Source organism: Acipenser ruthenus, chromosome 21 (genome assembly GCF_902713425.1).
Source record: "Acipenser ruthenus chromosome 21, fAciRut3.2 maternal haplotype, whole genome shotgun sequence".
Lineage (NCBI taxonomy): Eukaryota > Metazoa > Chordata > Actinopteri > Acipenseriformes > Acipenseridae > Acipenser > Acipenser ruthenus.
This window is the reverse complement of record NC_081209.1, coordinates 31,107,946-31,180,034: the sequence shown is the minus strand read 5'-3', so window position 1 is coordinate 31,180,034 and position 72,089 is coordinate 31,107,946. Positions and strand designations below refer to the sequence as shown.

Here is a 72,089-nt window from a genome sequence, read left to right as displayed (position 1 = left end):
CACACACACACACCCACCTTGATATGCTACACACACACACACACACACATCCACCTGGATATACTACACACACACACACACACATCCACCTGGATATGCTACACACACACACACACACACACACACACATCCACCTAGATATACTACACACACACACACACACACACACACATCCACCTAGATATACTACACACACACACACACACATCCACCTAGATATACTACACACACACACACACACACACACACATCCACCTAGATATACTACACACACACACACACACATCCACCTAGATATACTACACACACACACACACACATCCACCTAGATATACTACACACACACACACACACACACACATCCACCTAGATATACTACACACACACACACACATCCACACATCCACCTAGATATACTACACACACACACACACACATCCACACACACACACACACACACACACACACACACACATCCACCTAGATATACTACACACACACACACACACACACACACACACACACACACACACACACACACACACACACAACAGCATTCATTACAAGACTTGAAAGAAAGAAGTAGCCTGTAATGGACAATGTTTCAATATTTAAGCAACTGCAATATAGCATTTTTGACAGAAGATGCTGTATTGCTCTAGTTTGTACAGCAGACAGCACTGTTTTGAAAACATCATTGGATATTTTCTTAGTCGCATGTATTCTGAAATATGCTTGTAGCTGAACACAGTGTAGATTTCTACCACCACCAATGTATGTACAGTAGCAAGCAAGAAAACTATATTCAGTGCTTGAAATTGTATTGTGTGAGAATGTATTAATACATTATTTATCTATAATGCAATCCTTGAATACTTTTAAGGCATTGTATATTTGGGTGACCATGGTTACCAGAGACATTCCAGCATGCACAAAGAAACTTGATGCAAAAAATTGCCTTGTAGATAACATTGTGTAAGAAAGAGATCTTTATGAATGGAAAGATTCTTATTCATTTGTTTAAATATGTATTGACCTGTTTCAATGATGCCGTCCATTAAACTGAGGAATGGTGCAGTTCAATTGAAATCACTGTGAATACACGTGGAGCAGCATTCCAGAATTCTACAGTGGTCAATTCCAGCTAACTGTGTTTTCAAAAATGTGCTCTAACAGATAGATATAAGGATAGACAATCATCAACAACACAACATACTGCATACTGTACACATAAAATAACACTACCAATGTACTATAACGTTATACCACGTTTTATGACTTCCTTAGATCATGAGTTTCACTAGTAAGCTATTCCACATAGCTTTGGGATATTGGGGGAGTGCTCTCATTCTGTAGAAGAAAGACAGGGTGAGGCAACACAAAGGCACAGCACAGTAGAGAATTGCATGAAGCAAGGTAAATCCCATTGTGTGGCAAAATGCTGAAAATGAGGGCCTTCATCTTTCTATGTCATTGATCCCAAGCTTTATACTTGTGAAGCACTGCTGATCACAACTGAGACTCTGTTCACATCAAAGGGAAAATGGACTTTAGATAAACACGATCATAATAATAATAATGGTAATAATAAGAAGAAGAATAATTTTGTTTTCAACACATATTTTGAGTATAATTATTGCTGTTATAATGTGGCATGTCTAGGTCAGCTGGCTGCCACTGTAGATAGTCGAGGCTTGGAGGCTTCAAGTCATTTCAAAGAAGAACATCATTGTATTAGTCATTAAAGTACTGTGCTGTAATTGCTGCCATTTTAAAAGCCATTTCCTTGTACCAAGAAGAATCAGACCTGATGGGGAATATTATTTTTAAATTGCTTCACTCTCATCAAATAAATGGGTAACTCCTACACTCAAATCTGGTATAATTGTGGTTTCAGCTTCGTGCACACCTATATAATATATCATTTCATTACTACAGTGTTTATTTCCAGCTGCACCTCTGCTGTCTGTGGTTTCATTTCACCCCAATATTAAACACCAAAGCAGGCGATTTCAAAGTCGTTCAAGCACACCCTGCATCAGACATCAGCTAACAATCTCAGCACTCATCTGCTGTGCTATCGGGTGGGGCACTTTTACAAAACCAGTGCCTGGAAACACAGCAGCTTTCAAACTTTGCTGCGGATGAACAGAAAAACACAGCCTACTGATTGAATGCACTGCGCCTTAATGCCTCTTTCAACCATGGTATGGATTTCTAAACAAATCACTCTCACATTATGCCAGGATGGCTCATTTTCTTATTGACTCCCAGGTGATGGTATTTTAATCATTACCTAATTGTCTTAGTGCTCTATTGACAGATTAGAAGCCCTCCTTCACTCGTTTCTGCTGACACCTCCAAGGTCTCCCAGATCTGGGTTAACCTTTCGATGTCCACTGACGATCCGTGGCCTGATGATGATTGATCGGGGCGGCCCTCTACGTTAGATAAAACCTAATCAGCGTTCAGAGTAATTTGTGTAAATGAGACCTCATTATTGATGATGAGCAACTTTAGGAGCTTTCATGCAGAGTTAACTCAGTGTGGCGATTGGATCAGCAATAAAACCTCCCTGTGAATCTTATGAGCCCTGAGGTGTATAATGAGCTGTGAGGCTGGAGTATATGTAAGGGCTGTGCTAAAGCACTAATATTGAAATCGCTCCCCATCTATAGCATTCTAATAGAACATTTCTATAGCCTACAATGCCACCAAGTAGCTGAATATTGCAATTGCTCCAGTGTTTCTATTGGTCCTCTCTCCCTCTCTCCACCTATATGTGCTTTTATAGAATCCCTCTACTGTGTGTGAGCACCTTTCCTTTCCACTCACATGTTCGTTTTTGAAAGTTTACCAGGTTACATTTGCACGCTCATTTTGCAGTTTTCCCCCATGCTTTTCCCATGATTATTCAGTGTATTTACCAGAGTTTACATTTCCCATAGCCCATCAGGGCTTTACAATGCTTTGCTGTGCTTTGCCATGCTTTGGCTATGCTTTGCTACACTTTGCTTTTACAGTAGTAAGGAATCTGCTGAAGGGGTGCTGCCCGTCGGTGCAGGGTGGTGGAAGAGCACTCCTGTGGGACCTCACGTGCTCTTCATGCTGCTCTTTGTGTTTACTCCCAGCACACAGACACACTTTTTATTATCACAAAAGATGACTGTCACCAGTTTGAGCCAAGATAAAAAAAAAGGTGGCATTTCCGCATTGTAAAACCACAGAGAGACCTAAATATCATGGTAAAAATCACGAACACAAGCTCATGCAAAAAAAAAAAAATCAGGTATCAAAGACGGATAATAGTTGCATTGCTGGCACTGGGCTTGTGTGTGCCCGTGTGTGTGTATGTGTGTGTGTGTGTGTGTTAAGCCCATACATCTCCAGTAAGACCCCTGCAGGTGGAGCCCTGCACTAGGAGCCAGTTGTGGGCTTCAGCACGGATCGACGGGCCAGGCGCTTGATGATGATTGATCATGCTGTTTTCTTCATTACTTTAAACCTAATCAGTGCTCACTGTAATTTGAGTAATGATAGCTCATTATTGCCAATTGCCATAGTTTAAAGCTTTCTTAATTTTACCTCACTGGTGGACCCTTGGGAAAAAGGGCTTGGAGATCAAATTATTATTATTATTTTTTTTTAAGAATATCAGGGTTTCTGATGTTGTGTATTATGTTTGTGTGTGTTTGTGTGTTTGTGTATGCATGTGTGTGTGCATGTGTGTGTGCATGTGCATGTGCGTGTGCATGTGCATGTGTTTTAAATGTGTTTGTATGAATGTGGCATGTGAAAGTGTTTTATTTTTAAGTCTACCTAACCTGTATGTTAGAATTTCTGAAAATACCAAAAAAAAATGATTTCTTTCCTTTCTTTGTTTCTTGAAATCCATACGAAATACAAAGCCCAGGGCTTGTTTTAAACTCCAGAGTCTAGTAGCAGTAAAGGTATTTTTCTCTAACCAGGAGTAAATATTAATTTAAAATCTGCATTTATTTCTGCTGCTCCTAATTGACAGTATTTGATAGACTGAGATTTAAAATACCAGTAACTAGAAAAAGAAAAACAGCTCTCTGAAGATAATCTGAAAACTAATTACAAAGAGGCATAATAAACCTGTCCACCTGAAATACTACTGTACCAGCTTTTTTGTTCTGCTTTTGTTTAATTAAATATACTTGTGCAAATACACCTGACAGAGGCTGCATATTTTTAATCTAATTAAAAGAAGTGTCCACAAACTCCAGATGAAATTATAATTTCAAACCTTGCCGTGATGGGGGAGTTTAATTTTGTCAAGAGCCCATTAAATACACAGCCGTTGTCCTTACTAGACTGGTAGATGCAGTTTGTTTAAATCATTAAATCGTTCACTTGTTAAACAGTCAGTGCTGCAAGAAACGAAACTCCTGCTGACCACAAGAAAACAAATCTTTTCAACATGACAAAAAAGATTTGGAGCTAAAAAGCCATTTCACACACGCTATCACAAAGCTAGCGTACAAATCCTTGTTTTATTTTTCGATTCTATGTAATTCAATAGTAGTTATGGATACCGCTGTGTGACTTTCTTTTCATAAAACCCAAATGCACTTGAAGATTCTGCACATACTCTGTTAACAAGTGTGTGTGTAAATATGTGACCTTATGCCCTAATAGGCTCTCTGTATTTCTTTTCTAAACCATTTCCAAATGGCGGTTCCCTGTTAACCTTAATACTTAAAGAAGGTGGGGCTGGTTCCTATTAAGCTGACTCCACAGTGAGGATTGCCAGCATGCCTTGGGGTTCTGACCAGGTGTGCTGACATTGAAATGGGTGGGAACTAGAAAAAAAACAATGAAATGAAAAATAAACATGTCAAGACTGTGTAGACACATACACGAAGCTGGCACAGAACCTGAGAAAAAAATGAAATGGTCCTGCTTCCAGACCTTATGCAAAAGAAGGCATACATTATAAATGTTAGTCTTTAAATCATTTACAGAAATCAAAAGGGCATGAGTGAATGCTCATATTTTCTAACAAGTTTTTGCTTTAGTTACTAATGAATTTTAAAAACGCATTCTGTCATACAACGCATACAATATTAAAGTGTGCAGACTGAAATAATGTATTTAATACACTCACTGGAACAAAGACTGAAGCAAAGAAAGAGATCCATTGAAGCCCAGTGAAAACCCAATGAGACGATGTTTCTCAAAAAGCTGATTAAGCGTGGCACATGCTTTGCTTAAAACAATTCTTAAACAGACACCTTTTTTGTGGTCTTTGTCTAATTGGCCAGCCTTGTGCAATTAATTAAATGCATGAAAAAATAAATAAATAAAAAAGATTATATATATATATATATATATATATATATATATATATATATATATTATATGTATATATAAATCTCTGTGTTTATAGCTCCAATCAATGATGTATTGATCTGAAATTGTAATTCTGATGATACTGTCAGAATAGAGCAAACGGTTGTTTTTCCAGCTATTCTGTGGACCCAGCAGGCCATTTAGGATTTTAGCCCTCTGTTTGCACAATTTCAAAGGTTAGAATGGGTTCTGAAGATGCTCAAAACCTGAAGTAAGAAACTCCAGACTGACACAAGTTTTTTTTTAAACCCCAGAAGTGAGAGAGAAGTTATTTGAGTTCTGGGTTCTCACAGAGTTGAAACTGAATCCCAGCCTCCCAATCCCATTTATAAATTCTCTTTTTACTCTGTGCAGTAGCCGTCCTCTCAGCACCCAATCACTTCAGTGCTAGGGGGTGAATTACAGGAGCGCGTCTCAGATCTAGCAGCGACCTCTTCCAAGCGGTGGGGGATAGGGGAGAAGCAAGAGAAAGATCCATTACAGGCTGGCTTATGTCAATGATTCAATTTACTTAAAGAAATGCAATGTAGCTTCTTGGCTACTGTGGGATGCGAGGGACTGGCAGGAGAACTCTGATGAGACATGGATGTCTGATCAAAGAAACTCAACAAGTGAGCGTGGGGGTGAACTGGCAAGGGTTGAAATATATACATTCAAGCTGTTCTCTAACACATATTGGGACGGTGCTGTTGAAGTGGATACATGGTAATACTATGGCAGACACAGTAGAGTGTATTGGTAGTTTCCACAGAACCAGCACCTAAGACAGATGACACTACCCTGTGGGGTTAGGGTTAGGCTTAGGGTTAGAGTTAGGGTTAGGGTTAGGATAGGGTTGAGGTTTATGAATAGGGTTCTATTGTTTGTTTACTTTCAGCAACACTGAGCACTCTCTCTAAAACGGGTACGCAGAAGGAAAGCACTTTACAAATTGTGAACAGCAATGCCAGAAGTGGTCCTGTCAGTGTTTTATGGGAAGGGGATTCAAATCAATATCGAATACCCATGCTCGCTACTGTTCCTGCTCATGGGGTGATCCATCATTTTGGGATCCCTGCTCATTGTGACTTGATGGGCATCCTGGTTCAAAGGAAGAGAAGCAGAACGAGGCTGTTCAGAAAGTGTGTGTGTGTGTGTCCCTCATCACAAGACACAAACAGACAAATCATCACTGAAATGTTGCAGCTTCACACTTCCAAATCCACTGCCCATTCAATGTGTGTTGCTAAATATTGCAGTTTCTAGTTACTTAATTTAATCCAGTATAAATTAACCTGGTAATTTACCCCGGTGAATCTGGTATTTTTTCTTATGGCAGAAAATACAAAATAAATGTTGTGCATAGACTTTGGGCTACGAGATACGTATGCAGGATAGCCTGGTTTAACCCTGCTGGTGGCTGAGCATCCACCTTGATAACTGTCTTTACTCTGGCCTTTATGCAGTCTACCATTAAGAGCACTGATGCCTCATATTATTGAAGATTATAGGGGTACTCTGCTGGTTTTGATAGTGTTTTCACAGCCTGATTAGTGTCCATTTCTTTTCATCTTCCTCTCTTTTGTGAGTTCAGTGTCAGAGTTTGCTTGTCTGTTTGCTTGTGTGTGTTTTTTTCTTCCTTTTCTCCCCCAATTTCTGCTCATCAAAAGGAAAGTGAATGAAAGTCCACATTCAGCCCTTTCAGCTGCACAGATCCCGTTTCAAGACCACAGCGGCATTTGAAGTCCTGCTTTCTCTACGTTTGAAGCCTCTCCCTGATAATTTGCGCCTCTGTTTTCAGCACTTTCCTTACCTCCATTTCCAGGCCTGTGTAAAGGATGGAGGGCTTTCATGTGGAACCAAGACTCTGGTCAGAGGATGCGGGGGCACAAAGTGGGGCTGATTTGTCACCTCTTCAAAACCCAGCCAGCCTTTTGTAAGCATGTCTGTTACATTAAAGGGAAACCAAACTCTCCCACCCTGAAGGACAGCACGACACATGCTATAATCACTGACAATTTTCTTTTGAAATCATCTTTCCGCTTTCAGCTGCAGCTGTGAGTTTACAGAGCTCTGTTGTGCAAGCTAAAGGGTGTATCGTATTTACTGGCAAAGTAACGGTACTGTGCCGCCATCACATTCACAGTACTGTACCTCTAACCCTGGGGTAGACAACCTTGGCTTCTCCAGTCCATTCCATTGCATGGTCCTTCTTCCAACCAATTCCGTAATGATCTAATTGACCCTGCCGAAGATAATCAATGTAATTAATTTATAATTAAGCACCTGGTTTCAGCAGTTTGGAAACTCCTTTTGTCTAGGGTTGCCAGGTGAAAAGAGGACTGGCCTGACAGCAGTTAGGCAATATTCAAACTGGGTATGTAAAAAAATACATACAAATAAAATAAACTCAGCCTTAATGCCATAGGGATTACCCCAACCCTAACCCGAGCCTTAACCCTAATCCTAACCCCATCCCTATTGTGCATCCAGCACTACTTCATACAGAGGTATGGCTGCAGAGAACAGGAATATCATTGTGGTTGGCATATACATTTGAAAATGACTTTCGCTTTAAGAAAATAAATAAATAAATAAATAAATAAATAAATAATAATAATAATAATACGGTAAATACAATCACCAGATTATCTTGGATTAGAAAGGGATTTTATACAATAAAAGGGGAAGCGTTATTACCCACAACATTCACTTTGTTTGGGAACCTCAAGATGAAACTAGCGAGCTAGTTGTGCTTCCAGCATCGACTTGAATAATAATAATAATAAGAAGAAACTAGTCCCTGAAGGAGAAAATAAAGGAGAGAAAAAACTATTGATGAATTGGTCTGTGAAATGCCCTCCCCTGTCCAGCTGTGTTTAGTTTTCAGATGCCTCTTGTGTACTTTAAGGAGCTTTCTACTGGCTCGCTGCTCCTCTTCCTATTCCTCACGCTTCGAAACGAACCAATTCCACACTGTGCTGGCAGCCATTGTACCCCCCTCAGCTCTTTCCTGCCTCATATTACCGCAGTGAGCATAAAATCACAGGCTTTGGGGGCCTGAAAAGACTGCGGTTTGTGGCCCATAAAATGAACTGGTGAGCCCTGGCAAAATAAAAACAGGAGGCTGTGTAACTGTTGGATTTTATGTAGAGGAAATGTGAAAGGCCTAATCTAAAACAAACAAGCATTTACAATCCTGAAGACCTTTCTCTCCAGTGTTTATATGATAAAATAATTGGTGTTTAGGCCTTTTTTTCACACTTGGAATCTGAACCATATGTGGAGCAACGAGTCTCTGGTTGACGTGAATAAAAAGAGGAGTTTTACAGGCTGCATTTACTCCCTTACTGTAATCACCTCTCTAGAGGCACATTGGAGTCCCTGAGCCAAAGAAAACAGTTATGATTACAAAGTGATACAATCTGCCCCCATGCTGATTCATCGGCTTGCAATCTTTCCACTGCCCGCCCCACCGATCCAAAAAAACTAAAAAGCAACAAGTCCATGTTAAACTCATTCACTGCCTGCGGCTGTTTATTCTCGTTAAAGGCCACCTATCACCCCTTCACTCACTCTGTCGAGATTTACTAGACAAGTGAAGCGTGAATTACCATGAAATCCTTTCACTCAAATGTCAGCCGGAATTAACGTTGAGCTGAACACCAGTTTCTTAGGTTTTAGCATCAGCAGCATCCCTGAGTCACAAAGTCTTTAATCGCCGGATTCATTAGTAACAGCTTCCGCATTTTATATCTGGCCTTTCTGATAATGAGCTAGTGAAGCACTGTGGTTAACAAGGTGAGAACTGTGAGCCAGCAGATCAGGTATTGACTCACTGTGTGACTTTGGCCAAGTGTCTTGAGCTGTATAATTGGGTAAAATACAATACAATGCAGCTTTGATTTATATGACGCCTTTAATAAGCAAGCAGAACAAGGAGCTACTGTAAACCATCCATATTAACACAAGCTATGCACACAAAAAGGTGCTTTCTATATACAAGTGTATCCATAATCTAGCTTTGAGTTTGTCTACAAAGCAATCTTCCTGTCATTTTCCCCAGAAAATCACAAAAGCCTCTTTGCTGGACAGAGTCCATTAAACATGGGGTACCATACTGCTGTACTAAAACTATAAGGGAAGATTCGCTGGGTTTTGGAATTGCTTTTATTGGCAATTTGATTGTGGAGCGATTTGGGAAGTTGTCATGAAGCTGAAGTATATTAAGATTTCTTCAAGGGTTCACATCCATTTACAGAGTGCTAGTGTTTGTCTCGCGTGTCTGTTTGCATTTCAGGAGGTTTAAAAATACCTTCTCTTTAAAAACACATTGATGGCAGGTTGGGCTTCATGATAAGCACTCTTATGATAGAGATGCTGGCTAATGATCTTTGCAGAACAGGGGTGTGCTGCATGCTTCAGCATGCCAAAAATACATTTTTATTAATTTAACAAACAATAAGCGGAGATGAGCTTTTGCGGTGCTTGGCAATTTTTCAAGGCTCTTTCATGAAGGGTGGCCACCCTGATGGGCCCCTTGTTCTAGGTGACCTTGCAGTTTTATTGTGCCGTTGGTTAAACCTCTAGGACTGAGCTGAGCCCAAATGCACAAAGGTTTACCAAGCACATGGTAATGATGTATATGGCACTACATTTAATTGATTTAAGGTTGCGCTGTACTTTATACTGTTGTATTAACCTCCTAACAGTGGTGCATTTATATGTCATTAAACCTTTTCAGGACAGAAGAAAAAAAATGCAGGTTTGCCATTCAGAAGAAAAATTTTCAATCATTGTTAAAATAAAGTATTCTTTCCTGGCCAAACATATTGTGAAATAACTGGTTTAGTGGTAGAGTAAAAGCAGCTCAGCACTCCAGGCAGTTAAGAGGTTAAGTTCGAAATTGTGTACCCTGGCAGCCTGGCACACCCACTTCTTTACTTTAATCACTGCAAGCAATACAATTCATGATGTCTTTCATCTCTTTCAACAAGAACCGATAAATCACTGGAAACTTCAAGCCGGCACTCCTTTTTGGGAGCTGTTCGGTGTGGCCTGCATGTAAAAACTTGGATTACTCCCAGATACAACCACGGCTCCTTAGCTGCTGAGATTGGTATCGATACAACAAATATTTTTTAGACAACTTTCTAAGTTTGAAAAACACAGTTCCTTTTACATACAATTGACATAAATTGACCCCTAGGATTGTATTACTATTTGGTGTTTTCTCTCTGATAAACACGATGTTTATCGATGTCGATGCATCCTGAACAGACAATCCCAGCCCCGGTTTAAATGACTTTCAACATGAGAAACAAGGGACACACACACACACACACTACCGCTTTTAAAACAGTGTTCATTAAATAATGCAGCTTAAATACTGCCACAAGTCCAGCGCTGTGTGTCAACTGCACATTTAAAGGAACAGCTCGAAAGTATAAGGAGAAGTTCAATGAAAAAAATTGCACATGTGCGATGCCTTCACAATAGCAGAGCAGCCTTTCAAAGGAAGCATCTGCTTAAACAATTCTCTTCCAGTGCTGTGTGTCCTGATTGTATCTTATTTTCATTAGCCAGTAAAAACCAGCACATGATTGATTCAGAAGGGATCAGTTGGGCAATCTTATAAATTATTACATATTTATGACCTGGCAACATCTAAGAGGCTAAGTTTTTTTTTTTTTTTTTTTAATGCGCAGAACAAGAAAAATGTGTCTGCAAAGTTTAGATATGTTCCAAATTACTTGAGTAAAGAATGTGCAAGACCTGGCTTCCTGCCCATGCACAATTATTTTGGAAAGACTCCAAGAAACATATGGTTTCAAAACTGAAATTTGTGTTACTGAACTAATTGCTAACAAGTTAACTCATTCACTGATGGCTAACGCAGAACACAGAAGCAGTTCTCAGCCAAAATATTACAATATAATGCCATAGTGCCTGAGAAAAAGGACTACTTGTTTATAGCCATAGGCTTTTTGGCTATAGCAGTCACACAGAGGCTCACTTTATGCGTTTTCTCAAGACTGTGAACAGACACCAGAAATGCACTTGCTTTGCACAGTCATCAGTTCGTGGTTCATCTGCAGTTTGCTTTTTAAAGTATTGCTATTCTGGGTGTTGCCTCAAGGTGTGCAATAACATTGGAGGTTATGTGCAACTTCAGTAATTAGTGCATGCATTAACTACAGCTATAAAAAAAACAGCATCTGTTTAATTGCTCTTAAAATTGCTTTAAATCTGGATGGATCCCATAATGATATAATGTTATGCAAATAACCCATTGTGGCAATGCGCCCCGCCCCTGTGTGCATTTGTGTGTTTTGTGTGTATGTTGCGTGTGTAAATGTTGGTGTATAGTCATTGGTACACGGGATATAAACGGGTCTGTGTTTCACGTGTATTTAAATAGTGTATATTTGTATTTAGGCACGGGATTGCACATCACGCACGTGCATTTAAAATATAATATGTGAACACGGGGTTTCACGTAATGAATTCACGTGCTGGGATTCAAGTGAGTAATTAATTAGTAATTGAATCCCAGCACAACAGTATATATAGATGCACGTTTCTTGCACTAGGGGTTGGGTGTTCGGAAGAGGAGAACGGGTGAGAGAGAGAGGAGTAATTAAGATCGCAAAAGTAAAGAGAAGTGTTTTGTTTGTACTCACCGTGTTTGTTTGTCTCTCCGTGCACCGTTTGTTTAGTGTTAATCCGTTTTGTCTGTCTGTTTATTTTGGCGTCAAGTGCCGTGTCCCGTGTTTTTGTCTGTTAAACCCTTTTATTTTGTTAATAAACGCTGAGTGCAGCCATTGCACTCGGCTCATCACAACCACTGTCTCTGTATTCCTTCCTGCTTCCGGTCTGACGCCACCCACTCTGGCCGTCTTTGTGACACGTGGTGTCATCGTGGGATAGCCGCGCCTCCAAGCGTCAGACCAGGAGGGGTCTGGATTTAAAAAAAAAAAAAAAAAAAAAAAAGAGGATTACAAATATTGTTTTGGGGGAAAAAAAAAAAAAAGAGAGTCAATGGCAGAAGACGCCATCAAACTGCGGGGCTGGTTCCTGGAGAATGCTGGGCTGGAGGCCCAGTCTCTGCCCATGGTCGTCCGGGCTCTGTGGATGATGGACTGTGAGAGATGGGAGGCATATCAGGAGGAACACACCCCAAACACCTTGGAGGAAGGTGTGGAGTTTGTCCTCAGCTACCTGGAGGCAACCATAAATGGAACAGCAGCCCAGGTAGCAGGACCACCAGCAGAGGAGTACCTGCTGTCCCCATCTCCACCAGCAGAGGGTGAGTACCTGCTGTCCCCATCTCCACCAGCAGAGGGTGAATGCCTGCTGGTTTTGCCTCCACAGCCCGAGCGGGAGGAGCCTGAGCGTCCACAGCCCGAGCGGGAGGAGCCTGAGCGTCCACAGCCCAAATGGGAGGAGCCTGAGCGTCCACAGCCCAAATGGGAGGAGCCTGAGCGTCCACAGCCCAAATGGGAGGAGCCTGAGCGTCCACAGCCCAAACGGGAGGAGCCTGAGCGTCCACAGCCCAAGCGGAAGGAGCCCGAACGTCCTACGCCTGAGTGGGAGGAGCCCGAACGTCCTACGCCTGAGTGGGAGGAGCCCGAACGTCCTACGCCTGAGTGGGAGGAGCCCGAACGTCCTACGCCTGAGTGGGAGGAGCCCGAACGTCCTACGCCTGAGTGGGGGGAGCCCGAACGTCCTACGCCCAAGAGGGGGGAGTCGGTGCGTCCACAGCCCAAAAGGGAGGAGTCGGTGCGTCCACAGCCCAAAAGGGAGGAGTCGGTGCGTCCACAGCCCAAAAGGGAGGAGTCGGTGCGTCCTCAGCCCAAAAGGGAGGAGTCGGTGCGTCCACAGCCCAAAGGGAGGCAAGTCGGGGCTTCCACAGCTCTGGGACCCAAGCCACCAGCAGAGGGGAAATGCCTGCTGGTTCAGCCCCAAGAGCCGGAAGGGGAGGGGTTACAGGCTCAACCCCCTGAAAATTTTTGGGGGGGAGAAGGGCAGGATGCTGGTGTCCCCCAGCAGCCTCTCGCTATGCTGCTGAAGGCAGCACGGCGCGCACATGCCCAGCCGCCACAGCAGAGGGAGCCAGCACCGCCAGGAGCAGAGGAGCTGGAGCTGCCTCTGCCTCCACCACCACCACCGCAAGGAGCAGAGGAGCAGGAGCTGCCTCTGCCTCCACCACCTCCAGGAGCAGAGGAGCAGGAGCTGCCTCTGCCTCCGCCACCACCACCTCCAGGAGCAGAGGAGCAGGAGCTGCCTCTGCTGCCCGTACCTCCGCAGGGAGTACGGTGGCCGGAGCCCCAGAAAGGGGAGCTGCCGGCCACGAAGAAGGGGGAGGAGGTCTGGAGACCACTTTCCCCAGCAGCAGTTTCGCTGCAGGAGTTCTTGTGGCCGGAGCCCCACAGGAGGGAGCTGCCGGCTACGAAGAAGGGGGAGGTCGGGGGACCACCTGCCCCCGCAGCTTTTTCGCTGCAGGACGGGACCAACAGGCTGTCAGCCGTGCCACTACCGGCAGGGGTGCTGACAGCATGGCCAGCCATGGGCCCACTGAAACCTCCCTTCCCAGCCCGAGACTTTGTCCTGGACTGCTGGGTTTTTAAGGGGGGAGGTGGCCGTTGAGGCCATGTGTGCTGCGCACAAGGGGGGGTATATGTGGCAATGCGCCCCGCCCCTGTGTGCATTTGTGTGTTTTGTGTGTATGTTGCGTGTGTAAATGTTGGTGTATAGTCATTGGTACACGGGATATAAACGGGTCTGTGTTTCACGTGTATTTAAATAGTGTATATTTGTATTTAGGCACGGGATTGCACATCACGCACGTGCATTTAAAATATAATATGTGAACACGGGGTTTCACGTAATGAATTCACGTGCTGGGATTCAAGTGAGTAATTAATTAGTAATTGAATCCCAGCACAACAGTATATATAGATGCACGTTTCTTGCACTAGGGGTTGGGTGTTCGGAAGAGGAGAACGGGTGAGAGAGAGAGGAGTAATTAAGATCGCAAAAGTAAAGAGAAGTGTTTTGTTTGTACTCACCGTGTTTGTTTGTCTCTCCGTGCACCGTTTGTTTAGTGTTAATCCGTTTTGTCTGTCTGTTTATTTTGGCGTCAAGTGCCGTGTCCCGTGTTTTTGTCTGTTCAAACCTTTTATTTTCTGTTCTGTTGATTAAATGCTGAGCGCGATCACGCGCCCAGCTTATACCAAACCACATCTCTCTGTCGTTTGTGTTCCTGTTTCTGGTCTGACGCCACCCACTCCGGCCGTCTTTGTGACACCCATGCAGCACTGTTTTTATCAAGCAGTTGTTTCTTGGTTTGTTCAATTCCAATACAAACCTCTTCATTAATGGTAGTGGTCGTCTTAGTTGCATTGTGAATAAAGAAGCACACGTGTAAATAAAGTGTAATTACAAAAGAGAGTTTTTCATTTTGTAATAGTACAATCCCATGTAATTACTATGTAATTGCTTTTATTTAATTTATTTCGTTTCTATTCTAAATAATGTAGAAATATTAGCATTATTTATCTTTCTGTGATGTGGGGTCATTCTGTCTGAAGATAGGGCCTCTCTGTAAAAATATTCCTATTCTCAATCAACATAACCTGCAAAATGAAATACAAAATGACAGGGGAGAACTCCCTAAACATTCTGATATCAGACATCCAAAGAAAACACAGATCTCTTCAGTGAGCAGTCCTGGCTGTAAATACGTTTCAGACAGAAAATTAGAGAGGAATCCTATTGATGGCTCTGCCAAAAATAATATGCTGGTACTTTTTTAGGACATGTCTTGTGAAAGGGAGGACTTCGGGGCAATATGTCTTTTTAATGGAAGGGATTACTGATATTGCCATTGCATACTAGGCTTTCAGCCAAAACTAGGCTGCAGAAAAAGTGCACTCATAAAGTTCAGTAGATGTCTGTAGTATTTTACCAGCTGGCAGTACATTAGAGGCAACTTTACTAGTTAGGATTTGAAATTAGAATCTAATGTCACTTTATTGTTGATACTCACTCACACACACACACACACACAGTAAAGTGATTTTATTTATACAGGAAATGAACTGAGATCTTGTTTCTAACCCTTTTGGCTGACACCACACAGCAGCATTGTGCAAAAATATAAAATACATGATTACAAATGTGCATGCACAGTGACAAGAACTAAAAGCATAAGCACGCTTCAGAAACCATAAAGCTACTACCATATTTCTCAGGTTAAAAAGCAAGAGAAGGATGATTTAGCCCTTGCAGTAGAACTTTTGACAGTTTTAATGATCTTCATTTAGCATCCCTACTCTGGTAATTAGCTTCTGAGGGTACAAACAAATTGAATAGGTGAGTTTGCAGCATTCTTCATCTAGGGTGTTTATTATTATTATTATTATTATTTATTTCTTAGCAGATGCCCTTATCCAGGGCGACTTACAATTGTTACAACATATCACATTATTTCACATATCACATTATTTTTGCATACAATTACCCATTTATACAGTTGGGTTATTACTGGAGCAATCTAGGTAAAGTACCTTGCTCAAGGGTACAACAGCAGTGTCCCCCACTGGGGATTGAACCCACAACCCTCCAGTCAAGAGTCCAGAGCCCTAACCATTACTCCATCGTCAGCCCTGCATCCTGCCCAGCGTCTGAGATACAGATACGTGCTGTGTGTGGCTGTAGACACTGCTTTAGACAGCATGTAAGGAGTTCAATTAGGTGCCAGATTTTAATGTTGTTTAAGTTATGATAAAAAATAAGAATCAGCAGTAACTCAGGAGAAGCAGCCTACTTTTCCAAAGTGCAGCTATAAATAAAGGATAAATGGATAGATACACGGTTAAGCATACACGCTTTTCCTAAACGTAATTTGGTGTGAAATACTCTGGGAAAAAAGGGATACAGCCTTTTTTAAACATGTAAGCTCAGCCGCTGATAAAAGGCATACATTATGTCCAATCGAGCAAGCACGATTCCACTGTTGAACAGCTAGTCAATGGAGAGGGCAGGGAGAGGCAATGGAGCGAGGTAATGTGTAATCTTACTACTCAATGGGCTGTGCCCAGCGCCGGGCTTCCAAACGCTGCAAGTGTCAGGGAGATAAATAGCAGAGTGTCCCCCTCGAAAAACATGATTAATACCCAGGCTCGTGACGCAGCCGAAGATGAAGTGGGAGCAGCTGCTTCAGCAGCAGAGGCACGCAGGGAGAGAGGGAAAAAAAGAGGAGCGAACGCAGCAGAGCAGAGAGGGCAAAGAGTAGGACACGCAGGCAACCCAGGGAGGGAGGCTAGGCAAGGGCAGTTGGGGCTACATGCAGGCAGCCCAGGGAGCGAGGCTAGGGAAGGGCAGTCAGGGATACATGCAGGCAGCCCAGGGAGCGAGGCTAGGGAAGGGCAGTCGGGGATACATGCAGGCAGCCCAGGGAGGGAGGCTAGGCAAGGGCAGTCGGAGCTACATGCAGGCAACCCAGGGAGCGAGGCTAGGCAAGGGCAGTCAGGGCAGTAAGCTCCTCTGGCTGGTGTTTAAATAATCTTCATCGCAGCCACACTTACTCATGCACCTATCATAACTGGGAGCTCACCACACATTTCTCAGGTATTTCTGTTAATAAGAGAACTGGAAGAATGCGCTTTTAGTGGCACAACTCGTGTATCCGTTTTGTATTAGTTAATCAGTATAATCGCAAACAAATACCCAAGTGCGCTCTAAGACAACTTGTTAAAATTGAGTTCTGCAGTTAAATGAATTAAAGCCACTGTATGCAGGGTTTGCATGGGCTGCAGTGGTGTAAACTGTATTAGCACAACCACCAGCCCCCACCCTCCACTACACACTACACTCACCTTAGAGGTTGGCTTGTCTAGATAGAAGTTGGGACACCTTGGTTAAGCAGTATGAGGAATCCCAGCATGCTGTGCCATGTCAGGTGGATCAATCAAGGGCTCCACCCCCCACTGCAGCCAATTTGTCAGCTGCATCAACCACCAGGTGATCAAATACAAAACACACACTCTAAAATGTATATTATAGGCTCTTTTTAAAATGATGTTATGTTTTTGGCTGTGGGAGAAATAGTTTGCAAAATGTGTCAAATCGCTGAAGTGGTGCAAAATCACCCTTTACAAAACCTCCTGTACAACTATTTTCTAAGAATAATGACTCATTTTAAAATACTCCTAGGTGTACAAAAAGCTTGACTTTTTGTTTATATTTTCTAAAGTTTTAAATAAAAGCATGGGACTGTGTCTGACTCATTATGGTGGCTGATGAGCAATCCCTAAGGTTAGGGTGATTATGGTTAGGTTTAGAGTCAGGGTTAGGGTTAGGGTTAGGAGATTTACACATTAAGTACATTGTAACTATGCATAATAGCATTGTAATTATGTGCAAGTACACATGTATTTACTATTATTATTATTATTATTATTTATTTCTTAGCAGACTATGTAACTACGATGTAAATACACAGTATGTAAAAGAGACAATGAAAAGTGTCATCTTGTTTTCTCTTTTGCAATAATTTATGCAACTCCCCCATTGGCTTTAACATAATGTTTCTGTATGCTGTCATGACATCTTGCCACCGCACACCACAGAACACTTTTAGAAGTTTTCTCTAAATAGCTGAGCCAGCGCATGGAGTTTAGGCATCTTCCCTCTTATTATTATTTGTTTATTTAGCAGATGCCTTTATCCAAGGCGACTTACAGAGACTAGGGTGTGTGAACTATGCATCAGCTGCAGAGTCACTTACAACAACGTCTCACCCGAAAGACGGAGCACAAGGAGGTTAAAGAGGCTTGCTCAAGGTCACACAGTGAGTCAGTGAGCTGGGATTTGAACCGGGGACCTCCTGGTTACAAGCCTATACAGCATCCTGCAGTACAAGATTTTTAAATCAATCATAACTTTTTTTACATAACACCCCTCTTCTGTTCTGTGGATTGGCTCGAGCAAACTCCTGCACTGCAAAACATTAACAAAAACATATCCGCAGAAAGAAAAGAAACAAACAAACAAGAACTCTTTGTCTGGGATGCGCTCGTTGAGTTATTGGTCCTTTCTCTGGTGTAAGTAAACATGTCGAGGGGAGGGCTAGTTATTCATGGTTCAGGGCTCCAGCCCTCCCCTCTCACAATGAACTTTTCCTGTATAATGAGATGATTGATAACTTGGAAGTAGGTGCTTTAAGGAGATATTAATCATTCTCGATGTTAATTTGAATCATGCGTTCCATCATCTCCAGATGCTGAGGATCACCTTCCTGGCAGACAATAGGGCAGCCTCGCCACTCACAATGTCATTTTGTTCCACTTTAACTTTATTTTCTACTGGTTTGTTCATTGCATGTGTTTGCATGAGTCGCTCGCAATGCTCTTCCGGTTAGAGTGTGATTGGAATTAGGACTTCACATGGATACTGTGCTTGGGTCGGCGTGTGGGTCTGTTTCGTTCTTAAGATCACCTCCGGTCTCACCATCCCAGAAATCCTGTGGTACTGTGGATCCTTCACACACCTCTGCTGGAGTATGGATAAGGAAGAAATGAAGATCACAGAAGAGTCAAGTTACATAGCATTCAATTGGGGCCCGTGCAAAGTACATCTAAGAGCTTAAGTTTAACTAAGTCTAATCCCGCTTAAGCCATAACCATAAAACTGCGTACATTTGAATCGTGTACAGTAGCTCTTGAAGTATTGAACCCACACACTTACAGAACAATATTTGTTGTCTGTGGATTTGCGTTGCGATGGCCATGGCCAGGGAGTAAGAACAGGAATGCAGCTGCAGTGTTAAGGGCCTTGCCCTGCATATTGTAATGAAATCATGATGAATGGATGTGTCAGGATATGACAGCTGTTGTGAAGTGTTTGTGGGATTGTAGCTGTTGTGAAGTGTTTGTGGGATTGTAACTGTTGTGAAGTGTTTGTGGGATTGTAACTGTTGTGAAGTGTTTGTGGGATTGTAACTGTTGTGAAGTGTTTGTGGGATTGTAACTGTTGTGAAGTGTTTGTGGGATTGTAGCTGTTGTGAAGTGTTTGCTTGGGTTTGGAGGGTAACAGTACATTCTGCATAGTGCTCTTCAGTATAGATAACTTGTCACTTCCAGGCTTGGTGTTCATACACACACACACACAGTATGTACTATTTAGCTGGATTGGTAGCTGGTACATGACTGATATTGATAAATCTCGATACAGTGCTTGTTGAGTGTGCATGGCTGACACACTCTTCTACAGCATATACTGTACAGTCTCTACATTGAGATCCCTATCAGAATGGCTTGACAGATCACTCTGTGTTCGTTTACTTTGTTACAGTCCAGGTGTTCTACTTCAACACCTGCCCCTACAGCCTCCCACCTGGTGAGTTGCTGGTGTGAAATGGATGTGTCCTAAAGCGTAAATGATGCGTTCAAGTAATACAGTTCGGGTCTAATATACATCTACACAGACCACCCAAGTGACCTGCAGACCGGCAACAGTCATTGTGCAATCACCAAAATAAAACCTCCATGTAAGATCAGTGCTTGGGTGATGTAAAAAGCTGCAGTTTGTCCTTATCAACATATGATTGTATGTTCACTCCCGTCATTGATGGGGTTTTAATATACGTTGCAAATTATGTAGTTTTAAATTAACTGATGTTGTTGTTTTCTTTGTCTTTATTGATTCGAAATGTAATTTTAATAATTTAGTTCAGATGAATCATTGTCTAAAATGTTCTCAAAGAAAGGGGATACCCCTAACCCTAACCCTCTCCTCATCCACAGTAAATAGTCTGCTAACCCTCTCCTGCTCATCCACAGCAAATAGTCTGCTAACCCTCTCCCGCTCATCCACAGCAAATAGTCTGCTAACCTTCTCCTGCTCATCCACAGCAAATAGTCTGCTAACCCTCTCCTGTTCATCCACAGCAAATAGTCTGCTAACCCTCTCCCGCTCATCCACAGCAAATAGTCTGCTAACCCTCTCCTGCTCATCCACAGCAAATAGTCTGGACCAGCATTCCAACTGATGAAACGTGGGAGCTATGCTTCAGTAAATCATATGGTGGCTACCTCCAATCATGTTGAGAATGGTAACACAGGAAAAAACAAAGCACTTCCAATATGATTAGAGGAAGCCACCCAACACCAAATTGGAGTATTTTGAGAACTTTTTTTTTTCCAGGGATTTCTGTATCTTAGACTTGTTGGGTTGCCCCATTGAGATTTGAAATTAAACTTACAAACCATGTGTGAAATAAAAAACAAACAAACAAACAAAAAAAACATAACTAAAAAACTCCTATTTTTTCTTCAGACAAAGCCAGAAGGGAGCCAGTTCGCTTGTGTTTAAGCTGTGTTTTCCAGCTCACTTTTAGGGAGCAGGGTTAAGTGATCTTAAGAGCTCTTTGGAGTGGCTGATCATCACTGTACCTCTCAGCTGCTCCTCATTACAGAGGCCACACCTCTTCATAAAACAACACTGACCTCAAGTCCCACACAGGCCTGCTATCAACCCATGCTGAATGATGCTAATTTACAAACATCAGCAAAACCATTGAGTGGAGTGTTCACGGAGGCCGTGTGAATGGACTGTCAGATGGCTTGGACCCTTTGTTTCTATCTTCTTCCCAGGGCTGATGATAATTTCTCAGCGTTGGGGGTGCCCGTCTACCTAATGCAAGCCCTTTCTGAGCACCTGTTAATATACAGACTGAAATGGAAGAAGGGATAGCAAAACAATGGAGCTATACATGAACTGTCCAAGCTCTTTTTCTTACAGGCATGCTTATTAGTTTAATTTTGTCCTTTCACTCACAGCCAAAGGCCACGCATGGGGCATTAACCCTCAGCTCCTGTAAGTAATGTCTGTCAGAGGAAAAAAAACATAACTTGTTTTATAGCAGTAGTGGCTGGCTTATCATTACCAGGACATCTATAATTTCTGTGGAATACTGGTGGCCGACAAGGAGTAGTCGAGAGAGATCTCTTGTTCATAATAAAAGCAGTGGTGTGTTTGCAATCACCCTCATACCATGCCTAATGGAGGAGTGCCTGTGGAGCAGTGGAGAGGATGAGCACACAGCATATTGTGGATGCTGGAAAGGTACATCTATCTGGCCATAGCCCCAGAGCACTGTAGAGGGATAGCTTCTTCTCTGTATATCTCATAAACTCATCTAATTGCTCTGTTATATCCCTTTACCAGGCTTTTGTAATCTGCTCATTCTTTTGCAGCAGTTTATCATGCCTTGTCCATGACTTCACTGTGCATTCAGCATGCTGTGCCATATTTCCACATGCACAGTTATGCATGTTTTCATAATGCTTTTTGTTACACCCTGGTGCTCCGTTAGTCACAGCATCAGGACCACTGAACAATATTTGCTACAAATCTGTTGTATCCAAATACTATGACTACAGTGCTAATTGGAAGCAATGAGCAAGTATGGAACGCGACTCATTTCTACATTTCAGTGCAGCCTGACAGTTTATTATTATTATTATTATTATTATTATTATTATTATTATTATTATTATTATTATTATTATTATTATTACGATGATGATGATGATCAATACATGGATATATCAGAGGTCAAGGGGAGTTTAATGAAAGGCAAGGGTCACACTAGCTGGAGGGCAAAGGTGAGGCTGACCTTAGCAGGGTCGGAGGAGGAGAAACACAGCGTCTGTTTATCGAAATTGCATTCATTATTCTTTCAAACTGCCCGTCTTTCCGTCAAAAACCTCCCATATAAATATATTATACACAGACAAAGTGGGCTTAGAGCACACAATCACTTTCTCATTGTCAAGATATAGCAGTTTTGCTGCCAATTCCAGTCATGCTGACAGACAAAGTATCTTAAGAAACAGCAGTCTTGTGAAGGCTGCTTTAAAAGTTTGCTTATTGGCCCTCATTACCCAGGCATACCTGCTCCGCTGCACTGGTAAAAGACAATTAATCCTAATAATCAAGCAGCTCGCCATCATTGCTCAATCTGGCAGGCCTTTTTTGCATGAGGGCGAACAGAGAGTGAGCCAGCCTTGAAGCCCTTGCAGTACAATGGACCGCATACAGATGCTGTTCACACTGCTTCTTCATTTTGAAGACTTGTTTTGCTAACCCTATACAGTAGTACACATGTAGATGATACTGTATGGGTTAGCAGAAACCCTACAATCCTGCTCATTGTGTGTGGAAGATGTGCCAGGGGGGTGGTTGCTACACTTCAGGGATTCTGTCCCAAAGTCCTTTTTTTCTTTAAAAGGCACCATATGGTCCTTGCATTCTGTCTGCCTTTAAGTGTTTGTTTTTGTTTTATCTTAATTTTAATGACACTTATTACTGTATTTTAACTAATATTATTCTGTTCTTTGGTCTCTGTATGCTGCTGATTAAGTTTGAACCACCATGTTTTTATTGTGCTGCGTGTGCTTGTAATTGTCTTTTCATTGTTTTCCAGGACCCCCTTGTAAACAAAACTTCGGTCTCAATGGGTAAATCTCTTGTTTAAATAAACAAATACAAAATAAAATAAAATAAATAATAATAATAAAAAAGACACCAAAGTAATTAGCATTATAGTACTGTAACTGTAATGTAACCTCAAATATAATATATACATTATTTCAAGCCAGTTGCTAATGCCATGTGTAATTACTCGGTATTTATGCCTGTTGTTGTGTACTTACAATGTAATTACCAGGTAACGTCATGTGCAGTTATGAAATTGAAATAAAACACACGCTATTTATGGCCCATCCTGTTTTTCTTACACCGGTTCCTCACAGGACTAATGGAAGAGCCAATTAGTGTTATTACAAATAGACTGAAGACAAACCTATGAAGGAGCTGAGTCATAAAACTAAGCCTGGCCCTGGAGGAACTCTGTTATATAGGTATATGGACTGAACTAGTATTGACCAAACCGAGCGTAGATGCAGACATGGAGAGGAGGTAATACTATACATTAAGCGTCTGTAATTACTGTGCATTTACACAGTAGTTACTTAGTAGCTACATGTGTACTTACACATTATTACAATGTTATTATGCACAGTTATAATGTATTTAATGTGTACATCTTTATGTAAATACACAGTAATTAGAGACACTTAATGTAAAGTGTTACCGAAGAGGTTAACACAGGCATGGGTGCGTCTCTCTCTGTTTACTGATGGGATACGATTCAGCATGCTGACACCAGCAGTAACTACATTGCACGTTGTTGAACTAGAATAAGTTTCCCTTTAAACAGAATGTGACTTGTATTCATGATCTTTAAAGGATTCATTTGCAAAAACCAGGGTTGAGCAAAGTGATGGAGAGCACTTACTGTACCACCAAACTGTTTGTAAGACAAAGGTTATACAAGACCTTTGTAAAAGATACAATGAAGTCACCGCGGCTGGGTTTTAAGCAACACCTTTTCCTGCATGTCATTTGAAGAGCCGGCATATTAATCACACTCGGGTCTACTAATGCTAACAATCCGTCAAGGCAGCCAGCACGGCTCTCCATCTCCTGTGACAGAAGATTTGCCCTGAAGCCTGCTGATTCGTCCTGGCCCTTTTGCCTGTAGGACAAAAACAGACACAAACAGCTTTTCTTTATATATTCCTATCCTGTCCCCCCTCCTCCCTCCTCTGTCCTGTCTCCATCTCTCTCTCTCTCTCTCTCTCTCTCTCTCTCTCTCTCTCTCTCTCTCTCTCTCTCTCACTCTCTCTCTCTCTCTCTCTCCCTCTCCCTCTCCCTCTCCCTCTCTTTTCGTTTCGGTGATAGCTCAGAGCTTATCGAGCATGAAAGACATTTTCACTTAAAGAAACGCTTACACAATGTTATCTCTTTCGTGGTACATGGCTTTCCACTATTGATGACATCGGGCTAGGGGTCGTTGAGAGTTCTTTGTGCAGTAATGTCAGCAATCAGTTTGATGGCTTCCGTGGTTTATTTTTTGTGTGTTTTGACAACCTGTTTTGGGGGGTCAAGTTTAAGTTTTTAATCCGTTCAAATCCAACCAATTTTTGTATGCCTGCAGGTATTGATTTTGTACGTCTACTAATTATTTTTTCCAGTAATACACATAGAACTCTTCCCTTTAATAATTTCTGCACCCCAATGTGTGCCCGGTCTAACTGGCACATGCGTGTTTCTTTAAAATCATTAGTCTTAACTTTAGCAGTCAGTGACCAAGTCAACCTGATAGACCTCCTCCTAAAACACATTGCAAAGTGAATTTTTGAATAGCATGTTTAACCCTTGCATTGCCACATGTCTAGAATACACTGCAAATATTTCAAAGATTGCAACATAGTTGTCATGTCCTTGGCCTGTCACCACAAGGAAGTAAAAAAATCAAAACAGAATTCCTCACTTTCTATCACTGTGGGGTCTTTGACAACACCTATGATCAGTTTGAGTGCTAGACAGCCAGCAGATCCCCAGATACTTCTGTGATGTGCAGTAACTAAACTGAACACAGACCTCTTCTTGGATTGGAAAGAAAGGAAGAAATAAAAAGCTGAGCTGTCGTTTAATACCCCTATGAGGCAGTCAGTGTGCGGCAGGCGTTTCATTTCACTGCAAGACAAGGACTTCCACTGACGTCTCAGTGTGACAAGTGGAACAGTGACAGGAACATCGTATTAAATCATACCAGGGATCCTGAGCCCTGAGAAATGGGACACATTCATTCCTGTAATTTGTCGCGAAGGCAGTGCGGTGTGTACATAAATACAGATATATTCTTCCTTTTAAACAGACGCTAATTACTGGGCTTCACACAGCGTAAAATGTACAGCTGTGCGGACTGTCAGAGCTCCGTGGGCTGTTAAGCTGCTGTGTGTGTGTTGACAGTGGCCGGTGTTACTGGTTGTTTTATTATCTTATTTATTTATTTTCTCCACGCAAACCTGTTGGAATTCCAGACACAGAGCAAATCGCACTCCTTGACAAGCTGAGACCGCTGAGACTTGATATTATTAGAACCAGTGGGTGGATTGAGCAGCTGCGGGGGAAACAGCATGGGAATCATACTGGCCAGCTGAACTGGGACTGTGAGGGACATTCAGTACAAAATAAAACTGTATACAATAGAGAGTCAATTATCCAAACTAATTGGGACCAATACTAGTTCCCAAAATCGATTTGTATGGATAATCTAACAGGTATTACTAACAATTACTGTACCTTTAATAATGTATAGAATAAAGTTAACATACACAAGTACTTAGTACACAAGTACCTACTGATAATAGATAACTAGTAACCTATTCTATCAAAGCTTTACAAATCATTAAACTAATGTAATTCAGTAAAACGTTAACACCTACAGTTCAGGTAATGAATACTGTAATTAAACGTACCATATACCAAACTTCAATATTCTAAGAATACAATTCAGTACAACTTTGACACATTGCAGAACTTTAGGAATCATTGCACTTCAAAAATTCAGTAAAATGTTTCTATACTTTGATACTTGCTGTTAAGGCATTATAATAACGTGCAATTGGAAGACAGGGACAGAAAGTGGGGTTCTGAGACAGCAGGGCCGCTCTTTTCTCTACAGAAAAGAACAGATGGCTCTTAGGCCTGCCTAAGCTCACTGAGCTTGGAGCTTCTTGACAAGCTTCAGAAGCAGAGCGGAGAGTGGCAGGGGCTGGGCCTGAGCGAGGGAGGTGTTGTGATCAGAGCAGGGCTGGAAGCACTTCACTCAGTGCCTCCTCTCCCCAAGGGGCCACACAGCTCACAGCAAGGGAAAGGGATGCACTGATGAGGTGATCAGCCACGTCACCATTAATCACTATCAATGCCATGTCACCTGATAAATGAGAATGAAGCTTTTTTTTATTTCTGAACAACTGCTTAATGCAATATGATGTTGCTAGGGGTTGGAGTGTGTGTGGTACAGTACTTCAGATTTTAACCCCTAGCAATATTGCTGATAGCCGCTAGGCCTACAGTATTGATGAATACTATCTTGTGACCTTGGCCTCTCAATGTTAGATCAATGCAAGGTCCTCTAAGCCTCCATGAAGACCAGGAGAACCTTACGTTAAGGTAAAGCTAGCTTCCACTGGAGACCTAAGCAACAAGACTAACCCAAGGGTCCTCTATACTCCAAACTGTCGAGCCATTCAGCTGAGTCCCTCTCCCAACAGCAAAACAAACAGCAACCCCTTTCTTGTCCTGATCATTTCTCCCACTGCTCTCACTTTGTAAAGAAACCGATCTCTCATCCTCCTTCTCTTCTATTAAATGTGAACATCCTCAGTTCACCTTAAAATGGCAAGTCGTGTCAGGCTGCAATTCAGCAGACAAGCTGCCAAGTACATATTCATCACGGAGCCAAAAATAAATAAAAAAATAGGAGCAACTTAATAGCTGGTCAGAGAATTATTTACCATTGACCGTGGAGGGTGAACTTTCCTTTCGTCACATCCAGCATGTGCAGAGTGAAGGTGCACAAGCCAAGGATGAAATGGCTTAGAAAAAAAAACAAGCAGAGCGGATGTAGCTGAGTACATAGCGCTGAGAGACTCAAGGGTGAACTCACAGCCCATGGGGATGCTTACACTAGAAAGCTCTCTGACCGGAAAATGGCCCTGACCAGTAATGGCTGTTAATGGCTGCGGTGCAATACGCTGGGGCTGGGCAGGTGGAGATTGTCTAGGGCAGGGGGGCTGCCACATTAGAAGTGAGCTGTGATAGGGTGGCACTGAAATGTAGGGGGAGTGGGAGGTCAGGTCTGTGATGATAGTATTTTCCTGATAATAATTGCTTGCTTATTGACTTTTGGAGGTAGCAGCGAGGGTAACACTTACAGAGCGATGCGGCTTGAGATTGAAAGAGCTATTTTTAAAGACTCAGGAGGTGTTGCAGCAGCATTTAAAAAGAGCACGTTCTTGCTTTCTTTTTTTCCCTTCCCTGTATAATTTGTTTTTTTATGTATGCTCTCAAGAGTTCACCTAAAACAGATCGATGCTGGAGATACATTCCTATAACCACATGCTTGTTTATATATGCTGTATATATATGGAGCAGTCCCCACTTTCCCCCTGTCCTCACAGTCAGAGGGGAAGCTGCATAGACACATGGGGGATGTACCGGGGAGTCATTAGCACAAGCTGATACTGACCCGCAGTATCTGCACAAATGCTCCCTTCATATCAGAAATGCATATTTAGGGAAGTTACTTACTCAGAGCATCCATTAGATACAGCATGTGAACATATTTTTAAATATCTGATTAAGCCCGAATTTTCCTTGTTTTCATGTTTACTGGAACATGATTACTGCATGTTTAAACTCCAGGTTTTTGTTTTTGAAGTATCACGATGGACCATACTTTATAGCTTTTGGTGTTGTAAAAATCATTAAAATACATAAGATGAATGCAATTTGAAATATAAATATATATAGATACTGTATATGGTCCCATTTGTATTCTATTACTTCATCAAACACTGAAAACTATCATTTGGTTTGTTTCCTATTCTGGGTGACAATCTGTTCCACATACAGCAGGATGGAAACATAGGATCTGACTGAGGCTCAAACTGAAGATGCTGGCTTTGTATCCAGCTGCCATCTGAGCTCAGCAACATGGCAATTAACCAGAAAGAAGTTGAGCTGTGAATTGAAATGCTTGTGACTGTCGGCCTGACCTTGCTCCCGGAAGCTCTTACCCTGCAGCAGCATTCCAGAAACGAACACGAGGAGCTGATGCAGAATGAAATGAAAAGCAGCTTCCCTGAGACATCCATGTATCAGAGCCCTGGTGTGAACAAGACAGGTCTGTACAGATATCAATGAAGTTAAATACCTGATGGACTCATGGTCCCTGCATGTACCCAGCTCCATATGCAAAGGTTTCATTGGGAACAGGTCATTTTCTTTAACCTAGTTGAAAAGGTTTGCTATGATAACATGTGCTTTTTTCAGTGAGATATGGTATGGAATACAGGTGCACTGCAGGTAAGATGGGTGGCATTATTTCCTTAGCTATAACCCCATTGACATTAAGGTGGAGCACCCTCTTAAAATGAATACAATCAGCATGGAACAGACATCAGGTACAGCCATTCATTGAAGTCCTTTAAGTAGCTCAAAACTCCCTCACAGATCCTCCCCAGTTGTAAATATGTATTGGTTTAATTGTTTTGTGTGTGCGTTTTCTCCGAGGTAATGATCGCGCTGCTGTGGATCGCTCACCCCTGACAGGTCTTTATATTGTGTGAACAGCTCAAGAAGACAATTTCTTCTTTTTCTTCTCCGCTCTGTGTTCCTCATCAGGTTGTGAAATTAGGTTGGATTATGTTTTCTGGCAGTTAATTTCTCTCTTTGAAGTTCTTAAACGGGGGGTCACAGTGCATCTGCACATCAAAGCTTTATGAATTAAACAGTTTTCTCTCTCTCTCTCTCTTCTTTTTGGAGAACAGAGAATGAAGCCGCCTGCAGTGATATGCTATTGTCAGTCTACACGGAAGGACTTTTAACAGCAATAACTGTGCAACAGAGAATCAGCAGCATTCTATTATAGAGAACCGAATGGGATCACCGGGCTTCTGAGCAAGGTCAGACTGTTAGATGAAAGTACAGTGTTTAGAATGCAAGCTTCTATTTAAAAGTCTTCCAAACCCAACACATACATGGCTTTGTGTGTGTGTGTGTGTGTGTGTGTGTGTGTGCGTGTGTGTGTGTCTATATATATATATATATATATATATATAGAGAGAGAGAGAGAGAGAGAGAGAGAGAGAGATTAAATGAGAACATGAACAATAATAATGAATAGACAAACTGTAACAGAGTCACCAAGTTCACCAAGGAAAATATGTAAAAAAAAAATATATATATATATATATATATATATATTTTTTTTTTTTCGAAACGTCCTGAAATAAATTCTTTTTTGATCATTTAAATATAAATAATTTCGAAAAAAAATGTGTACTGTATATATATATATATATATATATATATATATATATATATATATATATATATATATATATATATATATATATATTTCAAAATGTCCTAAAATAAATTATTTTTTGATCATTTCCCAACTTCCCAATGTTTCGATATGTTTAACATACTTTTGTCAAGGGAAAGTGTTTTTAAACAAACATTGGATGCATTGATAGGCTTCTGATGCCATGGACAGCCCCTTCCTTGTGTCTGCTGTAATACAGCTGAGCCTCACAGCATGTCATATTAGACCCGATGCTCAATTGGTGTCTTCTCTTTCATCCCTGCAATTACAGAGAGCGAGGCTGGCAGGAGGCTTGGCCCTGTAGGGTTTGACTGGGCCGAGATCTGATCAAGCCTGGAGGAGAGGGTCATCTCATCCCTCATTTCAACATGCTATGATCTCGAAGCCAATTCCAAGATCGTCCTGATCTGATGCAAGCAGACACTGCCTTTGAAGACCCCCTTGGTGCAGCAATCCTGGAAACAGCGCAGGGTCAAGCAGTACACAGACTGCAAAAAAAAAACAAAGAGCAAGCCGCTAGCCATGCCTTTTCTGATCTGTATGACAGGCTGCAGTATGTCGCTCAGTCAGCATTATTGGGTTAGGCACTTGACATCTATATGAAGGGATTGCACTTAAGGTATCATCTTCACAAAAATATATACCCATCTTCAAAGGTCATCATCGCCAGCAATAGACAAACACAATAGTTTGCTGAACTGATTTGAGTGTCAATGGAGAATCCACATGCAGTCCTGCCCAGGATTCTAGATACTCTTCCTGCAATCAGACCTCAATGACTCTATTGCTGTCTTCAGGAAAGGGGTGTAATGGATATGATGCACTTTTCACTGGGGCTGCTTGGCTATAAAGAACTGGGTGCTGTCTAATGGAGGCGCTGTCTCTCCCCTCCCTTCCCTCTCAGTCTAACCTATCGGTACTGATCCCCTTCTGTCCTAGCTTTGTTTCCTTATGACTATTCATTCACTGACAGCTTTCTTTGACAACTTGTTAACCTGTTTATTGATCTCAGATCCTCAGGATTCAGAGATACACCTTGGATAGCAACTTTAAAGAAAATAAAAAAGCAATACCTCATCCACTTTAGAATATGTTTAACCGCTAAGCTGTTAGTAGGCAGTTGGTATTCTTCATGTATGTATAAAACCACACAATTAAAAGAGCGCATTGGCTACACGCCTGTGTTTTCTGAATAAGTTCCTAATTAAGTGGCCACACACTGTGTGATTTCTAAATGTATTCACCTTCACCTTCAAAGTTTAAAGGGTCTATCCCCAACCAGAGCCCTCATCCATGCCTTAACTCATCAGAAAGGGATCCAGGGACAATCCCTCTGGAAATGCACATCAGTTTATTACATTTTGATTTAAAAGAAAGAAAATTGGAGTGAATTGTCATGAATGTGTGTAAAGGGCTGGTCAACAGCCTCAAGGCCCCTTTATATATAATTAGCCAGTCGTGCCACCTTCAAAGGCTTGTATGCAATTCTACATCCTTTAAAATGTGCCGTGTTTAAGTGTGCTGTGCTGTGCTGTGATCTGGAGCTAACAGGGAGATATTCTTCATCTGATAAAAGCAGACGTTGCCTCTGTGGACTCCATGATACCACAACCCTGACAACCAAGCCGGGTCAGAGGCCTCAGCGAGAGAAGATATGAGGCTCATCCCATTGTGTGTGAGGCAGGCAGCCTGTCTGGAATTACCCTCCAGGCTTCATGTCGGCATTAACACTTCAAACACTCAATATCTCCATTCCACAAAAAAGAAGAGAAAGCTGCCAGTCATCTCCTTTTGAAAATGGATATGGATCTGTCTGCAAAGGTCATCGCCAGACTAGTGGCTTCATGACTAGCTGTGTTTGATAGCTGAATGTCCTAATCTCCAGCACTGCCACTATGCCTTCAGGGAGAGCCTGGCTCGAGAGACCCACTACAGACACTACTGGACCAGCAAAGGAGAGTGCTGCGAAATCGTGAGTCACGGTATAAAACCATTCACCAGATGAAGCGTATCGGTAAAGAATACTGTGTTATCCTCCCTGACTGGTTCCGGCACTTAAACATGATCTATCAGTTTACAGGTCATGTGCGGCTTCTGCTCCTGATGGCTATGTATAGCACTGCACACCTGAAACAGACTGCCAAGGGTTTGCATGGACTTTCAGTGGCAAGGTTGTTGGGTGTGGAACTCCGAATGTTGGGTTGCAACCCATTTCTTTCTACGAGCTCTTGCATGTGTAGCCTGACTTAGGAAGATTTTCTTTTCTCCAGTATTTAAAATGAACAGATCTCTTTATTTTAGATATATTTTTTGCAAACACTTTACATTAAGTCTCTAATTACTGTGTGTTTACATAGTAGTTACTTAGTAAATACATGTGCGCTTACACATAATTACAGTGTTATTATGCATAGTTACAATATACTTAATGTGTACTTTTTTGCATGAATATCAACAGAGAAGAACTAAACAACGTAACAGACATGTAATTGTGTTTTCAAGAGTATCCAGTATCGTTGCATAGACCCTTTGCTTTGTTCATTATTGAAAGCTAACCCATATGATTTGATTTCCAGTGGCAATGCCCTTTTAAGAATCAATCCACCAGCGTCCATCACAGAGCCACCCATTCCCAGCATGCACTCTGGTTAAGTCAACTAATAAAACCCATAGTGCCGTGCTTTGGGGCTCCTGAGCTTCTCATCATGGAGCTTACCTGCCTGGGAAAGGTGATGAAACACATTATTAATGGGTCAGCAGTCCCCTCTGTGAATGTGATGGCTGCACAACCAGGTACAGATCCTTTTAAGCACACTAAACAAAAAGAAAAAAAAGGCATCACTGCCAACACACCAGAACAGCTTTGCAACTCCAGCCAACTACAACAGCATAATCACCCAAAGAGATATTGATACATATAGAATTGTGTGGTCGGAGTGTGCATTGCACAGCAAGATACCTCTGATTGCTACTCAGTGTAGAGCGCATTGCAGGCAATCTCCTGATGGAAGGTTTCATTTTCAGTCTCCAACTGTGCAATATTCACTCCAGCCTATAATTCTATCTGAATCATATCGGAGACCGGGAGCTTTCCTATGAGCAGAGCATAAAGGATGGCTGGGCAGTGAATAAAAGACAGTTCTTTAGTGGACAGGTTTGAATTACATCAGAAACCGTATGGTCAAGGGTCTTCCAACTGCTTTTGGACATCATACGAATGTCAAGATCACCACACTGCATATTGTCCGGTCATCGGCTGCAGTTTTAATACAGAGGCACAAACAGTTCAGCTATGGTGGCTAAAACAACTTCCCCTTTAAGGTGTTGTTCTGCTTTTCTCCCTTGATGCCAGTGGAATTCCTGATTAGCAGGGATCCTAGGGATCCGTTTGCTGCAGAATAACGAGGAAAAACACTGATGTTCTATGCTGTCGAATTTTTGGTTTTACACTTGGGGCTGGGCGAAATATTTTTGTCTGAGAATCTATTTTATTTTTATTATGGAAAACTAGGATCCCTGCTAATTAGTGTATAGCCACCTGGTGGCCCTATTTGGTTATTGCGCTTTTGGGGTAGTCTGGTTTTCTGCACATCCCTTGCTGTTATATTACATTTCTCTCTGATGCATATTAACATCAGCCTTCTATTCCAATAATGCCCTATTAGAATACATAGAAAGTTAATGGGTCATTTCAGGTCAAGATTAAGGACTGGAGAAAAAGAGACATAAAAGAAAAATAGGATTTAAAGCCTATGAATGATTAAAGATGATCTAGTGTAAGTCCTCATGGCATGCATCTCCAGACTACTGAGGGAATGAAAGTGCGCTGGAGATTCTTCCCTGTTAGGTTACGAGATTCAAGGGTTTAACAAGCCCAGCTTCCCTGCCCTTCATCTCTAATAGCTGCGCTGGGTCACATTTCCCTTTGGAAAGAGAGAGCGTGTCAGCTGTCCCTCTCTCACTGCTCTCCATTACTGCCAGTCTCACTGGTAAAGGCCTCTGTCACTGCTATCACTTCAAACACCCAGCACAGCTTTCAAACTGCCTGTCATTTTTAAGCAGATATCGTTTGTGCTTTATTAGTGCAGGATGAAGAGCAGGGTATCTGACAGCAGTGAATCCGGAGCAGGGCACACCAGCAGTGGCCGTGTGGGAGATTTCAGCATCACCCCAGGTCCTTGTCTACAGTAGAGGAGATAAACTGGAGAAGCCGTGCAGAACTGGTTTGCCTTCCTGAGAAAATAATTAGAACATCCCACAGCACTGCTGTAGGTTCACTGACACAGCGAGATTATAACCATAGAAAACCAGGTGTTTCTTTCCTCTAAACTGGTGTATAATTGAAACTTTTATAATGCTTAACACAATGAGATACACAGAATACAAAACTCCTAATAACAAAATGACTCATTTTTTAATATGAATACATGCATCTGTAAAGGAGTGGACTTTTCTAACAGCTTTGGGTTTTTGTGTCCCAGTTATAATTGAGAAGTGTGTTGGATTATCCTATCTGATCAGCACAGCCCGGCTGCAGCACAGGCAATGGCAAAGGGTGCAGGAGCGACCCCACACCTCCCCGGTTAGCAGGGTTACTCTCTGGCAGTGCTGTTGGATTATTCTAGCTGATCAGCACAGCCCGGCTGCATCACAGGCAATGGCAGAGGGTGCAGGGGCGACCCCACACCTCCCCGGTTAGCAGGGTTACTCTCTGGCAGTGTGAGTGAAGCTGAAGGCTCCTCAGGCAGGCACACGCATCTTTAGAGAAAAAAAAGAAAGATTTGCAGATAAATCAAAATGTGTCCCATGGTAAATTCATTTTGAATTGTTTCAAGTCTTCTTCTACAGCATTTTGTTTATATATTTCACCCTATGCTGTTGTGTGCTTCACTCCCCTTTGCTGTGGTTTCCCCACAGTATACCTCAGTGTGTGTTACTCTTTTGAGCCCTGTCTCCATGGTCTTTGCTGCAGCTGGGTGCACTTCTCCTCTACACCAGTAGAGACCCCTTGGCATACATGCCCAAAGTTCAGTGCCTCTCTATTGAAATATCTTCATTTCCCAGACCTACACTAGGATGGGGAAAGGATGCTTTGTGTGCCGGCGTGCATGCTCACAGATATATGATATAATATCAGCGCACAACACCATTTTTTCTTTTATATATATATATATATATATATATATATATATATATATATATATATATATATATATATATATATATATACACACACAGTATATATATATATATATATATATATATATATATATATATATATATATATATAACTAAACATTAAAATGGCCCCACTTCATTTTTAATCACAGTATAAAGTGAAGGAAATGGATCTTGTATGGATGCAAAATTAAAATGCCTTTTAGAAATTAGACACAGCCTAGAGATAAATACAAATACTATATACAATTATTAATAATATGACAACTTGTGTTGGTTGTCTTTCCAGGATGCTAGTCCCCTTGTTTACCAGTGGAACAATCTTCTTAGTAGTGGCAGCAGAAATACAATAAATACTACGACCTCTACTGTAATACTACTACTACTACTACTACGACTACTCCTACTATAGTGTCGTATCTTGTAAAGTGCTTTGTGATGATGGTCCACTATGAAAGGCGCTATATAAAAATAAAGATTATTAGTATGGTTTACTTCTACTAATAGTACACATTAAGGAGGAAAGCATGCTCTGTGGTTATAGGAGTCTGGATACACTGTAAGTGAACGCGGATGCAGTGTATAGGACAGCACAGAGACAACCGATCTTTTGGGAATAGAGTTAATAAAATCAGAGACAGCCCCTAAAACAATTAGAAACCATGAGACCGGACTGCTTGTCTTCCTAAATGTGACTCTGCATGAAACACATGTATATATTGAATTGTGTACAATATTTCTAGAAAGAAAATTGACATTTAATTGTTTATTCTTTTTCAGATATTTGTATTGATTTTTTATTACGTTATTATTTTGATTATAATGGTATTGACATTGCAAAACGCAGTTTTATTAAGGAACTGCCATACGATGCAAATATTAATAAGGTACACGAATTCGTGCACGTGTGTGTCTGTTACTTTCAATAAATCAAATATATATATATATATATATATATATATATATATATATATATATATATATATATATATATATATATATATTTTATATAAAACGCGTTATGAAGGATTAATGCAGAATTTCAACATACCGTATATAATACAAAAAAACTATAAATTAGGCTACCGGTACTATAATTATGGAAATTACTACCATACTGTATACTCCTCTGAAAAAGTAGTTAATTAAACTAATTAAACTGTAGAGTTTTTTCCCCTATTGTTTTACTAGAAGATAATTTAAGTTGTTGTTTTTGTTTCTCAGTGTTTTATGTTTTAGTCAATAAACACCAAAGTAATTGTGAATAATAATAATAATAATAATAATAATAATAATAATAATAATAATAATAATAATAATGCACATTTATACAGATCAGATAAACACAGTTGTATAAAATAACAGCCTGATCTTAGTAAGTAAAGAAATGATGATGTTACCGTGCTTGAGTTAAATTCTCGGGGGTTTCTTGGGAAGCTGAACCGCAGTCTCCCACTAGGCGGCGCTGCAGGCTGTCTTTTGAAGGTTACTTGTGGCCCATAGCGTCTTAACTCCATTGCGGTTCACGTGTCACTCCCTATTTAATGGCTGTCAGTAAGAAGGAGACAGAACGCGGCGGGTAATTAAAAACAAATTGCAGGTAGGAGCCGAGTGCAGAAAGATGATATTGTCATTAATACTAATTTAGCATGCACCTGGACGAAGGAAGATGGAGCGAGAGGAACAAATAACACACTGTAGCAATGCACTGATGCTAATAAGGAATAAATTAAAGTGATCGAGCAGCACACAGTTAGTTAATGTCCATGCTAATGCTATTATCTACAGACGAACCCCGCTGCAAACCATCAGATGTTACAGATAATGCACAATAAATGGCACAGTTTTAAAACATGAATAGCAGTGTCTTCTGACGCTGCTGTTATGCTGATCGTGTTTTGGTGGCAGACAGGAATATATAGTTTTGCTTATTTTTTTTTTGTAATTTGAAGTTTTGAGAAATTCGCCTAGATAAAAAGAAAAGTGTCTGTTTTTTTTATATTAAAGACAATATATGTTTTGGTATTTTCTTATAGAGAATGTAATGTTTAAATATCTATCTATTGAACACACAAACATTTGTTCTACAATGGGTACAGTATATTTTAAAAATACAAACTAATGCCAATGATATTTCTCTATTAATATATTAATATTGAAAAACCAAAATCAAACAACTAACAATGACTAACAACAATGGAATCCATACTGGTATTCAAACACAACGTTGCATTTTTTCAAATACTGCAATCCCTAAATATATTTGGAATTGTATAAAAAAAGAACATAAGTACATATTGGATTTTTAAAATGTTTTCATGTATGTAGGCTTGCATGCGTGTGTGTATTTAAATATTTCACATTTTACCAGAACATTCTGTTGCGATACTGGCCTCTAACTATGGGAGCGAAGGGCTGCTCCTCTAAGACGCTGGACTCTGGCCCTTTGCTTTATACACAGTGCTGTGTGTTGTAATTACAGTCTTGCGTTTATTTGAGCTGTGGTTGAAACTGGCTGTGGCTTGCTGTGCCTATGCAAGGAGTAGCCATTGAGAAGCAGACTATATAGAAGCCTTGTGCAGCATCCTTGGAACCTCACCTTATTTCTCTTCATTTTGTATTTATTATAACCCCATGGAACTATTACAGCCCAGAACACTTTACTAGTGTGTGTTGGTGACACACATCTTTGCATGAGTAGCCTGGGTGAAGGTGTAGAAGTGTGTCCTGAAATGCATGCCTCTCGAATGTGTTTCATCAGCACAGAACAAACGCACATAAACACACACTAAGGGGAAAAAAGGGATTCCTTTTTTACATTCACTGTATTTTCTTCCAGAGATAAAGACCATAAAATAATGAGAACAGTTTGGGAACGAGAAAAGGCCATTCGTCCCATCAAGGCTCGTCCCTTGTTAGTACACCATTCTCCCCAACTGGGGTGAAGCTCATTTAAAAGCACAGAATCTAGTCAGAGATTGATTATGTAATTTCTAGAAATACTGTGTGTGCATCAGAGATGACTGCTGTAGCGCTAGAAATACTGTGTGTGTATCAGAGATGACTGCTGTAGCGCTAGAAATACTGTATGCGCATCAGAGATGACTGCTGTAGCACTAGAAATACTGTGTGTGTATCAGAGATGACTGCTGTAGCGCTAGAAATACTGTGTGCGTATCAGAGATGACTGCTGTAGCGCTAGAAATACTGTGTGTGTATCAGAGATGACTGCTGTAGCACTAGAAATACTGTGTGCATCAGAGATGACTGCTGTAGCGCTAGAAATACTGTGTATGTATCAGAGATGACTGCTGTAGCGCTAGAAATACTGTGTGCGTATCAGAGATGACTGCTGTAGCGCTAGAAATACTGTGTGCGTATCAGAGATGACTGCTGTAGCGCTAGAAATACTGTGTGCGTATCAGAGATGACTGCTGTAGCGCTAGAAATACTGTGTGTGTATCAGAGATGACTGCTGTAGCGCTAGAAATACTGTGTGCGTGTCAGAGATGACTGCTGTAGCGCTAGAAATACTGTGTGCGTGTCAGAGATGACTGCTGTAGCGCTAGAAATACTGTGTGCGCATCAGAGATGACTGCTGTAGCGCTAGAAATACTGTGTGTGCATCAGAGATGACTGCTGTAGCGCTAGAAATACTGTGTGTATCAGAGATGACTGCTGTAGCGCTAGAAATACTGTGTGCGTATCAGAGATGACTGCTGTAGCGCTAGAAATACTGTGTGTGTATCAGAGATGACTGCTGTAGCGCTAGAAATACTGTGTGTGTATCAGAGATGACTGCTGTAGCGCTAGAAATACTGTGTGCTTATCAGAGATGACTGCTGTAGCGCTAGAAATACTGTGTGTGCATCAGAGATGACTGCTGTAGCGCTAGAAATACTGTGTGTGTATCAGAGATGACTGCTTTAGCGCTAGAAATACTGTGTGCGCATCAGAGATGACTGCTGTAGCGCTAGAAATACTGTGTGCATCAGAGATGACTGCTGTAGCGCTAGAAATACTGTGTGCGTATCAGAGATGACTGCTGTAGCGCTAGAAATACTGTGTGTGTATCAGAGATGACTGCTGTAGCGCTAGAAATACTGTGTGTGTATCAGAGATGACTGCTGTAGCGCTAGAAATACTGTGTGCGCATCAGAGATGACTGCTGTAGCGCTAGAAATACTGTGTGTGTATCAGTGATGACTGCTGTAGCGCTAGAAATACTGTGTGTGTATTAGAGATGACTGCTGTAGCGCTAGAAATACTGTGTGCGCATCAGAGATGACTGCTGTAGCGCTAGAAATACTGTGTGCATCAGAGATGACTGCTGTAGCGCTAGAAATACTGTGTGTGTATCAGAGATGACTGCTGTAGCGCTAGAAATACTGTGTGCGTATCAGAGATGACTGCTGTAGCGCTAGAAATACTGTGTGCATCAGAGATGACTGCTGTAGCGCTAGAAATACTGTGTGTGTATCAGAGATGACTGCTGTAGCGCTAGAAATACTGTGTGTGCATCAGAGATGACTGCTGTAGCGCTAGAAATACTGTGTGCGCATCAGAGATGACTGCTGTAGCGCTAGAAATACTGTGTGTGTATCAGAGATGACTGCTGTAGCACTAGAAATACTGTGTGCGTATCAGGGATGACTGCTGTAGCGCTAGAAATACTGTGTGCGTATCAGGGATGACTGCCTTAGCGCTAGAAATACTGTGTGTGTATCAGGGATGACTGCTGTAGCGCTAGAAATACTGTGTGTGTATCAGAGATGACTGCTGTAGCGCTAGAAATACTGTGTGTGCATCAGAGATGACTGCTGTAGCACTAGAAATACTGTGTGCGTATCAGGGATGACTGCTGTAGCGCTAGAAATACTGTGTGTGCATCAGAGATGACTGCTGTAGCGCTAGAAAAACTGTGTGCATCAGAGATGACTGCTGTAGCGCTAGAAATACTGTGTGTGTATCAGAGATGACTGCTGTAGCGCTAGAAATACTGTGTGCGTATCAGGGATGACTGCTGTAGCGCTAGAAATACTGTGTGCGTATCAGGGATGACTGCTGTAGCGCTAGAAATACTGTGTGTGTATCAGAGATGACTGCTGTAGCGCTAGAAATACTGTGTGTGCATCAGAGATGACTGCTGTAGCGCTAGAAATACTGTGTGCGCATCAGAGATGACTGCTGTAGCGCTAGAAATACTGTGTGTGTATCAGAGATGACTGCTGTAGCACTAGAAATACTGTGTGCGTATCAGGGATGACTGCTGTAGCGCTAGAAATACTGTGTGTGCATCAGAGATGACTGCTGTAGCGCTAGAAATACTGTGTGCATCAGAGATGACTGCTGTAGCGCTAGAAATACTGTGTGTGTATCAGAGATGACTGCTGTAGCGCTAGAAATACTGTGTGCGTATCAGAGATGACTGCTGTAGCGCTAGAAATACTGTGTGCGTATCAGAGATGACTGCTGTAGCGCTAGAAATACTGTGTGTGCATCAGAGATGACTGCTGTAGCGCTAGAAATACTGTGTGTGTATCAGAGATGACTGCTGTAGCGCTAGAAATACTGTGTGCGCATCAGAGATGACTGCTGTAGCGCTAGAAATACTGTGTGCATCAGAGATGACTGCTGTAGCGCTAGAACTCTCCAGCTGCTGTGCAGATCTTTGCAATGCTGATTGTTCTTCTTTGGGTGGTATTGCTCAAAGCCTTCCTCCCCCAGACTGGATGGCAATGCTGGAGAGATGCATGAAAGGAGTGGAATGTGAGTGCCCAGGACTTTGTTTCTGACATTCTTTTCTTTACTTCATCTTGATAAAGCCGTGGCAGTCGGGGGAATCTGTAGGTCTGTGATATAGCCAGGCTGTCTTATCCCAATCAGCATTTTAAAAGCAGCAGGCATTGAATGCAGTGCAATATGGTAAACATGACGTTGCATCAGAAACCTTCCTTTTAGTATTGTCAGAACATGCTTTTAAGGATTCATTTTGAATCCTGTTACACCGTAGAAAATAGTGGCTCTGTAATTAGTACAGTATACACAATCAAACATTGCTAGTGCTTATGTTTTTAATTATATTGCTTTTGTTTAATTAAAATGAACTGCTTTTGTTGTCTATACAATCTGAAGTTTCATTACTGGAATCTAGTATTGTGAGATAGGCTTTCATATATACATCTAGCTTGTTAAGTGATTTACTTTGTGTTTTATATATTTTATTATGTAGTCATTTTACATTTTACAGTGTAATGGGAAAAAATATTAACCTGCAACTTTCGGACACAAAACCCCCTCTTAAGAATTATTAGTTGATTAGAAGACGGTACCATTTAATGATGAGCCTAGCACATGCCTCGGAGTGGGGTCTACTGGGAGAAATAATTGCTGAGGTGTTTTTACATACATTTTTCTGTTATTATTTAATGCATAAAAATAAGTGTCAAAACAAGAGAAGATGGAGGAAAAAAAATAAAAAAAATAAAGTGCTTTCATTGGTAAATGAAAAGCACAGCTCCTGTATGGTCACGATGCTGTGGTATTATTAACATATTTCTTTGACACCAGACTGGCTGGCACTGCGTTATAAACAATGTTGGTTTAATCCAGGTCTAATAAGCCTTTATTACAGTACCTGTGTATAGACACAGACACACAGGGCTGCTTCCCCCAGCATTGCTCCATCTGTGTTAGTGACATCTCAATGCAGGAATCCAAATAATAAAACATCTCTGCGATTAAAACTCCTTAAGGTCCTGGGTACAACTGTAGTAAAAATGCTAGAGTAGTGACCAGGGCAGGCTTCAGCAGTGGATAGGGCAGACTTCAGGAGTGACCAGGCCAGTCTTTCCAGACTCTCTGAGCCGCTTCAGGTAAGGTAAGGAGGACCAAGGTACTGGCATTAGCAGCTTTGCGGGTGAATAGCAGGTTTGAAAAAACAATCAATTGGTTACCACTGACAGCATTATTTTTTAATTATTTTTTTTTTTACCTATTAATGTAAAATAATTGTCATGGAAATGCAACATATTTTGACAAGGGGGTCCTGGGATGCTCCACAATTGCCTGGGATGAAAGGCCTCTCAGTGTGAGAAAGGTATCACACCATGGTCTGGGAGGCGCTGTGAGTGAATTTAAATGTCTTTCACCTTGGCCCCAGTGAACGCAGGTCCACCTCCCAGTCACAGGACTGTCAAGCAGCTTTAAAGATAAAGAAGGTGAAGTGATTTGGACACACAGAGGCAGCGGTGGGGCTGCAGGTGTTCATTATTTCAACCACTTATCCAAAATCAAGAACTTTTTGTTTGTATTTTTTATTATAATTTACTTCCTTTATTTTAAACTACAAAAAAATACACATTGTTGCCTTCTGAAAGTATTACGGCCCCTTATCTGTATGCAGGCCTTTGTTTCAATTAACTCCCCTCTGTCCCAGCCTGTCTGGATAACAAAACAGCCAGTGGGAGTTCTGTAAAGAAGGGGTAAGGGATTTACAAAGATTGAACCTGGCTAGAAGGGATCAATCAATCACTCACTCAATCAATCAATCAATCAATCAATCAATAAATCACTTTAAAAAATAGTGTGAATGGAAATGCCGCTGAAGTATATGCTGCTGTGGGATACAGTGGCTGTATCACACGTTACTTTTATTATTATTGTCATTATTATTAGTATTATGTCCTGCTTGAATGACGAGACATGGCGTGAGGGTATTTTCTGAATCCCCCCAGCAGCTATTTGTGTTTGCCTTTATTCAGTCCTCCCCTGTGTAAACAGCGAGCCTCCTAATGTAGTAATTACTGAGAACCAAACATCTATTTTTCACCCACGCTCTGCCATTACTCTCCGTCCCAGTCCACTCTATTGAAACTCACTTACTCTCCTCACAATGAGTTATCATTGACTGCCGTTTAGGTGTTCTGCTGCTATTCGTCTTACTGAGGAAGGGACTGGTCCCATTGCAGTGAACAATCATTCTCTTCCAATATATCAAACATGCACAGGAAAAAGCACTGCAAACAGATAACGGAGAGCAGTTAGCAGACGCTTGGAAAGAGCAAGACAAGAAAAATGAACGCAGTGGATTTCTTTAAAGAAGCAGCCGTCTTCAGCTAGCGGCCCGTGTTACTGTAGGTAGGAAGGGGGGGGGGGGGGAGGAGGGTGGCTGCAGTGGTGTGTAGATCAGGAGGAGATGGATGACCTTGAGTGCGCCCAACTCACTGAAAACACAAACTGCCTTTTAAGCTTCATCTGTGGTTTATAGCAGCAGAGGAAAGAGAAGCACAGCATTTAGATCAAAATGTGTCATGTATCCGGGCAGCTGCCATGGGAAATGTACTGCAATAGAGTGCACCACTCTGTGCTAAGCAGAGCACACACTGGGTTTAATCAGCTAAGAAATAAACCAGCAATACCTTACTTACATTAATCTGAAGCTGTTTTAATCCCTAAGGACATTTAGACTACATTTATAACAAAAACTAAAAACAAAACATCTGACTAGTCGGTAACGGTGAGTTCACAGGTTCAGCCGTCTCTTGCACTGTGAGAGGAAGCCTTCTTTAATATTGTAATAATGTATATCTGTGACCCAGAGCTGCGGCAGTTTTGTGATTGTGTTCTATTCAGAAACGGGCTGGAAAGCCATACAAAAATGCACTTAGCGCTAAACGACCGGGACTTTCCCTCCACCCCAAGCTATAAAAGGAGTATCCAGAGGCAGGTGCTCCAGCCAGGCGGGGAGAGAGTTTGCTAATGTGCTGCTCCCTGCCTAACCGCGCTAGCAGATATGAATATTCACATGTGACCTGTTTGTGGCAGCAGTAAAAGGCTTGGGAACAGTGTGTATCTGATGTTACTCAAAGATGGGAGCAGGCAAGCAAACCCTTTAAGTGGAGAGAGTCCTCTATTTTTAGCTGTGTTAATACAGCAGCCAAGCGCAGACCCCAGCGAGTAGTGGGGTTAAGAGAATGGCAGCGATTCAGTTTTTCATTACCACTACCAGACAAATAAATACAAAAATACAAAGAAATAGCATACAAGTAAAACTTTGGACTGGATTTAAGACTGGAGAACAGGTGGATTTTGAGCAGTAGCTGCCTCCCTCTAGCTTCTCTGTAGTTTAGTCAAACAAGGGACTCATCACTGATTTTGATGCCTAGTGCACTGTTCTCGGTGACACATTCATATGCATATTCAGATGTCATAGTCCTCTGCAGCCGCTGTCTTCCCTTATCAGTTAGCAGTCACTTCCGAACCACATGTTGGCAGACCATTGGTCTATTTAAAAGTGTTCTTTATAGCTCATAAATTAATCCACACACTGAAGGTTAACTATCTGCCAGCCAAGAATTTCAGAAACAAGCTGTTGCCCCAAGTAGTTATGTGCTGTCGGGTATTCTTGAATTTGGACCGGAACCTCAAAGAGGGAACGGGCTGCTTTCAGCCACTTGACCACCTTCAGGGTTAACTTCCTAATAACCGGGCATCTTTGTATGGTTTGTCAGTTCAATTAGAGCATCATTCACCAGTCTCTGATCCTACTGACACCTCAGGTATTGATTCTGCGAGCACTGTTTGGAACCAGCTCTTAATGAGAAATATGGTCACCTTTGAACTGCGGCCTCTGACTCTCTAATGCACTGTCTCTATTTTTCTCTTAAGTGCTCTAGTGGCTGAAAAAGTGGTGGATTAGAGAGACGGAGTCTGTCTGGGATACAATGTCCATGAATGATGTTGCAGCATGGAAACAATTGGTGATGTGCTAATCTGTGATGGAATGAAGTCATTCCTCAGCAGAGTTTGCAGATTCCTGGAGTAACAAAGACGTTAGATAAACTTCTTTACCAATGATCTGTGGACTTGCCCATGGAACCTGGGTTCAAATCTGACCAAAGCAGCTTTGACTATTGTGCAGTAGAGATTCAAGAACAGAGTTGTGTGTGGGGCCAAACCCAAACCCATATTGCAAAATTGTCGGAATACAATATTTGCAATTAACAGCATGATAAGAAGGCTTTATACATAGTTACTCAGTTTGATTTTCTGTTCAACAACAACTTTGCTCATTGGAATGAAACGAGTTTGTGTTTGTAAGTGTGGTGCTTTGCTATTGCAATGTGTGTGATATTAGTGGAGAGATCCCTGTAAATAACCCCGTGTGCTGCTCAAGCCCTTTCCATGACATACAGAGCAAGGGTCAGAAGCTGCTTTCACATTGCAGATGTGCTCTACTTTTAGACATGTTCCCTGTAACGTGGAAATAATAAATGCTTTGGGGAAAAAGCGTCATTACACAAAAAAAAACAAGAACCTTTTGATGATCAGGTCGTTAAACTTACTATCTGACTTCTATTTATACCAATTAATGAGCCAATTAAACCATCAGGAACAAGTCAGAATCTTCCAAACAGGTCATTAAAATAAGTGAATCCCACCTGGTAATGATCAATTATTAACACATATACAATAGAGGCAATTATAGAGATAATAATAATAATAATAATAATAATAATAATAATAATAATAATTCTTCTTCTTCTTCTTCTTCTTCTTCTTCTTCTTCTTCTTCTTCTTCTTCTTCTTCTTCTTACACTGTCAATGGGTACTGGACCTGCATGGGCTGCATGCAAACTGATTGGCTCTCCAAGACGTTTAAATGCTGTGATTTTTAAATGATGTTCATTCTTCTATGAAGAGTTAATGGATTTCAATGCACCTCTTTCAGGCTTGGGGTTGGGGGGCTGGACCACCATGCCCGAGAGCATTGCCACCTCCTGCATGATTTCTGAATGCTGTTTATTAGCCGCTGATATTGTGCTGTGAGGTGCAGGGAGGTTGGAGATTCCGCTGCCATTGCAGCCTCATTTCCAAGGCATTCAGAGCACACATCACACTGACATAATGCAAGTGTGAGGTGATGCATGTCTCCCTGCAATTAAGGAGTTTAGTTCTCTTCCAAGGAGGAGGATGTGTTGGTGAAGCAATTAGGCTGCAAATCTCACAGGTGTCTTTCATCTGTAGAACATAGGGGTGTTTGGCAAGCTCAGCCCCCACAGCAGGAGAACCTTCACTATTAAAGCAGGGTAAACTAGTCATTTCACTAATGAGGTTTAAAAAAGAAGAAATGCCAAAAAATATGAAAGGATTGCCTGGGTACTGTGCTATGATACAATGAAAGGCTTCCCTCCCCCATCTTCCAGCACACACACAAACACAAAACATACATACTAGCACAGATGCCAGCTCAATTCTTTCTGCCAACGGCCACGGCATAGAACTGCTCTGCAGATTGCAAGATCTGAAACAACCTTGAATTACCTCTGACTGTTAACCTGTGGAGGTCTAAGGGAGTCCCCCTTTGAAACGTGCCTCTAACTGAATGATTTAGTCCCCAGCATTTGGAAATAAACTACCATGTTAAATGTATACAGTATTGCATGCAGTTACCCCACTCACTGGCTTGGTGGTTTTCACACTGTTAGTTTGTGAGTCTCCACACACATGCCTCTCCCCACTCCTCTTGCAAGCTATTAAGTCTGTCTGTATGAGAGGAGATAAATGTGATATCACACTCAAACCTATTATATCACATAGAGGATGGCATGTGACTATGATTTACAGTAGATAGACAGATCATTCAAGCACATATATAACCCTTTCTGATCATAAATTCGCCCTCTAAATACATCACCTGATTTAAACAATGGACGGGATTATAATCACGGCAATGTTCCTCAGCATGCATTTTAATTTGTAGCATTTTGTTTAATTTGTTTTGCAGTGTATAAATGCATCTTTCAGCTCGTCAGGAGAAAAAAAAGTAAAGATTTAATGACACCTAAAAAAAAAAAGTACAAATGTTTAAACATAAATCAATCAATCAATCAATTAATCCAGTCAATCAGAATGCAAGAATATGCCGTGTAGACACCAGACCTGAAAGGCTGCTTTGGCATGCTTGACTTTGCAACATCTTGGTCTTGGAGTGTTAATGGTACTCCTTCCTTAGTGTTTTGGTGGATAATTCATTCTGACTGCTGAACACAATGACAAATAACCATTATTCTTTTCCCCTGCACTGATAATCGAGACAACTTAAACATTTTTCGCTGGCACAAGTGAAACCATTAATCCTCTCTGATTTCACCGATAAGTGGTGACTGCAAAATAATGACTGTGTCACCCAAGGAGAGAAAAAAATGTGAACAATTAAAACAAGCTGGCTATTATCTAGTGAGTCCCGAGTCCCTTTTCACATTTCATTAACAATATTGTAAGTGATCTGTACCTTATTACCAAGCTGCGATTATCAGGAGAAACCCAATTAGTCAAAATCTGAGTCCCTGCTTTCATTTTCTAATGAAATAAAATGTATCTTTGTATAATGTAATGTGGGCAAATTTGTCTGCTTGTACAAATGAGATGCTCTTATAATACCAGTGGTCCAGTCAGTCACTTTCACTTAATGATGCCGAATTCCTTTATTAATGCCCGTCTCCGGTCTGTATTTAAGGATACAGCGTTGTCAGAACATAAACCACTTCACCCTTTTCTAAGATGTTTAAAAAGCTTGCTTAAAAGCAATTGTGCATGATTCATAAAGACATACTGCATTTAATGACAGGTCGATATTAATGTAAAGGAACAGAGACTGCATCAAGGCGTAATGCAGTATTTGTGTATGCATGTGTTTTTGGTTGTCTTAGCGCGCACACACACACACACACTCACTCACATCCTGGTACTTTGCCTTTATAACCGACTTGTGCCTGAGCACAAAAACCTGTGGGTAACCCAATACGTTTTAGAGTTGCTGTTTGACTGTCAGGTTATCATCAATGTGTGTAGCAAACCCACTGATTTAATGATCTCACCTCATCTCTATACCACAAAAACTCCTGTTGTGTTTATTAGTGACCTTTAAATTCAATAACAGCTTGCCTGTTGAGAGAGAGAAATACAAATCTTCTGATTAGGCAGCACGTTAGCAATCACAATGCAGTCTCCAGTTGGTTATACTTTTTCAAGCCAGATCTAGTGCAAAGCGAATTCCACTGCACCTCACAGCCTTGGTGCTCAGTTGCTGGACTGTAGAGACAAAGTGTCCATGCAATAATTGGACCCCTACTATTTTAACAGATTGCTAGATAATATCCAAATGACTTGCATGCAAACACTTTACTTAATCAGTAACATACAGTAATATACAGTATTTTAAAGCTTGTGCTTTCTTGTCTCGCTTGGTCAGTCAGGGGCTAGCTCCCCACTTAGCCTAGGTTGTATCAGGTGCCTAGTTCTGCTATGAAGACATAGCACAGCCTCACCCCTGTACTTCAAACAACCAGATGTTCAGTAAATAAGACTATACAGTCAAAGGACTGACCCGCCACCTCGCTTGTGTATGAAGTGTGCATATATTTAAAAAACACTACAGATTGACAAGGGCTTGTGCGGGCTCGGCACAAACCTTTTCTTCATCTCGGTCTAGAATTCCTTTCAAAAAACCCTTTCCCTGTTTTCTTTCCAAATCACCGACCGCTCCTCTGAAAATCCCCGCTGCGGCAATGCTTAGCCCTGTAGTTATTCAGTGATGTTTTGTTGTTTTATTTTCCTATCTTTTTGAAAAGAGAAGCATCTTGTTCTGCTCCCCGGTGGCTGACCCTTGTCACATTGCTGGCACTGACCCCAAGCCTGGTCTCCTATAAGCATCTCCTGCAGAAGGCACAAGCAGCAGCACGCAAAGGGGTCTTGAACCACAGATGCATAAACAGCATTTCTTATTACTTTTCCCTGAAATCAATGGGACGAAGACGCTTGGCCTCGGATGTGTAAACATTGAGGCGGGGCGTGTGCGTTATCGATGCAAGTGGCAACCATCCACGGTTTTATGAGTAGGGTTCTCGCACCAGGAGTCTGAAATCCCTTCAACCAAACCTGTGATTGCCTACTTAATTATTTGAATAGAATGTCACATTTAGAGGACAAACGGGATAATTGGTGATTTTTTTTTTTTTTTTTTTTATTCAACCCCCTTGAAAGCACCCCTTAAGTTTGTTGCTCAAATTGAGCTTTGCTTTTGCTCTGCGTATTTTGGAGACTCTCTAGTAGTGGCTTGGAGGGGAATCAGAAAGTATTTAATGGAACAGTAAAACCCTTTCAATGTAAAGTGAGGGAGCTGCCTGGAATGTGGAGGTAGCTTAGAGAGGTGTAATGGGAGGGATTTTCAAAGGAGTACAGGTTAAAAGCTAGGGGCAAACTCCAATGGCTTACATCAGCTGAAAATCAAACTCTGATTTTGGTACCTAATGATAGTAGGACTTTTGTGAACAAAGCTTTCGTCAGCTCTTCTCAAAGCATGATGTGCCTTGAATGCAATATTTTCATGTGGAGATTGGGCCAGTTCACTGTTGTTCAGAAATAGACATTGACGGCAGCATGAAGATCATGTTAAAGGACAGTTTCAATGTACATTGTTTGTGCTCGAAGAGGGACGTAGAGCATGGGTGTAACTGATCAAAGGATTCAGACACGTTTTACTGCTCTGTAGCCGAGGAAGGGGTAAAACAGCCCTGGAAGCACTAGCTGGAAGTTGAGCGAGAGGGAATGAAACGGTGCTGGCACTCAACCCCTGAGCTTCGTTCACAGCTTAATCAGCCCCGACCTGCGGTTACTGCTCTTGATGTGACCACCTTGTAAACTCCATCAAGGAAATTCCAGCACTGTTTGTGGCCTGTCATGTTCCATACCCCCCAGCCCTGGCTTAGTCTGCAGGTGCTTCTTAACACTTGTTCTCCCCTGGGAGTGTGTGTGTGTGTGTGCGTGCGTGCGTGTGTGTGTCTGTCTCTGTATGTGTCTCTGTGTGTGCCTGTGCCTTTGTGTGTGTGTCTGTGTGTGTCTCTCTGTGTGTGTGCCTGTGTCTCTGTGTGTGTGTGTGTGAGTGTGTGTGTCTCTGTGTGTATGCGTGAGTGTGTGTGTCTCTGCGTATGTGCGTGAGTGTGTGTGTCTGTCTCTGTGTGTGTCTCTCTATGTGCATGTGTTAGGGGTGAGGGAGTACAGCTCTATTGCAAGACCTGCTAAAGCAAGTTTGATTTGATTTGGATCCTATTACGGTCACTGTAACTTCTCCTGTTTCAGTGATAATGGGCAATTGGAGGAGATTATTGTGTTGGAGAGGGAGGTAATGTGTTGCTGAACGACAGGAGCCCAAGTGGTGCAGAAAAGTTACAATGATATGTTATATTGTAAAAAAATAAAATAATGTATGGTGTTATTATTTATATATATATATATATATATATATATATATATATATATATATATGATATATAAAAATTATGAATATATATGTATTAATTTCATATAATTTTAACAAACAGACTGCACAGGCAAAGATTTAACCAAAATGGTTTGGAATTGAAAGAAGAAAGAAATAAGAAAATACAAACTTGATAGTGTGTTATTAGTGCTATATCCTGTACTCGTGTGTTGAATTGTGCTATGTTAACCTCTTCTCCAGGTGTGTCAGAGGTCACTGTTTGTTGGCCTCATGGCGAGGTTACGTGAATTTGCTTCTGATTACATTGTGTATTAGACCAGAGGATGAGAGGGCAGCTTGAGGTCAGTAAATGTTACCCTTGTGTTGTCCTTTTTACAATTGCTGACAAACAAAGCGACTTCCGTGTCTGTTTAAGAGGGATACTGTTTAGGGTTAGAGAACATTCTGGAACGCGGCAGCATCACAGTAGAATCATACAGTAGGCTTCAGCTTTTCTCAGGAACCAATAGGTTTCTTTCACCTGTAGGACAGCAACATGACTGTATCCTATATATAAAATGGAGCTGCAGGTTGACTGATTGTTATGAATGGCAGTTTTGGGTAGCATATTCCCCGTTATCTGAAATTGGTCTATGCTAATGGATGAAATCCCCACAGCCAAACTGGACTACTCTTTTAAAAACATTTGTTTTACTCATTGGCACCCTGACCTCTGTGCTTCTGTTGCTTTGCAAAGCTAAATCAATTCTTTTAACACAGTGTCAGTACATCAGATTAAAGAATATCACTAAGCATCTGAATGGTTTATCGCTGCACTCTGCACAGAATTGAAACCGAGGACCTTAACCATTGGGAGCAGCAGCTGCTATCATGTTAATTTAAAATTAGTTCAGAATTCATAGAAAATATAAACCATATTATGACAGCAGGTCTTTATTGAGTCTACTTCCATTACCATTTTAATTTCTTTTAAAGCACTTTACAGTGAAATCCACAGGTGAGGACAGGCAAGTCATTAATGTCAAGGTCTTTATTTGTCTTTTTAACAACGAAAAAACAAACAAAACAACTGTGACAAAATATAAAATATAATAAGAAAGCAAATCGCTTCAATAAAAGGGGGACTAGGCTCAGGCTTGAAGGCCATCTTCTCTGAGTGAAAATAAGAATAATAAAAAGCAGACATCTGATGCTTGTTAATTATTAAGGACAGGTATAAATCCTCCCATATCGTCTTCATTTAAAGAAACATAAATGCAGCTGTATTTCTGCCACTCTGAGAGAAGAAGAAGAAGAAGAAGAAGAAAAAACCCTGTTGTGTGAATCCTGCAGAAGGCCTTGAACCCAGCCATTCATCCCTTTCTGTTCATCAGCTGAGTCTAATTGCCAGAGAGGACACGAGACCCTAAGCCCAATTGTTCCTTATCCTCTTTTGAGGCCTGTGAGACATGAAAAGCGAAAGGCTTGCTTTTGATCTTTTCTGATTCTCTCTTTCTCTCCTTTGTGTTCCCCCCACTATCCTTTTCTGAGAACGACACATTCCCTTTTCTCTCTGGCCTCTTCTTCATCCATGTAAAATAATGATCAGGCCCTGCTTCATTTAAATAATGACCGGGCCTGGAGGTCACCTTTGAGGGGAGAGGTCTGGAGGGATGGCCCTCTGCTGTGATATAGGCCTTGGTTAGCCTTTGCATCTTGCCCTTTCTCTCTGGTTACCTTTATATACCTTGACCCTAATTTTCGTCATCTTATCTTAATGAGGCCTCGGCACACAGACGACACAAAACCGGACCAGCGTGGCTAGGGTGCAGGGCTGGAGTACAATGACCTGAAGGGCAGTGTCAGGAAAGGGCACATCTGTGCTTACTCATTAAGAGTTTGGACGATCTCCTGGTTTCTAAGACCCTACAAGCTGTGCATCAGGACACCTTGTCTTGCACTGTTCATTGTCAGCACCTCTCCAAGAAGCCGTGGAGGATGAACAGTCTGGGACTGGAATTGCAGAACCTCCACAGAACAGAAGAAAAGCTGATTGCTCTCTTGGGTAAAAGGAAGAATGGACAGCTGATTAGTAGAGCCTCGTTGTAACCTTTTCTCACCTCAGTAGCTCCACTGCAGTCCACACTTCGAAGAACTTGAAGTTCAGGAAAAAGGCCAAAGTTAAAAAAAATAAAATAAATAAAAATAGAAAAAAAGGCAGAACCAACACAAGTCCCTGTGTTCAATGTCAGGTCAGTCACAGTGCAATACAGAGACTGGAAGAGACTTTCTTTAACCACAACAACAACAACAGCATGAACAGGAACAAGAACAAAACCCCTTTAAGCAATCATGTAAAGCACCTAAAACATCTTAGTGTTGGTGAGAGAACAGAGCCCGGCCCTGTGACGGCATCGATCAGCTCCTGAAGACACACAGATCCGCAGAGCTCTGATTGCGTCCCGCTTCTCTCGATCCTCTCGGAGAATGCGCTTATTGATCTGGCCCACTTCTCTGGAGTTAGCACGCTGATAATTCCTGACCGAGGGGGCTTCTGTAGGCCTGAAAGCTATGCGTTTAGAAGAAAAGAAGATGTTGTCTTGAAACACAGTCGTCCCAATCAGACTGGTGAGACTGTGTTACAGCTGCGGGGTTGGGTTGGGTATTTATTTATTTTCTTGCTTTATTTACTTCAAACTGAAGGCTTATGGTTGGTCTTCACTGTGCCTCCGTTGCTATGTTTACCATCTTGTTGAATTTAAATTTGCAACTGCAGTGATGCTGTCTTTTATATGAAAAAGTAATTCAACTTAAACAAAAAAACTGTGCACAGATATTAAAAAAAAAAAAAAACATTGCAGATTTGTTGTAGCATTCAGGCAAACTCTAATTATGTGTGCGTTATCTGGTGTGTATTAATTACAGTACTTTCCAACAGACAGAACTGCAGGCACGATTCGAATGTGTTATTTCCTGAGTGTTAAAATGGGAGCAGTGCGTCTATTTGTACACCAGAAAACCAGATAAGTCTTTGTTATAATCTGCAGTACTTGGTTTTTTTTTTAACATTAATCAAAGGACATTTGATACATATGCAGCTGTACTAACTCGTTCTCTTCATCACCTCCGAGGAGTCTTGCTGTCTGAGGTTTCCAGGTAACTGGAATGGTTCCAGAGGTCTATCAGAGTGCTATTGTTTATAATCAGTGTTAAAAACAATATCACCAACATGTACACTAAATGAAATATAGTACATTAGTAATTAAAAAAACTAAAACAAACACACAGATAGACAAGTGCATTCAGTTAGTTGCATAGATCTAAATCTATCCAAGAAAGTAACAGTTTAATTATTGGTCTTGGTATTTGCACTTCATGATATGGCTTCTAGCCTGCACTGGTAAAGTTAACGATAGGATCTATTCTAGTGAATTCTACACAACGCTTCTGATGTTGTAGCATGTAGAGATATGCAAGTATACCTGAGACTGTTAAAGGAAGCAGGCAACACATCCTGTGTGACTTTTCAAAGGGATGCTCACATACAAGACCATTGCCTTTCTGTACCGGTGTTGGAGCTCATCCCTTTGCAAATCAAGGCTGTTGAGTGTGATGCTCGAGTGACATTTAACTGTGCTTGATGTGAGGAGCCAGCTCCCTTTACCTTCCGAAGACACAGCCACCGCAGGTGCCGTTGATTACAACTAAAACCTTCTTTACAGCATTTCAATGCAGGAAACTTTAGAAATATATGTACAGTCTGAGTCCTGGAGGGCAGCTGGTCTGGTTACAATTCATGCATCACCTATCATATATTTGAGAATGAAAGGACTGGGTTTCTTTATAGGTAGGGTGGACAAAAGGACTGTCACTTTAGATGCAGCGAAGTCTCAAATTGTCGACTTTGTTCTCATAAACAGGTCTGAGTTTGCCTGAGAGGAGAAAGTTGAACACTTTAACATTGCAGGCATAAATACAAAGTGTCCTTCGGAACAGGTCACTTTCCTATAAATCAGTTGTTTTACAGTATTTTATAATAATAATAAACACTGTATTTGAAAAAAATAAGTGCAGTAAATGTCAGCCCCTTCCATCCTGAAGGTTCTGTGCTGCATATACCAGCAAATAGCAATAGAATAGAAAAATGTAACCACAAAACCATATGGAAAACCTAATTAAAAAGTGTGAATACAAGATTACATGAATGACAAGGCTTAGTCATAAGTTTTCATATAGACCACTACTGAGCAACTGGGTAGGTACTGGTAAGCGTCCTTGCTCAGTGCTGAAGGCCACATGGAAATGGGAGCTTTGCTGTGTCTATTTTAGGATCTGAATTGCCAATAATGAGTCCACTGTGTGCTGTTGCTTTGAGCTTATTTGTGCCTTTTGACTCCCTAATCAAGTTCTCTCTGTCTGTATCTCTTCTAGATTGGGCTAAACTGGTTTTGATTGATCGCTACTGATTTCTATTAAATAAACTTGACTTCATTTGTATTCTGTTAGTACTACTTCAATAATAATAATAGAAATAGTCTGCTTCTTATTAAAAACAAATTAAATAGACATGGGTCACTGTTTCATCAAACAAAACTTGCTTTTGCTTGCTGTAGCTGACCAATTAGATCCAGTGATTTCAGATGTGTTTATCACATTGGAACAACCTACTTTCTTGTCATAATCCCCACACCAGCTTTGATCCAGACTGAATTGCTAGTGCTGCCAAAAATGGATCCAGTGTACTGAAATGGACCGGTCAGCAGAACCCTAATATTTCACCCGTTAGCTTCTGGCACTTGGCAAAATGGCTTCTGGTCTTTGGACACAGTAATGTTTCAGGGTCCAGGATCCCTTTCTTTTCATCAAGCACTGATTAAAGTAGAAAGCAAAATAAAAAAATAATTAAACAGCAGTAAATTCCTAGTCTCCATCAACAGCCAATTCAAACCGATCAGTTTGAAAACTCATAAGGGAGAATGATCCACAGACGTGTGAGTTGCCTCTGTTCGTCATGCCCTCCCTGTGTTCAGGACCTTCGCTAACCTTGCCTCGGCTACCAGCACTAGGCCCACATCTCAAACACTCCCAGCAGGCTTTTCTGGGGCAGCCAGGTGACGTGGGGCACCCCGCTATGCACCTCGCTGGAAGCCAGAAAACAAGTTCAGCATGACTGCTGTGAGGCCTGGCAGCTTCCTCCGAGACATGAACCCACTGACCAGAAAGGTGTGAGCCAGAGACACGACCAAGTCATTGCAAAGGTTCTGCACAGGCTGGGAGCAGCAGAGGCATTCCTGCAGGGAACTTTGACAAATGCGTCAGTCTAACACCCAGGCGGGTCTCCTCTTTCCATAGAACTGCCTTTTTCACTTTCTTATTTTCTCTTTAATGGTCCATGAATTAAAGTTTAATATTTTAAAAGTGTGAATTGTTTCTCAAATACAGCAGACACTGATTGTTTCCGCCCTGAAGCTCGTTTATAACTTCACTTGTAACACATATATAGGTGCCTTATTGATTGTTTACGGATTGGAAGAGATGCTTATGATGAAGCATTTCTGTAAGTTCTGTATACCCTAAATGCTTAATGTCTGAGACTGAGGGCTGGTTTAATATACTAGTCTTTCATCAAAATGTTATTTTGGTAACAAGTGGAATGTAGTCAGTTGGCACTGGGATTGAGGTCACCTTTGAGGGCAGTCTCAAAAGGAGAGGCCAAACATAATGGACACGGAGATTGAACTGCTTCTCAAACCCAGGGAAGATCTGAGGCTGTCCCTGCTTTGTGTAAATAGAGATGACTGTACACTCCAGGACTGCCATTTCGATACCAATTATGGAGTATGTAGTTTAGAATATGAAAAAATCTCAAGCTTACTCTTTTAATTTGGTAACAACGTTATGTTCCTTTTACGAATGTAACCTCACATTCCACCTTCCAGACCTGGGCTGATTTTCACCTTTTTTTATTTACTTTATTCTGGATTCACCACAAAACAAATATCTAACTAAATAGTCCGTCGCCTTTGTCATGATTGCCTGCAAAATAAAATATCAGTGACTGGTAAATATTTGACATCATTTAATAATCGCTGTTAACAAAGCATTCAATACTTGCTAAGAATCTCAAATGAGATGTTTTAAAAAAGTTTGCTTTTTTCACCCTTTTTTGTTGAATTTCCATTTAATTGTGATCAGTTGTTAGGTAATTGGAATAAACTGCTGAAATCTGGGCCTGTGATTTCTCATTAGTTCAGCATCGATACCTGCGCTGAATCTGTGGGTCAGTAAGCTGCTCTCCTCGCTGCCCAAGTGAATTCATTTATCATCTTGATCCCGGGTGTCTGGAGGAAATTAGAAAGCTCTTCAGAGTTGAATGAAGCTGTACTGAACAGCTGTCTCGTAGCTGACAAAACAGGGATCTGCAGCCATGTGCAGGCAGGGCTGAGGCTTTGGCTGCATGGCTAACAATACTAAGTGCAATCTGTGGACAGACATGCAAAGACTTGTTTTATAGTGCAAGGATGATTGAAAGAAGCAATCCCAAAGCCTCCAGGAATCACACGTGTGTGCAAGCTTTATTAACAATGACTGTATAACAGGAGAGACATGCCCACACAACGTCATTTTTTCAGGAGTTACTATCTTGTGGGGGCATCTTCTCAAATTTTGTCCGCACATTGATAGTAATACCTGCCCACACACACACAGAGACACACGCGCACACACACTCACGCACAGACACACACGCACACACACACACACACACGCATGCACACACACATATTTCTATAGCAGCAATTGTTTCTCAGGGCTGGATACCATACACATTAAACTAAAGTGCCTGTCTGCATTATTCCTTTGTTGAATGGTGGCATTCAATCCAGTTGCTCAGAAGCATGGAATGTACTGCATGTGCTTTCCACAAGGCGCTTACCCAGTGTTAACTCAAGGATCTGGTATCTCTGCTCTTGAAGAGGCATGTCTGAGTGTGTGCTCTTACTGTATGTCTGGAATTGAATAACACAACACAGTGTAGCAGGGAAAGCGCTACAGGGCTCATATGGCAGAGCTGTAGTTTGTGATTGAATTCATCCCTTAGTAGGGGCCAGGAGTCAGTAACTCCTTGATCATAAAAATATCCTGTGGCTCTGTATATTGTCCTGGCTATATTCCAAAATAGGTCACGCATACTGTACTTGCTAGGCTGTGCCAGTGTGTGTGAATTTGACAGTGGGAATATTGCACGTGAATAATTTGTTGTTAAATGGAAAGACTTTTCCAGGTAAGGAGATGTGTAGCACAGGGCTGGTCAACAGCTCTTTCCAGCTCCCTTCAACACCCACCCACCTGCAGATCCATGACTGACCCACAGACTGACAGCCATCAGCTGCATCAGCCAGTGGCTGTGCAGTCTCTCAATACATCCCCATTAGATCTGCTTTCACTCCACGCTGGAGGCAATTGAAAAAAAAAACAAAAAAACAATCATCTGTCTTACATTTAATTAGCACTAAAAAAAAAAGATAAAAAAATAATTATTTTGGTTTAAAGAGAAAAAAGCAAGGGGTTTCACAGAGATGCAGGAGTCGGTGGAATCCCAGAGAGACAGTGAATAACCTTTTCCCTTGATTTAGGAATCAGGCATTGATCTGTCACGCTGTTTGTACTAGCAGAGTTCCCAGTGGTGCGCTTCAGCTTGAGAAACGTTAAGGCGAGTTCGTAGCTCATTCCTGTGAACGGATCACGATAATACTGCAGTTAGTTAATGGCTTTCTGCTGTTTCCCCCAGAGCCTGCCTGTCTAAAGCCTGCGGGACTGAAAAGCTTCTATTGCGAAGACAGAACCCTCGACCTGGGGCTGCCTATCCCTGCCTGGCAAGGCTGGAGCAAGAGATGCTGTTTGGAAACAGTGTGATTCCACAAATGTGTGCAGGGGAGATATTTCGAAACAACATCTTGCCCTCCGCGCTGTTTTTCACATGGCTTTGCAGTTAGAAGATGCAGATGCTGACAGTAAGTGAACTCATGTGTTTATCCTGTGAGTTTGAACTGGGTGCCAGGCAATCCTCAGCTGAGACCGTCTCTCTCTCTGATGGGCAGCAGTAGTTGGGGATTGCTCAGTACTGTTATATTATTTTACTTTATACCGAGACTGGGAGTGAACCGGTGACCACACGCTCCTCAAGTGAGGCCCTTAATCACTGCACACAAGAGCCAGGCTGCTTTGCATGAGCAGTTCTAGAGCTTTCAATCTCATCTCCCCAGCAGGGGTCAGAATCTGTACTGACAGTGCATAAATTAACACTGCCCCTTACATGTTTCAGTGCTGGCTACCAAGAACAGGTAGCAACCACCCTTGATATTGTACATATGACCATATATAATAAACAGCTGACTGGAGTGTTTCACGTTGAAAGAGATCAGTGCCAGGGCTGAGAAGCCTCAGAACTTGCCTTGTTTTTCACTTCCTTGGCCAGACAGCCTCCTACGCTGGTGATCATCCATAAAGAGATGTGATATGTACAAAAAAAGAGTCAATAAAGATTGCTGATTATCTTTTTCAACGTAGCCATATCACCTCTGTATACGACTTGGAGGTTTCTTTGTAAATGTCACATGCTTTCGTCAGATACAGTACGCAATGTACTATAGTACAACATGTTATAGGTGTAAAAAAGAAATTGTCACACACGGTTATACTCGCTGTGGTATGCCTGCTTTAAAAATGCCTAATTGAAAACAAAATTACAAGCTATTTTTAACCGGATATCTGTTAGCATTAACAGCCTTGAGGAAAAGAAAAACAGATTGAATGAGCGTCCAATTAGTCGGTGTAGATTTACAGCTTGTAATTTACACGGCAGCAGTACCCTGTCCTAGTGCTGACGTGGAGTTAGTGCTCTGCAGTTCTCAGTCAGAGCAACAATTTAATTGTAGCATTAACATCCATTAACATTTAACTAACCTTTTACACTAACCTCGAGCTTAACCTGTATAAAAAGTGCCTGTTAAAATCACAACGTGTTAATTTTGTGTTGCTTGGCTGAAAGAAGAGCTTGTTTCTGATTGCCTGGTGTGCAGACAGTATGCTAGCCTCAGTTTAACTGTTTCCAGTAGTGTTTATGTAACTGGTTGCGTAGGAAATATGTTATCATGGTCCCTAGCAAGTATTTGGTAGTTAGTCAGTAGTCGGGAGTACATATATCTTGATAAAGAAACTGAACTATGAATTGACGTGATTTATATGCAGGTATTTCTATTTCCTGCAGTGTGTCCTTATGCAAGCCTGCCTTAATTTGTACAGTACCATTATTATTATGTGCACTAAGCTGTAGGTTTAACGCACATGATAGCTAATAACTTTTAAATGGCTTTGTAGATTGCTCAGTATACAGCTCCATAATTACTCAGTAATTAATGAAGGTCTTTTGTAGTTTCTTTAACCAAACTGTCCCCCCAAAACACCCCAAAGACCTACCAGCTGACTCTTAACAGGTCTTTGAGCAGAATCATCAGTGCAGGCTGCTGTGAATTGCCACTGTGATAGACTAGTTGTTCTAGTTGTTCCTCTTCAGTTTTATAACCAGGCTGCCAGGATGCGTGTTTCATGGAGGGGCTGGTGGAGCTGTAGTTCTGCGTGTGTTTCTGTGTTTCTCCTCACTCCGAGGATCTGCTGGGATTCCACACTGCTTCTGACTGACCAGATGCCTTTGCAGGTCACACGTGAACTGGGCTTGACTGCTGGAGCCAGGTCTCCTGTGGCATTGTGCACACAGCAATCTCAGCTCGCGTGAAGACCAATGCACCATCTTCCTCTTGTACAGACTTGGCACCTGGCTGCTGAGGGGGTCACCATGGTTACCGTGCATCAGAGCGTTCATCATTGCTACACTGGGCTTTGGCAGGCTGCTGTACCTTTGCTGGTGACGTTCTCAGTCTAAAAGTTGCTCTTGGTCCCGATGCAGAAAATATGAAATTGTGGCGTTCAGGAGTCCCGAGATCAATTGGGTCAGCAGAACCTCTGAAACATGTATTACAGTGGGGCGTTACAAAGATCCAGGTGGACCCTTTTAAAGAGAGGCAGTGTCCAGTGTCACTGTGTAAACCAGCACACATCTTACAAGAACTGTTAGGTCCATTATACTTAAAGGCCCAACTACTCTGTACTTTTTGGTTGATCTTTCTGTTCATTCTCAGATTCCTTGTTTTTCTGACATGCTAAATTAGATGTGAAGCATAACACATTTTTTTTTAAGCAGCAAACAAAATAAAAAATCAATATATAATATGTATATCTAGAGCTATATCAACAAAGATATAAAGAGCTTCACATGTATATATCTCTTCACATATTTGCCCTTTACAGGTCATTCTTTGTTCCTTAGACCTTTTCAGTTCAAATAATTTGACCTTTTTTTTTTTTTTTTAGATTACTATGGATGCTGGACAGCTTTGACTCCTGACGTTGTCCTTTGTGTCTTTTTGACATTTCAGATTTCAACCATCGACTTCTTTTAGGACTGTCAACTGTGACCTTTGGCCCTTTTGGGAATGGAGTTTTTGACCCTAGCTGTCTTGAGACTAGAACTGGACCTCTTTATTTTGGCTTTAGACTTTGAACCTTTGGACTTGTGGGAATTGCCCCTGAGAAGGTTCCTCCATGAATTACATTGCACAGGAGCCCCAAAGAAGGTTACCTTTTTGTTTTGTCACATCTCCAGGAACAACAGGAAACTTTTCACAAGCTCTTGCTAAATTAGCAGCTGGTACATTTTTAAGAAAAGATCAGAAGGTCACTTTTGCTGGAACAAGGCGCTGAAGCATTACAAGACCTTTAGACCTTTGTGACCAGTGGCCCTGCAATCTTTCACTCTGTCATGTTTAACTAAAACCAATACCTATTCAATCCGGCATCCATCAGTGTTACTTTAGAACATGCCAGACTGCTGTCCATGCATCTGGGTTCCTTTTCACCCTCGTATTTATGGTAAACATTCCTAACAGCAGCTGGGTGATGGGAATTTTAATTTTAACAGGTTAATCAATTGCTAGTTAAGAGCTGCAGTAAACATTTACCAGCCTAATTTACCCTGAGACGGCAACATTTCCATTGACTGTTTTTTTCTTTTTCATTGTTAAGCAACGGTTTGTTATTTTTGTGTAATTCTTATTAAGCATTACCGCTGTGAACAAACTGTTGCTTTCAAATACATTTGAACACCCATACAATGCAAATGCGTACACTCCCATTTTATCTGTTCTTTTGCTCGACAATATATTTGAACTCAGTACTGTAGAAACACTATGGAGGTACACTAATAGCTGAATACTCAGTACTGTACAAACACTATGGAGGTATACTAATAGCTGAATACATTATCTAACGTTCTTTATATCTACCTGTGAAACTGGAAACGTTATACCTTAAATGCACCAAGGCAAGAACAATTTGCTTTAGCTTTGAAAAATGTCTAGAATGCCATTTAATGGTTTAATGGCTCTGTTGTTCCTCAGTGCTAACAGGGATCTTTACTGATGCCAAAACAGACTGGATCTTTATCTTTAAGATCATAGTAAACAGCACAGTGACACCTAACACCTGGGAAGCATTAGTTGACAGTATTCCCTGACTTAGCCATCAACATGACTTCATGCACCCCAGCTGCTGCTTTGTGGCAGTACTGGACAGGACTAAATAAGTTTTGAGATGCGAAAATAGAGTGGACTAAAGCTTTATGGTGTTTCCGTCTTCTTCTGTGAAACTATGGTATGGAGATTAAATATTGTACTGTATTATACTGTATGCTGAACAGGAATTAAGGGACTGTAAGCCACATTGCAGCCCCTAACCTCTAAACTACATTGTCTCATTGAAAAGCTCCCGAATACAGCAGTTCATCCCAAATGGCAATTACCAGGACAGAAAAGCTGGACATCTCTCTGACTCACTCCTGCTTCCTTACTACCTATTGGAACGGTCCAAACAGTGGCGGACGATCTTAATGTGGCTCAGACAACCTATAAAACCAGCGCTTTCGCTGATCTTTTTCTATTGACTGACTGTGCTAGTCTGGTCTTGTGTCACTATTACAGCAATTTAAGGTATTGCATCATTCTGGTCAGTACCAGAGTACTGATGCTGTTTCTGTTCCTATTCACGTCAGAATCCCCAGCCTCTTTGAAGGTTGACTGCAGGGAATGGCCATCAGAACTCAGGAAAGAATACGCCTTCGGAATTGGTACATGCACTAGAAATGAATAGCAAGGCATGACATGGTATGACATTCTGATCTTGCTGTATACCAATAGCAGCAACAGTTATTTACAGTCCAAAGTGTGACTGTCAGTTCAAAAAACGACATGTTTGTCACGTCTAAATATTTTAGCAACAGCATATTACTCAAGGAGGCACTTAATAAGGCAACACATTATTTGAAAGCTTTCTTAATTAACAGTGTATGTAATTATCTAATAATTAATACCTGGAAGCTGTTAAAACAATAGAATTAAATAGTTTTGCCATTCTGTATGTAATTAACAATTACATGCATATCCATTTACCCTGATATATTTTCCTTAATCAGGAATCAGAATTGCTTTGATTAAAATGAATACATTTATATGACGTTGAGCAGTTAAGCAGGAACTGGGATATGCATACACAGTTTATTCCATTCATTATTTTTTCACTATTTTATAATTTAATGAAGTTAATTCATAATATAATTGCAACAACTTAAAGGATAAATGCAAATTAAACAAATGTTCATGTTGGGAAAGTAGAATTTATCAACACAGAAGGTTAATAAAAAGGTTCTTCCATGATTCCCTTTTATAAAAGGGTAATTTTGTTGTGACCATTCTTACATGGTAGATGTTTTTATGTGTTGGATTTCACAATACTTTTCCATACTTACCAATGCCTGCTTGTACAGCAGTAGGTATGTTTTACCTTTATCCTTTCCTTAGCTTTTTACGATCATATACCACTGTAAACTGCAAAAGGGTGTAATAACTGGGTGTTTTTGATATAGACTTCTATTCTATCCAGTGACAGGCACAGTGTGTATATATATATATATATATATATATATATATATATATATATATATATATATATATATATATATATATATATATATACACACAGCAATAGTCAGTGGTTTAAAAGCTGCCAACTATCTGAATATGGAGATGTGCCTGTTATTGCAACCGATTCAATATGTAACAATTAAAAAAATGTTGGGGGAAAAAAAGGAAGTTCAGCTTAATGGGCCTTTCATACGCTTTCAAGCCGCTGGTGATAAATCTTTCACAGGCTCTTGTTTAACTAAAATCCAAACCCCATTCAACATCACATCCATCAGTGTTATACTGAAAGCGATGACAAAGCACTTTCAATTATCCTGGTAAGTAACTCTGGAAACAGTTCATAGCTGGCCCGCTACAAGGCACAGAAAAACAAATGGGGCTGTGGAGCTGGTAGGGCATGTGTTTGACCTGGCCAGTATACAGACTATTGCAATTGCTGCTGCTGGGTCACCTCACTGCTGTCTGCACGGAAATCCAAGGACAATCCAGCTTCTTGTGTGCCGCTGCCACACCAGTGTCTGATTTATTGGCCTGACATCCTCCATTCCACCCATGCGGCTCATCAGCTGTGCCACGGAGATCCTGCAGTAATTAGCTGCCTCTCAACTCCTGACACAGCACTGCATACCCCCACCCCTCTCCGTCTGGAGAGCTATACATTGAGGTACTGGCTGACTTCTAAGGCTTCTGAAGTCTTCATGAATGATCTTATGTACTGAAATATTGTGTGTGTTATATGTGCTGGTTGATAACAAGGTCTGTGCTGCTCTTCAAATAGCAGTGGAGTTATGGATTTTTACACAAGGGTTGGACGGGACACAATAAACTTTGGTGCTGCCGCCTCGGTTGGTGTTCTGGGACCTTCATCGGTGGACTCTGTGTTGAACCAAGAGCCCTGGTAAAAACTGAAATATCAACTCCGCCTGCATCATGGGAACCAAATAAATAAATAAAAACCCAAATCACTCTAAAGCAGTGTTTTAAACTGAAGGCTGACTGCCACCCCCAAACCACCCACCCACCCTAGAATCCCAACAAAACTTGCTGCCGGCAAAAACATAAAGTCGCTTACTACTAAGGAATTATGAGCTTTTTAATCGCTGTTCTGTTTGTACCTCAGAAAATGGTGTACATGCTTTATTTCCAGGTGTCAAAGTTTCCCAGCAGCCCCAGGCTTTCAAAGCAGTTAATTGGCCAGCTGAGAAATGCGCTGACTCCCTGAATACCGGGGCCCATTTGTTGTTGTGAACTCGAGGGTATCCCTCTGCAGGAAGGCCACACTGAGGTTACTTGCGCCTGACACGCACTGCTTGCTGTGGCCAACGCTGGGAAAAACAGCTCGCAAAGTTTCTTTCTTTTTATCTTTTAATGTTGCATTCAGCTTTGCATTCAGCTTTCTGAAATAAATACGGCTACAATATAGACTCTGATTGCGAATGTAGTTTCATTGGCATTTTGTCTGAGATTGAATGAAAGGCTTTGGATTTTTTTAAGCTCAGAATTGATTTTTTTTTTTGTATATAACTTTTAAGTTTGAATTAAAAATGTATTTGGAACTGCTTCCCTTTTCGAAACATTTTAATAAAACATACACCCAATAACTTTGAATTGCCGACCACATGTTGACTGAAAACTTTTCATAATGTGAGTTAGGGAACATACAGTAACTACATCATGGACAAACCAAACCCTAAACACACACACACACACACATGCACACACTTAAACACACACATTTACTGGATAAGTATAGGTGTGTTTATATTTTTATATACTGTATAGTGTTTCTTTAAACTCCAATGTCTCTTCAGGTCTGTTTTTGAGTGCCAATTACCATCTCAGCGTTTTTCCTGCACATTACCATTACACAGAGCACAGCACAAAGCAAGGCACTGAGGCATTACCAGACCTCTGTAAACCTCCTGACCAATGGCTGTAAATCTTTCACTTTGTCGTGTTTAACTAAAACCAATACCTATTCAACAGCACATCCGTCAATGCTGCGAGGGGGACGATGACAGAGTGGCTTCAATTGTACCGTATAACAACTTACTGAACGGCAATCGACTGAAGCTTCCCCTGCCTTCAGTCTTGAAGGACTCTCAATGAAATCCACCTGAGCAGCTGCTGTCATCTTATAAAAAGAAACACATGAAGTGAATGCGCTGCGAGCTGTTTCTAAACCCGGCGATCAAGGGAACAGTCTGCCCATATCTCAAGCTTATAATTACTGTAGTAGTGTATCACCTACGGACTCCGGAGGAGGCAGTATCCTTCCGTTTATTATCCAGGTGTCTTATAAACACTTTAAACAACCAATCCTGGAGGCCACCCATTCAAACTGTGAGAGGTCCAGTGCAGCGGCCTTGATTGGATCTGATTTTGAACAATACCAGAGCATTATAATTTGAGTTGTATGGGTTCACTTCTTTGTATTATATTGTATTAGCAAGGACGAAACTTCACTGAATATGCTGTTATACGTTCTTTGTTGTTCAGGGGAAGGTTAGTACTGTACATGCGTGAATATAAACCCAATTCTTATTCATCATGGGAGAATGAACCTTCAGACACGCTGGCTTAGATTTGAGTGTAGAGTGTGCCTTCCCTTTCAAGCTGACATTCAGAAGCAGTCATTTCAGAAAAACTAAATGAATAAATAACCACCACAAACATTTTCCTGAATTCTAATAGTTTAAAAAGCCCTAAGGTCTTATTCAGTAAAAACCCAGCAGGCGGCTCACTGGACCACCCACAGACATGTCCAGTGTGTTCCACAGCCCCCTGCAGCACAGTCCCTAACCTGCTGTGCTGTTAGTCCTGCTCACTGCTCTGCTGCAGGCACATTAACAGGCAGGACACTCCTAATGAGCTGCAGCGCATGGTGTAGAGGCTGGGCAGCATCGCCTTGCCTTTTCTTGTGATAGAAATATGAATATAAATATGCATTATTTAGCCTAGAACGAAGAAGAAGGGGGGGGGGGAGCTTAATAGAAGTCTTTAAAATCTTTGAAGAAAGAAGGAAATGAAGCGTGGACAGACTTTACACAGAGGGTATGGTGGTGAAGCTATGGACTGAGTCACTATGTTGTTGAAGCCCATATCGTTGCCTGGACAGAAGACTAGGGTTTGCAGCTTTGTATTCTCAATGAAACAGTGTTGTTAAATTATTAGCTGTATTAAAAGTACCATGAACTGTAACGAGATCAGTGTAATAGCATTCTCACTGGTTTAAGATCACTTTGTTAAACTGCAGGCTACACTGCACTGTGCTGTCCTACCAATGCATTGCACTTTGACTGTTCCTCCGTCACCACTTTGTGTCAGTAATAGAAAACAGTATTACACACAGACCATCGTTCCCTATTGTATTCACCTGGAATTGGTATGATGTAAACATCAATGTGTGACACAAACCAGGCCTGTCATAAACCCAAACTCTGGCATTCATTTATATCATCAACAGGTATTCATTTGGAAATGCGGTCGTGTTTATAATGCTAAGGCTTCTGTGGTGGTTGCAGGCCTGACAGTTACCTCTCTAAACATCAAGCTGGCTCCACGGGAAGGCAGCTGTAATTTGCCATCAGTTCTGCATGTCTATCTACGCTGACAAGCTTCAGGGCTGGCAGCACAGCTCAGCCCACCCAAAGTTTCCAAACTAACTAACCTCAGCTGGCTCGCCCCCATCCCGCACCCTTTCTGCTCGACAGCCGCTCAATGAAAGCAGCCCGCCTGAGTGCCGCGGAGCCAGTGATAGGACCATTATTATATCTGTCTTATTTAGTTTTCTGCAAACTGATACCTATTAACAAATGGCTGTCAACATGTTAACAAATGAGAGGGAGAGAGGAAGCAGAGGAGCCGAGGCAGTGAACTGACAATGCCAAGATGAGTTCCACTGTATTCAGCTTCATCACAGTTATGACAGACTCACAATGTAAACAACTGCGGCGGGAGCTGACTGCGGAGTACAGGTGCCTCCCAATTCCCACAGGCTGCACTGGTGATGATTATTAGCGTGAAGGACATTTCAAAACAGGGCTTTCAAATGCTTTGTCTTCATTTAGGTTGTATAGGACTAGACCTCTCTTTATAAGTAAACACCATGATGTGTGTGTGTGTGTGTGTGCGCGCGTGCATGAGAGAGAGGCACATAGGATAGAAACAGGGTACAGAAAGTTAGCTTTGCTAACTCAATTGAGTTCACTTTCCTTTTATGAAATGGGAAATATCAGTTTGTGCAATAAACAGGACGAACGTTGAGCTCTAATCATTTTTAATTATTAAATTCCCCCCCTGTCAGTCTTCACTGATATTTGTAACCGGCTCGCATTACTGCGTTTGTCATTGCGTCCTGTCTTCATTATCCTCAAACACACATGTAGTTACTATGGAAACGCACAGTAAACAGAGACACGGTGTAAAGTGTTACCCATCATTTTACCCTGTGAAGAGTTTCCATTGGCATCATAAACTTAGTTAATGACACATACTGTATGATTAAGGAAGAGTTTATGAAGCTTGATGGACATTCAACAAGGCCAGAACAGCAGTTCAGCTGGACTATAGGCCCACAGACCCACATACATTTAACAGCAGCCATGCTTTTCTGTGTGGCAGCACAGGACTGAAGTCATCGTGAGACGGCTCTGCTACCATAGGACATAGGGCTTTCTGTAAACACTTTAAACCCTTTCAAATCATGTGATCGGTCCACTGCAGCGACCTTGAATCCATCTCAGTTTCAATAGTACCACAACATTGTGCAATGTTTTTTTTGTATGGGTTCAAATTCTTTGTATTAGATTATATTAACAAGGACAAACATGAATATGTTATAATTTCTTTGTTGTTCAAGGGAAGGTTAGTTCTGTACGTGCATGAATAGAATCACATTTTTTAATTTATCACAGTTGGTACAGCCATGGCTAAGAGTTTTGCATCACCCTATAGAATTAACTAATTTTGCTTCATAAAGCCGAACAAAACCAGTTTTCCGTATACTTAACGAAAAAATGACAAAAATGGAAAAATGCGACATTTCAAAATCAACATGAAATACTGTAGACTTTTGCAATATAATTGTGTAGTTTCTTTGATTACATGATATTACACAAAAAAATCTAAGTTATGATTTTTGTTTAAATTGTGTCTCAACCCTAAAATTGTTGTTGATGCTAAACCTTTGGCGATGGCTGTAGTCCTTTGTAAGTGTGTGTTGTAAGTGGGGGGGGGGGGGGGGGGGGGGTGATGGGGGTAGTTATGTTCCTATTGAGGCTTTCATCTCATTTATCTATCTCACTACTACTGCCACTCCATATGCAGGACCAGGCCTGTTGTCACAGCTCATTGAATGCTATTGTTCCTATGTTTATGAAAAGATCCAGGCACTCTCTAACATAAAAAAAAAAATCAGCACTTTAATCTGTAGCAGGCTAAAAGCAATAGGCAATGAAAAAGTTATTTCTTGAAGAAGTAAAACATACTGGAGTATTCATGAAACTCGGAGTGAGATTTTTTGGAACTGTAGACTCTGTATTGTCACTGCCCCCCCCCCCCCCCCCCCCTCCATGTTTTAAATGTAGTGTTTGGATAAGTTCAGCGTGTGTGCCCTCATAGCTGGGCACGGTCACTTTGATGTTCTGGGGTTAAGTGGAGGTGCTTGCCTCGGCAGTGCTAGTTTCAAGTGTTTCCTGACGGTTCCCTTCTTTTAAAGGTTTCATTTTGCAAAGTCATTTAGCAGTTGTCCCATACCTTTCCCATGTTTATACTGTATATTTACCAAACTGCTTTCCATACCTCTCGAGGTGCTTTCCAATACTGACCTATGATTTACCCTAACCCTGCCATTACATTGCATTACAAGGCTGTGTGATGCATCCTGTTACCTCTTGGTTTTCATAAGTTCTGTATCTGCCCTGTTTTGGATATTTTTCAGCCACTTTGGTCCTTCATGATTTGCTGATTGTCATCTATGAGTAACAGCTGTCTGTGCTGAAAGAAATCAGTAAATGCAACACAGTGTGGGCGACAGATAATGGTACTTTGACAGCATTTAAATGGAGCTTAAATTTAATTTCAAGTTGTTTCTGTTGTTCAGTGTGTACTGTAAGAGGAAAAAAAGAAATGTCAGTAATTGATTTATGTTTATGATTTCTAAACTGTTAATGAGGTCCCTGCTTGTCTATCTCTGTGTATACTGTACTGTACTGTATGTAGCATTTATTGTAGACTATGGATGGATGGGTCAATGTATGCATGCATGCATGTATGTATGTATTTATGTATATATGTATATAGGGCAGCAGTGTGGAGTAGTGGTTAGGGCTCTGGACCCTTGACCGGAGGGTCGTGGGTTCAATCCCCGGTGGGTACACTGCTGCTGTACCCTTGAGCAAGGTACTTTACCTAGATTGCTCCAGTAAAAAACCCAACTGTATAAATGGGTAATTGTATGTAAAAATAATGTGATATCTTGTAACAATTGTAAGTCGCCCTGGATAAGGGCGTCTGCTAAGAAATAAATAATAATAATAATAATAATGTATGTATGGCTCCTTTAAGAGTACTGTACACGTCTAAAGGAATGCTATCATTATTGTTTTAAAATGACTCACAAACTGTGCCCCACCAGTGACATGTGTTTAAGTGAAATGATCGACAATAACATACAGCTGACTGATATATATGTATATATATATATATATATATATTTCTAATTGTAGCCAAGAGGGAAAGAAAGCAGCATGGAGTAACTTTAATCAGTGCTAATTAGAACATCGTGGTAAGTAATTACAAAAGGTTTTGATTGTCTCATTTTCACACCAGAGGAAGGCCTGTTCTGGGCTTCCTTCTTAATACGTATTTGTTTTAGAAGAGAGAGGATGACAATTATGGTAATCTGCATCACAGCATGGAACTTTGTTTAAGATAAAAAAAGAAGATCTGCTAACTACACATAATAAAGGCATCATCTATCTTTTTAAAAGTGCAAATTAACAACTTTTTAATTATCTTGTTAGTCATAGCTTCTGTTCAGCTGGATCAAGACTACTTTTGTTCTGTGATAAACTAGAATATTCAATTCTTTGTTTAATTTTTTTTTCATAATAATTCTATCCACGTCAGCGACGCTGGTATGCATTTCTTGTTCTGTTTTTCCTATGTGTTACTGTGGTCCTATAGCGTGTTTCTTTATCAATTTATTCATTAATCAACTTTCAACATTTATGTTTTGCTCTTTCATCAAAAACTGCAATATTAAAACTGCAACTCATTAGGCAAAAATAATCATCTTTCATAACATTACATTTAAAATGTTGTATTAATCTGTGGTTTGTGATGTGCAGTGTATTCATACAGTACATACATACATACATACTGAACATACAAACGACTTTTTTTCTATTTATTATTGTTCCATTAGAATATCTTTTCAGAGCACCAATTTGCTGTGGTCTTTACGGGAACAGTGAATGGAAACAGACATTAGCGAAGCATTGAGACAAGCTCAGAAGACTTGCAAGGCAACTGCCAAACCTAAAAAGCACTTTATTAGCCAGGAGGTCGGTTAAGAAGAACTGGTTGGGTATTGATTGAGGTGGCTGGATGTATCCACAGCTGCACTCTCACTACATTTTTAAGTGTAAATATGTGACGTTGAACGAGGGGGGTGGGGTGCCCGGGAGCAATCTTCGGGTTTTGTGGGTTTCAGTGGGAAGCTGGAATTACGGGAAGGATCAATGGATGGGGCATTAGGAGTAGACTAGGCTACAGCATCCAAACCTCAATCTCACTGCAGCTCTGCTCTTTAATGGACAGCTTTATTAAACGGGATGGTTTCAAGGGGAGGGAAGTGACTTCTTTATTGCCTGTGTTCTGTACTTTTATATGAGTTAATTACACAATCCACTTCACTCATCCCTTTTTTTGCGCTGCGGTTCTGTCTAGCGAAAAGTATCTAAAGTAGTGCGGTACTGCCTGAGCAAGGGGTGACTTAGCATGTGCAGCCTGATTGTTAAAATGATTGAAAACGTGAACATATGAAGGCTATGGGAATGCCTTAATCCACAACGTGCAAAACACACAATCAAAGCATAACGTAAAAATGTAAAGTCAAGTACAGCAGATAAACCTTTCGGCCCGTGCCTTAGACAGTAAACTTAGAAATGTGGTTTCTTATAAACGTGGTAGTTTACCAAAAGCTGTCAGCAACTTACAGGACACATTGTATCAAACTGGTTCTTTAAAACGAGTGCTGGATTTGCACGGAGAAGTTCCACAATCAAGTCCCTGGACTCTGAGCTCGCCACAGTGTTTGGGGCTGGTGGTGGAGGGTTTACAGGAACCCTAACTCTGCTCTCAGACAAGCCCCCTGGAACCACAACGTTCCTCTGAGGTTAATGGGGTTAATGGCTTGGTGTTGCAGCGCACTACTGCATACAGAGCATGCACACAATGTGGTTATGGTGAGTACAGAAGGAGCCCCTTCTCAACAGCATATCTACTTCATAATTAACCATAGTCAATGCACATCCACTCGTTTCTTCTCTGATCTGATAGTGATGAAAGGATGGCCATTGTGTCTTCAGCGAGCTTTGAAAGACTGGAAATCACATTCCTCTTGAAATTGCTGGTTTACAACAGTACCTGCACATGACTCTGAACATCGAAAGCATGCTTTTTAAAGTTTTAATCTACATGACATTTAAGGAAATCATGAACAAATCTAGAATTACATGAATTATCACTTCTATCACTAAGTTCATAAAGGCTTCTGTTTTTCAAAATGATCCCTTTACATAACTGACAGTCACAAGTGCTAAAATATACAAAACATACTGCCAGGGACTGACTAGTCAAAACACTGCTAATGATTACTAATGAAAGCTTAGACTTTAGTTACATTTATTTAGAAGGATTGAGACAATGTAAGAGTAAATGGACATCGTAAAGAATATCTTAGTGCTTTAAACAGCAAAGCCTGAGAAGGGCTTGGGCCTGTTTTCTTTCTGTGTGTGCTCCCAACTGAGTCATCAGCACATTTAAAATAAGAACTCAGGATAGCGTCCATGATTGACAAGATTCACAGCCACAAGCATATCTCAAACATGTTGGGCAGAGCAGCTGATGAAGGGATTGACCAAAACGTTTGTCTACTTCATGT

General features: G+C 41.2%; 1 long non-coding RNA gene across 1 annotated transcript; it reads left to right on the top strand.

The window, feature by feature from the left end:
* The first annotated feature begins 36,101 nt into the window (after positions 1–36,101).
* LOC131699196 (uncharacterized) lies at positions 36,102–62,618 on the top strand. The gene is made up of 3 exons (XR_009308085.1): positions 36,102–36,167; positions 57,619–57,841; positions 60,258–62,618. It is a non-coding gene; the product is annotated as an uncharacterized LOC131699196 (long non-coding RNA).
* The last annotated feature ends 9,471 nt before the right edge of the window (positions 62,619–72,089 follow it).